Source organism: Chondrus crispus, genomic scaffold (genome assembly GCF_000350225.1).
Source record: "Chondrus crispus Stackhouse genomic scaffold, scaffold_91, whole genome shotgun sequence".
NCBI classification, from domain to species: domain Eukaryota; phylum Rhodophyta; class Florideophyceae; order Gigartinales; family Gigartinaceae; genus Chondrus; species Chondrus crispus.
In genome coordinates, this window is record NW_005178804.1 from 86,108 (window position 1) to 158,196 (window position 72,089).

Genomic DNA, 72,089 nt, shown 5'->3' on the forward strand with positions numbered 1-72,089 from the left:
CATTGATGCGATTCCTTGTACATTAACATGGGCCATGCGTTCATGTAGCGTCTGCAGGGTAACTACGTGAGCAGAAAAGGTTTCATTCATGACGTCAAGTATGTACAAATCCCCAACTTGACTCGCTGTGGCAACTACAGTTGGTCCTGCAGTAACGCGGCATTTCTCATTTCAAATGAAACTTGCAAACCCTTTGAAACCATTTGGCTAACAGACAGAGTAGCGAGTATCCGAAATCAGGGACGTGCAAAACGTTTGACAATTTGCAAGGATGTGGACTACCGTTGACGTTCAACATGAATTCTACCTCGCCGCGACCAGCGACATTAGCTCTAGCCTTCGTGCCCATCTCGACTGGTCCAGATTGCATCTGTTCATACGTAACGAACAAAGAGCGATCAAACGTAATGAGCGCCGCAACCGGAATCGACAAGCCATGACCTTGCGTTTGCAGCCCTCTTTTCTGGAGTGGAAGTCGAAAGCAGGCAAGTAAAGTCACTCACCCCAAAGGCAGCAGTAGACTTGTCATCTCGAGAAACGAATGCACTTGGCTTCAAGCCAGTGTTGCGTGACCGAAACCCATCTGGCGGTGCAGGTCGGCGCCCATTCACGTCCTTGCCCCAGCAACGCGTTGCAGTATGCCCATGTCTATTGCAATTCGTACATTTCATATCGCGTCGAATAGGCATACGATTGACAAGTGCAGGCGCATGTGGTGATGAAGCAGAAGCGGTCTTCATGCTTTGTCGTTGTTCTTCTTGCAGCAGACGACTCTTCACAAACTCGAGTCCAAACACTTTATCTTCATTGCCAAGTGCGTCAAGAGCAACAATCAGGTTATCGAATCGTGGAGGCAAGCCATTCAACACAGCCATTGAAATTTCTTTATCGTCAATCTCAACACTCATTGACTGCAATCTGGCAGCAAGTTGCTTCACACGATTGATGAACACAAGCACTTTCTCGGATGGGAGCATGGATACAGTGTAAAAGTCGCGACGGGCGGCAAGTTTGTTGAGCAATGTATGACGCTCAAACACATTCAGAATTGCTTCCCATGTCTCTTTTGCACTGCTACACCCCCGCACATGTTGCAAGTAGTCATCAGAAAGCGTGAGTCCGATGACTGCCTTTGCTTTTGCGTCACCACGGATCCATTTTCTCCGGTCATCTGAGGTCGCATTCTCCGGGATATCATCAAAAACGTATTGATCGACATCTCGGAGAGCAAGCAGTAGCTGGATTTTCTGCTTGATGTTAAAATCGAGGTCTGAAAAATTTGCCGCAAAAATTCGTTAACCACTAGGCCACAGGCGCTGGCTTATTGGTAGGTCGGCGGGGCGAAGGGGATTCGAAGGACGGTTGATGAGGTGAAGTTGAAGGATTAGGTACCGATTTACTTTGAGTCGCCAACTTCCGGCACTACTTATACACTTCTGCAATCTTCTACTGTTGAAATAGTGAGCGCGCTCAAGGGGACACCAAGAAGCCAGCGCCTGTGGCCTAGTGGTTAACGAATATTTGCGGCAAATTTTTCAGACCTCGATTTTAACATCATCTAGAACTCTACTACCAAACACTACGAGACACATACTACAGATGTAATGGCTCTAACACATGTGACCGTCTTGCTACTCAGCCAAACTGGCGATGGCCCAACAAATATAACAGAAAACCGCCTTACGAATTACCACTGTCATGACGGAGAAATTAGTAAGGCAGTGTAGTGCAATACGCACCGGAAAAGGGGGGTGAAAAGAAAGGAATATATTTGGATATGAAAAGTAGTCCGGGTTGGGGGACACACGTGTGAATAACTGCACAGTTTTATTTTTTAATTATTTTATTGTATTTAGTTAATTAGTTGGCAATAATTTTGCTGACACTAGATTAGATCTAGGATCTAGCGCCGCGAGCTACTGTAGTGGCTCCGGCGGGGCGATATATACCTTTGCCCTCTGACCACCAAGTCAGTAAAGGTAACCCGAGTTGCCAGAGTTGAATATCGCCTTGGTCGAAGTCCGTCTTTCCCAAGACGCTCCCTTTTACCACAGATTTCGTTATCCTTTGCGCTCGGGGGTTCCCTTTCGTTTTCCTTTATTTCACCTATCCTTTTCTATTTCTATCTCTATTTCTATTTCCTTAACTTGTGTTGGTTCCACAGTGCCTGATTGCGATCCGCATTGTGACGACTGGAGTCATCGGGCTCTTGTGTTGGTTCTTTTGTTTGTTGTTGGTGCCATCGGCTTTGGTTGCGACCGGACCGGTGTAGGTGTCTTGGCCACCGGGCGACACGTGGGTGTAGCGCTGCTACTTTTTTACGTCCACCGACGGAGGCTGTTGCAACGACGGTTCCCTCGAAGGTCCTGTTGTGTATACAGGACAGTGTTGGTTCCATCGGATACAGGTTGCGACCGTTCCGGGGTCGGTACTTTGCCATCGGGCAGTACGGAGGTGTAGCGCTGCTACGTGTTTGCTAATTCCCGTCGGGCTGCGTTGCGACGCACCCGTCGAAGACCTTATCAAGGGTATAAGGTGTAACAGGCGACCGCGAGCATTGGCTTTACGACCAATCGGGCCCGGCTTCTTAATCGCCGCCCCGAACTCGCCGAGCAACTGCCTGTACAAGACTCTACCACCATTCGTCCCGGGGCAGGCCTCTTCCTTTTGCCCCGCCTGTCAGGGACTTGAGCTACTGTGGGCCGCAAACCCACTTAAAGGGAAAGGGAGAATCGGACACTCCGTAGGGCTGTGCCGTCGGCAACTCTTGTTGGTTGTTGTTGGTTGGTTGTGTTGTCGCTGGACCGTTGGACCCTGTTTCCGGCCTGACAGGCGCATTGCACTACAGGCAGTACAACAAAGCACAGCAAAGCACAAATTCCCTTACTATTCCAAATCTAGCGTGTCACAAATTCGTAAGGCCCGTTTACAGCTCACACGTTGCCTTACGAATTCAAATCAGTCCTGCAAGGACTGTTTACAGCGCACACGTTGCCTTATGAATCTGAATCTCTCGTGAGGTCCTGTCCACTGTCAATTACAACAGTGCACATTTTGCCTTACGAATTCAAAACTCGCGCAACGGTATCTTTGTGTCCTGCCGTACCCGTGCTGCACTCCATGGACGCTGTAAACCTTTGGCACGTGCCAGGCACCCGCCACCAAGGTTCTATACTTTGTTTGTAAGACTGCAGGCGTACTGTACGCGTCCGACAGTGTAATGAAGACATGTGTCCAGGTCATACACGTGTTGTGCGAAGAAAATGAAACATGCTCAGATTGTATTGTACAGTGCAATCGTGTACAGATTTCACACGTGTAAACGTTGAAAACCAAACTTGCTCCTGAAGTACTGTAAAGTGGAACCGTGTACAGAATTCACACTTGTTCACGTTAAAAATCCAACTTGCTCAGCTCATCTGGCAGAGTGTTTTCGATTTTACACGTGTCATACCTGTCGTTGTGTGTCATGCATATCAGCATGTGGTCGTAGAATTACAACAGTAAACCGTACTCACCATATGCGCGACCAAGCGCGGTCCTCTTCTGGCCCGTCTGTAGTATAACGACGGACGCCCGCTCGGGGAGATTATTAACAGTGCAGCCGTGCACGGTGGACACGTGGGCGGGTGTGCCCACGTGTAGGGAGCGCGCGCGTGCCGAGCGGTCGTAATGTGGCGTACGTGTACAGTAGTGCACGTGTCGGCCAAGCGGTAGTCTACCAGTATGACGCGTGTACGCTAGCACACGTGGCATCCGTGCCGTAGTCTGTAAGCAGCGCGTGTGTACAGTAGTACACACGTGTAGCTGCAGCGTCCGCGCGGTAATTAGGAATTGAGGCGCAAGTTTTTTAATGGCGTACAGTACCTGGTACGCCCTAGGCGGCAGGTACTGTATACTGGGACAGGTGTCGGAGGCGTCCCTCTGAGGGGTTAAGACCTGACACCCGTCCCCACCAGTGAACTGGGGCAAGCTCGCCCCCGTCCCTTTTGCGCCTACGTACGTCCGTTTTCGGTTGTCCGCCGCGCGTGCTGGCTTCTAACCCGTTACCGGTCGCTCCCGTTCACGCACCACGGGGCGACTGCGCGTAACCGGCCAGTGAGCCACTCGCTTTTCGGGAGCTCGTCCGATCGGTTCAATTAGCGCGTCGCGTCCGCGCCGCGTGCTCCCTCGCTAAAGCCTCCGCCTCTCACCCAACCCAGGGCGGAGAGGAATTATCCCACATTTGATATTCTTGTGGAGGAGATAACTCTAGAGGTTGAGCCGCACGCGTAGTCGCTCGATCGCGTGCAGAACCGTACGGACGGAAAAGGTTTAGAAATCACCGCGTCGATCGCGAAGCGTATTCGACGATGAACCGACCGGAAGAAGGGGGAGACTCCGCTTCCGGGCGTCTGAGCACCCGCAGTGGCAGTGGCGCACTGCGCCCCCGGGTGGAAAACCCGGAAGCCCTGCTGCGACCGCCACCGCGACCGGGCCGCACGCGAACGTCCGCATCGGATGTTACGCCGGCCGTGTCGGCAGGCACTGAGAATCGCGTCCAATGGATGGTCGACGCGATTCAGCCGCGCATCCAGGCCTGGGTCGAGGAGTTCCTCGCTACGGAACTCCCCCAGGTAGCGCGCGTATGCCTCGATCGAACGGTGCCCGCGCTCGTGGACGCGCACGTACGCACGCGATACCACCGCTTTTGGACGAACTTCTACCCGCTCAAGTCCAATGCGAGGTGGTGACCGCTCTCACCACTGTGGATGAAGAATCCCCGTCTGGCACGGCTCTAAAGGGAGCGATCAGCTCCGCCGTGGCCAATCGTCTGGCCACGACCTTCGCCGGAGCAGGAGTCGACGCACGCGAGCAGCGCGACTCGACCGCTCCGGATCCTACGCTAACGCACGCTGAACCGATCGGCGCCGCACCCGGGATCAGAATAATGGCCCCTCACCCGGAGGGTAAGACCATTTACCTCCCACCAATTTATGGTGCTACAGGAGGGCCCACAGAAAATGGCCCTCCCGTACTCGCCGATACGGCTGGCCCCCGCGGGACAGAAAACCGCCTGGGGCGCTTCGCGACAGAAAAGCGACAGCCGTATCGGTCGAGCAGAAGAAGCGCACCCGGCGCTCAAGGCTACACCTCGGAGGGTACAGAACACCCCTCCAAGGAAGAAGACACAAGACGTCGCCACAGGGCGACGCGCAAGAACCGCGACGGACGCTACGCGCGATACCGCGATGCCGGAGGGGTCGGTTACCCCTCCGATGATAACCGCGAAGGACGCTATACGCGATACCGCGATGCCGGAGGAGGTGGATACCCCTCCGATGACGACGACACCGAGTCGGACGGATCGCGCAGAAGCGACCGTAGAGGCCGCAATACGCGCGACCGACGTCGGTTCCGGCGAGAAGACTCCGATCCGGAGGGCTACAGTAGCCCCGGCGGAGAAGGAGACCGCCATCGCAGGGGCAGAGACCGCCGGTCTGCCCCGAGGCGGGATCCGAAACGGTTGGCGGTGATCAGGCCGCTGAACGACCTGTTCACCAAGGCCGTCGACTACCGCACGTATAGGCTGGAAAATCGCAGTGCGCGCTACGACGCGAGTACCACGCGGCGAGTTAACCGATATCCGAAGAAGTTGGACGTCCAGCTGAAAACCCACACGTTCGGTGGTCAAGATCCAATCGCGGTGCTAGGGTTTCTCGCGCGCTTCAAGATGGCCTGCGACCACAATGGGGTCAGCGAAGGCGCGGCCGTATGGTGTTTCCAGTTCTATGTGACTGCGCAGGCTCACACCTTGCTCCAGTCCAGGCTACACGGGAACACCATGGCGGTCGATGCGGAGCAGCGCGATATGCTCGAAACCTACGCCGAAGTCGTTGACTTTTTATTGCGCACGTACGCCACTGACGAAGTTATTTCCGAAGCAGTCGGTGATGTCACCTCCTTCCGTCAGAGCTCTAATATGACGGAGGAGGTGTACAGTAACCAGTTGTGGGACAAGGCGTTGCGCTGCGGAACCGTATTCTCGGACAGGCGCCTGAAGTCCCCTTTTGTTGAGGGACTTCTGCCAGCGACGTGCGCGCAGGTGCGGAATTATCTCGCGACGCATCCGGGCTTGGACTACCAAGCGGTGGCACGCTACGCGCAAGCGATAGGCGAGACGCGCCGCTCGGCTCGAAGACAGGCGACCTCGCTCGCGTCGCCTCAAGCACCGTCCGATTCGGTGAGAAGATTCACGCGCAACGCGCGGACAAGGCCCGTGCTGTCGGTCGAGTCCCTGTCTGAACTCCTGACAGCGTGCGGAACCGAAACGGAGGAGATACTGGCGGTGACGGACCAGTCGGCGACGCCGAGCTCGCTTAGCTCGCCGCCGACTAGCTACCATCCGTCACCTGCCTCGTCCCCGGCGGGCGCGCCGATGGCGCCCGCCCAGCACGGTGACACGCGCGCACATCCGTACGGAAGGCCAGTACAGAACCAGCGGGTCGGGTTCTTCAACCAAGGATCACCTGGACCCCCGCCGTGCCGGTTCTGTCTGGACCTGACCCACCGACAGGAGCAATGTCCTGTGGTAGCGGATAGCGCGCTGCGTTCGAAGCTTTTGCAGGCCCGCGAGGCCAATTATCAAAAGCTTCGGATCCGTCAAGGTCTCCGCCCGGGTTTGCCGTTCGAGCGCCAACCGCCGACCGCGTGGCGAAATTCGCGTGCGCAGGCTCCCACGGGCATCAACGTGGTCGAGCCGCGCGAGGCCGTCCAATCGGAAGAACCCGCGCTACCGCTGACGGACGAGGGGCCCGAGGACCTTGGGTTGACGGGGGAAGCCGGGGAGGACGCGTAGAGGCGTCGACGATCCTCCCCGTGCCAAGCCTCAATAAACAAGGCACCCCGTCGACCGCTTCGGTACGCGCGCCATCGCAGAGCCGAACGGACGAAGCGGCAATTTGCTTCTTCAAGAAGCAAAATTATAAGGTCACAGCAACGGTCGGACAACGACGCGCGATGATGCGCGCCATCACGCCGGTTTTAGATTCGGGCGCCGGCCCGAATCTAATCCACCTACGCTGTGTGGCAGAACCGTGGCGCGCTGCCATCCAGTCCGCGCGGAGCCCGCCGCTCATCGACGCTTCGAATAGGTCGATGAAGGCCCTCGGCGAGCTCAAACTGTACGTCCGGATTGGTGAGTTCGTCGCGCGCGTGCCGTTCTTGGTCGTCACCAACCTCGCGGTGGACTGTATCCTCGGAACCACGTTCCTGGATCGCCACGTGAAGGCGATCCTGCCACCGCAGAGGAAGGTGCTGTTCCATCATGCGCCGTCCGTAGCGCTGACGGGAGTCACACCCTCGAGGAACGACCGCAAGATGGCCTCGAGGGGACCGTCGCAGCAGCTCCCGCAGGAGGAAAATTCGGCCGACCGGAAGTGCGCGCAGTTCCCGACGAACGTACCGTCACGGAAAATTCGCGTGGTCAAGGGGGTCACCATACCCCCGATGACCCAAGCGATGGTACGCGTCGCAACACCGGTTGGGGGGCTTTGCTTCCTGCAAAACCACCCCAAAACGGCGCATAAAAATGTATGCCTGATGGCCCAGGGGGTCATGGACCTCTTCCCGGGCGAGCCGTTTACGGTGCTTGTTAGCAACTTCGGAAGCCGCGCGGCCCACGTCCCCAAGCATACCGTTGTTGGTCTTGCGTTGCCATCCCCCACACACATCCTGACACTTGGCGTGATGGTCCCCGGAGAGGCCGACGCTAAGGAAGGGGGAGGGAACAAAAATAATTCCTCGACCGCTACGGAGGAACAGGCCCTACGCGAACAACCAGTTACGGACGATAGCAGAAGACAATCCTCCACCGCTACGGGAGGATACGCGCGTCGCAAAGAATCCGCTACGGACGAAGGCAGGATTAATTCCTCACCCGCGGGGGAATGTGCGCGACGAGAAGGATCCGTTACGGACGATGGCAGAATTAAATCCACCACCACTACGGGAGGAGACGCGCGACGCGAAGAACCGGAAACGGACGACGCCCACAGTGGCAATCCCGCTAACGCGGATGAGCGGACCGATACGGACGCGGAGAAGACCCGCTCGTGGGAAGAAGACGTCCATATTGGTGCAGAAGACAGTACCGACCGGTTGGAAATTATGGACATGCTGTCCGAGTTCAAGGACATGTGGTCCGGCCACTTGGGTAAGATCGATGCTACGAAGCATCGCATCGAGCTGAAGCCCGGTGCGAAGCCGATCTACGAAGCACCCTACCGAGCCGGACCCATCGCGCACGAGAAGGAGAAGAAGGAAATCGACCGCATGCTGCGCGCGGGAGTCATCAAACCGATATCGGCCGAGTGGGCGAGCCCCGTGGTCTTCGTCCCTAAAAAGGACGGGACCATGCAGTTCTGCGTGGACTATCGCAAGCTAAACGCCGTTACGGTTCGCGACTCCTACCCACTACCGCGCATGGACGAATGTATCGACTCGCTCGGCGATGCCACTGTCTTTACCACGCTAGACTGTAATAGCGGGTATGGGCAGGTGGAGATCGCCGAGGAGGACCGCGATAAAACAACGTTCGCGTCGCATTCGGGCCTCTACCGCTTTCTACGCATGCCGTTCGGTCTCAAAAACGCGCCCGCGACATTTCAACGAGCGGTCGACATCATCCTGTCCCGCGTGAAATGGGAGACCGCGTTGGTCTACCTCGATGACGTCATTGTCTACTCGCGAACCGTTACGGAACATATGGCACACGTGCGCGAGGTACTACGGCTTCTACATACCGCGGGCGTGTCGCTAAAATTGGCGAAGTGCGCGTTCTTCGACACCTCCGTAACCTATCTCGGGCACGTCATTCGTCCGGGACGGTTGGAGGTGGAGCGACGCAACGTCATCGCAATCGAGCGCGCGCGCGCGCCTACGAACCAAACGGAACTGCGATCCTTTCTCGGGATGTGCAACGTTTACCGACGGTTTGTGCAAGGATTCGCGAAGATCGCCGCACCGCTGAATAAGAAGACCGGCAAGAATCAGCTCTACGAGTTCGAGATCTTAACCGATGCGGAATACGCCGCGTTTGAGGAATTGAAGCGGCGCCTCGTGTTGCCGCCAATCCTCGCGCTGCCCCGCTACGGACGGAAATATACGCTGGACACGGACGCGTGCGGACACCAAGTGGCTTGCGCCCTTCTACAGGAGCAACCCGATGGAGGTACCCGACCGATCGGATATTGGAGCCGCGCGTTGACCGATGCGGAGCGTAATTATACGACTACCGAAAAGGAATGCTTGGCCGTAGTGTGGAGCATCCTCACCCTACGGCCGTATCTATACGGAAGCGCGTTCAACCTCCGCACGGATCACGAGGCCCTACGCTGGGTCCTCAATTTAGCGGACAGTTCCGGTCGGCTCGCTCGCTGGCGCCTGCGCTTGGCAGAGTACGACTACGAGGTACAGTACCGCCCAGGCGTCAAGCACCAACTCGCGGACGGCGTATCGCGCTTACGTACCGATGGAGGAGACACCGAACCGGTCGATGATAAGGTCCCGTGCTTCGCGGTCCAGTACGATGAGGGCAGCGAGGCCCTCCTGGACAATGTGCACTGGGACCCGCCGCAAGACCGTCCGGACGGTTGTCACGCGCTCTCGATAACTCCCGAGGAACGCGACGCTGCGTCCATCTCGGTTGAGGAATTTTTACGCGAACAAGCTGAGGACGCCTTCTGTCGCTTCGCCGCGGAAACCGTCGGGACGCCGAACTCGAAGTTCGACATCGACCGTTACGGATTTTTCGTGAGGACGTCCCCGCTGGACGGGACCCTGCAGCGCGTGGTAACGACTCGGTTGCGCCCCCGAGTACTGTACCTGGCACACCATCGGAGGTTGGCAGGTCACCCGGGAGCGACGCGTATGTACTACACCCCTCGCAGGGAGTACTACTGGCCACACATAACCAGCGACGCGTTTTCGACCGTACGGAATTGCACCTCGTGTGCTGCGACCCGCGGGACGCTTGTCAAGAACCAAAAGGATCTCAAGCTGTTCCCCGCGGCGGGCCCCTTGGAGTTTGTCGCGATGGACCTCCTGGGGCCCCTAGCCAAGACCCCGCACGGAAACCAACACGTGTTGGTAATTACCGACCGGTTCTCCAAGCTAACGCGCAGTATCCCGCTCCGGACCACAACCGCTTCGGTCGTCGCAAACGCGTTTTTAGACAACTGGGTCTACGTTTACGGAGCGCCGCGCTACGTACTAACCGACAATGGCCCCCAGTTCGCTGCGAAATTCTTCGACGCGGTATGCGCCCTCCTGGGGGTGCGGCATTATCTCACGACAGCCTACCACCCCCAGTCGAATGGGCAGACCGAATGGTTCAATCGCACGCTGGTGCAACGCCTCCGGCACTACGTGGAGGAGCACCAGCGCGATTGGGACGACTACGTGCAGCCGCTGACCTTCGCGTACAATACGCAGGTCCACCGGTCGACAGAGACGACTCCGTTCGACCTGGTGTTAACGCGGCCACCGTCCGGTTTAATCCTCCCCGGTACTGTGCCGCAGGACGCGGGGACCCATCGAGAGGACCCGCGGACCCCGGTGCAGTACAAGCGAGCTACGCTGCGAAAGCTTCCCGACGCTCTCGGCCGCGCTCGGACGAAATTAACCGCATCGCAAAAGCGGTACAAGGACGATTTTGACAAGAAGGTCGGCTTCCGTCCGGTCGTTGTGGCGGGCGATTTTGTCTACGTTGATCGCCCGCCCCGCCCGTTGACAAGCGTCGAGCGACGCACGCGTGCGCAAGGTACGGCCGGAACGGACGAGCTCTCTGTCAAACTACTACCGAAGACAGAGGGTCCGTTTCTCGTGCGCTCCGCTACGGACACCACGGTCCTCATCGGGCAGGACGGCGTGGAAAATCGCGTGAGCATCGACGGCGTTACGAAGATGCCGCACGGGCCGGGGGATACCGTCACCCCGGCCCCATCTACCGAATCGGACGCACAAGCCGCAACGCCAAGAGCGGAGCACGTCGTTGACCGCATTGTCGGACACCGTACTACGCGCGACGGGATCGACTACAAGGTCCGGTGGTATGGATATACCGCTTCAGACGACACCTACGAGCCCGCCGATGGGCTTCCACAGCCGTTTATCGACCGGTATTGGCGCTGGCGCCAACAAGGATCAAGCGCGCATGCGTAGCGCAAGTTTCGGTCGCTCTCGGTCGCACCGCTCGGACTCTCGCTCGCGCAAAAGCCTCTGGGGAAAACAAGCTGCGCACGTGCTATGCAGCCCCGGCAGCCAGCCGCGTGCGACTGCCCACCGCGAGGCAGCTCGTACCGGATGGATCTCGCGCAAACGGACGCAGATTCTTCTAAAATTGGCCAACCTTCCGGGAGGGTGGTCCACAATCGGAATTTCTCCCAAGCGTCCACGCGGATAGCTATCAGCCACGCCTGGCCGCACTGTTCGGATGATCGCGCTCGCACGCGCCTATGGAAATCGAGAACTGTACCGGGAACCGGTACTTTGTATTGAGTTGTATCGCGTTCGCCGACTTTTAAATTTAGTCGCGATTTGGGGTACGTTTTTCCCTCCCACGCTGCGGGAAAAAATTGTAGCCCGTTTCTGACAACGGCATCGCACTCCTGGGAGCATTCCGCGTCCGATAGTGTCGCTTCGGGAAAACCGCATTCGGACATATTTGGAAACCAAATCGGTTTCTTCCCGTTTGTTTTGGTTTCTTTGGTTTCCTTCAGTTTCCAACTGACGCTTTGGGAGACCGGTCGCAGAAAAGGAACATTCCGATCGGTTGATGCGCGTGAATCGCTGCGAGCGCACGAGGGAAGTTCTGGCGCACGTATCCGTGCCCTTCTGTGGCCGACTTCGGCCGCAAAGGATGGAAAACAAGGGCGGATTTATGAAAATTGGCCAGCCCTTCGGGGCAGGAGTGCGAAGACGGGGATTCTCATCCGAAACCGACCGTACGGAACTTGCGCACGCTGTTGTCGAAGCGCGCTGGTGCGCTGGGGCGGTGAAGAACCGCCCGGGCGACAGTGTCGGCCCCCGTCCAGCCCGGCGGGGGCGGCGGCGAGGACTTTGGGTCGTGCACTGTACGCTGTGGGCACGCGCACGGCATCGGACGAATTAATCCGCGCGAACGCGGGCTCGGCCAACTCGGTGGCCCGCGGAGCCTCGCTGCGTTGGCTTCGCCACGGGTGTACCGCATGGGCCGATCGGCTCGACGCCGGAGCCCGACCAGGGCTCCACGGCGGACCGTATGGGCGCGCGGCGCTGACTTCGTCGTGACCGTCCGTTCTCGGTCTCCGGAGGAGGTACTGCACGGAAAAGTCGTCGCGGGTGGAGGAGTTGGGAATTTCGGGGGAGTGTTAGGAGGGAGTCAGGGGTTTCGGAGCGTCTCGCAGGAGGGAAATTGGACGACGCGCTTACCGATTCAGACGGGACAGTTGGCGAATCGACCGCCAGCTCGGAGTCGAGGCGGGAGAAAAGCCCGCCCGCACGCACGCGCTTCGGTCTTCGCATCGCGCGCGGAGGAAAACAGAGAAACCGGAACGGAATCGCGTGGTCGGATGGGTGGTCGCTACGGAAACGTAGCGAAAGCTAAGGAAGGACGTCTGTAGTATAACGACGGACGCGCGCGCGGGGAGATTATTAACAGTGCGGCCGTGCACAGTGGACACGTGGGCAGGTGTGCCCACGTGTAGGGAGCGCGCGCGTGCCGAGCGGTCGTAATGTGGCGTACGTGTACAGTAGTGCACGTGTCGGCCAAGCGGTAGTCTACCAGTATGACGCGTGTACGCTAGCACACGTGGCATCCGTGTGGTAGTCTGTAAGCAGCGCGTGTGTACAGTAGTACACACGTGTAGCTGCAGCGTCCGCGCGGTAATTAGGAATTGAGGCGCAAGTTTTTTAATGGCGTACAGTACCTGGTACGCCCTAGGCAGCAGGTACTGTATACTGGGACAGGTGTCCGAGGCGTCCCTCTGAGGGGTTAAGACCTGACACCCGTCCCCACCAGTAAACTGGGGCAAGCTCGCCCCCGTCCCTTTTGCGCCTACGTACGTCCGTTTTCGGTTGTCCGCCCCGCGCGCTGGCTTCTAACCCGTTACCGGTCGCTCCCGTTCACGCACCACGGGACGACTGCGCGTAACCGGCCAGTGAGCCACTCGCTTTTCGGGAGCTCGTCCGATCGGTTCAATTAGCGCGTCGCGTCCGCGCCGCGTGCTCCCTCGCTAAAGCCTCCGCCTCTCACCCAACCCAGGGCGGAGAGGAATTATCCCACACCGTCCACATTGTTCTATTTCCACCTTACGAATTGACTATTGACTATCAGTGCACAACAGTTTCTACACAAGTCGAGTGACTGTAAACCATGGCCCTATGCATGCAATCGTTTCACATCTTACTAATCTGCATCCAGACATGACAGAATATATTCTTGCACAATGAACAACTTGGCATCTCTCTATTTCCAACAACCCAAAGTCCTGTCATATCTCAGTCCCCATACATGCCCTTGTTTCGTACCTTACTAATTTCGGTACACACTGCCAGACAACTATCATGGATAGCAACAATGTGCATCCAGACTTTCTACACATCTCACGTGATATCCGATGTGAATCACAGGAGTACTGTCATCAACTTGCATCCAACGGCGCACCATAACGAGAGCACAGTACAACGTGGCATGCTGACGAGAGTGTAGTACAACGGCGCATGCTGATGCAAGGGTCGCATACAGCGTGACGCGTACACTGAGTACTTACGTAAGTACATGTCTCTTGTGAGAAATACTTGTTGTACTTTTAATTCACATGTACAGTGCTCGGACATGCGCCGGACCGTATGCAGGCGACGTGTACAAGTGTACGTACACGCAGCAACCTGGCGACGTGTACATGTGTACACGGCACACAAGTGTCCAGCGCCAAAGCCACCCGTAATTACCCATTACAACCATGGTGAACAACTTGAAACCCCCGAAATGATGTAATTAAAACGTATACCGATCATTCAAGATATATCACCAGCATGACTGCATATAAGTGGACAATAACAGACCAATAGAATTGCAACATTCGAACCGACACCCAATAGATTTGCAATATTGCCTGTGTAGCCCTATAACGGTTCGGGCCAAATGCAAATTTTCGGCATTTATGCAAATTTGCATGACCCTCCAAAAGTCCACTTTCGTCCCCAGAACCCCAAAATAGTGGGTATCCAACATCTATCAGCTCGGTAGCTACGACGATCACTTGTCGAGCCTCTTATCGCCCGTTTTCCTCGGCGCCTACTTGCTTGCGATGTCCTTCATGCCCTTTCCTTCCTACGAGGAGGCGTGGCGTCATGGCTTACGCCTCGTCGAGAACATACGGTACTACGCACAAATGCCCTGGGTTCTCCCGGGTCCTGTCCGCGATCGGCGGTTCTTGAGCGGTTACGTGACCGGAGGGATGCTTCCCTGCGGGACGCCGTGGTCCGCGATTGGCTCGTACGACTGGTGTCGGCACATAGCGGTCGCTGACTTCAGCTTGCACCTCCCCCGCTACCGATCTACGGCTGAGGCGCGCGAGGGGCACGTTGGTAACATCATATCGAGGCACGGCCGACATGTCATGCCGCTGGTCCAGGTACCTCCCGGCATTCCGGTGGACGCGTACGCGTATCGCACCGAAGGTGAGATCGAATACGTGCGGCAGTTGTGCCGATTGAATGTCGAGCGGTGGACTGGGGAGCCGTCGGTTTCCAACGAAGCATTATGTTGGACTACGCCCATCCTGAGGCGTTAGTTTCGCTACGTGACGAAATAGGGACGTCCATTCTGGCAATGGGTAGCCTGGGAGCGCCGCATACGTGCGAGGACCGGGCTGTTAATCCCATATCAAAACATCGAGGCGGAAACCATCCATCCGAGTGTTCGCCCCCGGCTCTACCTGCGCAGACCCATGCGATTCGGGAAGTATGAGGTGTCCCGCGGCTGTCATGCCGAGCTCCCCCCTGTAGTTACCTACAAGGCGTCCGCGTTAACGGACCCGCAGAGCGGCTATTGGACAGTGTTCCACTCGGAGTGGGCTGCGAGGGTGGCTGTTTGGCTCCTTTGGGATGCATACGACAGATACAAACTGTGGTATGTACCGCAGTTCGTCAGGCGTGACATCCGGGCTCTCCGCTTGGCAGCGGTGCTTGGTGCCCTTTCAAACGAAAAGAAGTTGCACTCCCTTCTCGACCTTATTGACAACATCGATTGGACATCCGCGGAGTACGCGCACACCTCGCCCGATGGCCAGAACCTGGAGAATCCGGGCGAGCCTGTGCCCGGTGATTTCGTCTGGTTTGACGCATGGGCGAAGGAGCGTGTGCCCCGCCATGAGGCGCTAGAGCGACGTCATCGTCGTCCGGGAATGCCAGCGAATCAAATCTGTGGGTACGTTGCTGCTGGAGTGCCTGGCTTGACCGATGTTGGATCGGCCGCGCGCGATGCCCTCGCGATACCGTCATACCCCACACTGTCCGTTAACCACCCGTCCGGTGGTGTCTCTCCGAATCCTACGCAGATGACCGCGATAGACATTGCGCGGCGAGGCCGCGAGGTTCGAGCGTGGCTTGTGGAGTGTGGCCTTAATGTAGCCGATTTACCCGCAGACGGCGCGGCCCTGACCTCTTGGGGGCGTACCCACTTAGCCACGACACGACTGACGGTGTGCCATTGGTGTGAAGAGGGTTTATGCGAGGAGTGTAGGGCCGCGTACAGTGCGCGTCGGATCCAGCCACTTGGATCTCGTAGTGAGCCTGGGGCTCCGGTCGAGACGACCGGCACCGCGGAGGTGATCATGATGCCCAGTGGTGACGAGGGTAGCCCCTCGAGCCCGCACACGGCGACGTTTTAAGGTACGACGGGTGACTTCTTCTCCTCCTCATAGTTCGACGGGGAACGTGACGCTTAACGTCGTTCCGTCGTAAAGACCTTGTAGGCCCTTCCCAGTCCGAGCTACTGTAGCGTCCCTCTCGGTGTATCATCTGGTGTCGAGATGTGGGTTCGCGTCACGGAGGTGTTTCGTGACTGGACGTACTGTACAGAGTGCCAAATAGTGTGGCTGTTTCCTGCCCTCGTCATCGGTACCTGAACCTGCCTACCTTCACTGTCCCTAGCCCCTGTCTTCCTGGGTTACCGTCCCTCTTACAACCGCGTGCTGGCGTGTCCACTCCCTGCTTGCCTATGTGTGTGGCGGGACGAGTACGCGACATGCGTCTAGAGGGCGCTCTGGGAGAGCGGTGGGGTTGGTGGTGACGTTAGCGAACGCCGAGCTGAGAGGCGACGACATTCGCGTGAGATGACGTCAATGGTGTGGAATTCGGGGTGCTGTGTTCTCCTCGAGCGCGCCCCCCCAAAAATGCCGTGACTGTGATGCGGTCTACTGCTACTGCAGTAGAACACCTGGATGTGGTACTGTAGTACCCGGCGAATATTGTGACCTGCTTCAGCGAGTCGGTCTCCCTAGTCGGCACCGGGATGTGGTGTTCCATCTTCCTCCGTACTTCCACTGTCGTCCGTGATCATCGCCATCAGCGCGGCGTCACTCACCGAACGCGGGGAGGTCGGGAAGTGTCGTCACGAGAGGCGGAACGGGTCTTGGTGCTTAAGGGTACAGCCCAGATAGACGGGAGTTATCCAGGGAGAAGGGCGGCGACGTTCTCCAGCGTTTCGTGCGCGTCGCCACTTCTCTTCTTCGGCACGTGAGAGCCGTTATCGCATCCGGGCTCCTCCGTTGTTGCCACCAACCTCTTCCAACTCTATGGGGCCAACACTGTCCTTGCCCTGCGCATCTGGCTGTGCGAGATCGTGGGTGGCATCTCTCCTGGGAGCGATACAGTAGCGCATAACGGGAGATGCGGCGCGAGGGGTTTTGGGTGTGCTCGTGGTTGGAGGCGTCGGACTGGTGATGGTGAAGTCATGGGACGGGGGAAGTTGAGGGTGAAATGTCGTGGTGCGCCTTGTTGCCGTGTACAGTACAGTATCTCATTCGACTGTACTGTACTCCCGAAATCATCATCTGAAAAATCACCCCAAATTTTGCTCCTGATAATCCGAAAAGTCGACAAAATATTCTCTTGATTTTTCTCAAAAGATCACCAAACTTCGGGTCAGCATTACTGGACAAATCGCCAAAAATGTTCCCGCAAAATTACCAAAAATTACCGAAATCCGCTGTCTGACCCGGCAGCACAATTACACCAATTGTTGGCGGACTTCTGATTTTTCCCAAGTCGTTTCAAGCTGGACCTGGTACAGTAGGTGTACAGTACCGTATACGGTATGCTGTACCCTCTGATCACCCTTGTCAGTCTGGGTGCATTTGACGCCTTCTACCGAGGCGAGTTCCAGTTATTACAGTAGGTGTACAGTACCGTATACGGTATGCTGTACCCTCTGATCACCCTTGTCAGTCTGGGTGCATTTGACGCCTTCTACCGAGCCGAGTTCCAGTTATTTTAACTGTACCTCTTCTGCGACTACCGCGAGTCGGTCTTGGGGCTACTCTTGTGAGTTGTATTGGACGCGTGGGACTCACATTGCGGCCAAGATCAGCCGTCAATCGCCTCACCTATATTAGGTGGTAAGGGTTCCTTCCTTCGTCTGTAGTACCTGACGAGCATATTGCGCGGCAAATCGCGCGTCGGCTGCCAGGTCTCATCCCTCGGTAAGTACCCATACCACCGAACTCGGTGTATCAGCTCGCCGCTGCTGGTGAGTCCATGATCAACGATCTTCTCGACGACGTATTCCCGGGGGTAATACCCGTCTTGTCCCGCTCGGTGGCGAATCTTCGAGATCGTCGATGACGGTTGACTCTGGACTAGCGAACCTAACCTTGCGGTTGTTCCCCGACTTGTATCGACTGCGTTGCAGCGTAGAGGTTTCGGCTTGTGTAGCCGTAATAATCCCCGATTGGGGTGTCCCTTGCTCACGAAAACGAGGACTTCGCCTAAAATGGCGTAGAGTCTCCTCCCCCCGGTCAAGATCGAACGGAGTATAAGAGTGAGACTGCACCGATTTACTTGGTTCGGTGCTACCCTGCGGCGATTCATGCCGAGTTTGTGACCGTGTTACCGGCCTGCGAGCTCCCTGCTCGAGGTCCGTATCGCTGTGTTTAGCGTCGGAATCATCAAATATTTGATGACGGTCTTGCTCGGGCTGCCTTCGTCTTCTTGGTAGCTCGACGCGCTGCTATTGGGAGTTGACTCCTGTCCTTCCGGGACACAAGGGTGTTCCGCGGTTGGAGTAAGGGGTCTCCTTACCCAAATACGCGAATTGCTTCGCGGGTTTTCGTCGGTGGCCGACGTAGTTAGTTCAGCTAAACTGCGAGCGGATGCTGTGTTAGTAGCGCTTATCCGCGAGGATTGCGCCTTAATAAACTGGGGACTACCCGAGTTTATCACCACTTTCGGAGCAAGCGTGACTCTGTCCCTCGACAATCTTTCTCGAAATCCATCCTCCTTTTGTACGACTACGGTGTCCGGATTTACTTCTGCGACATCGTACGGACCTTCAGCGACCGGTGATAGTTTGTGTTTTGGTTCCACCTTGGGGTTGGTGTACTCCTTCCGCACGAAGACGCGGTCACCGATTCGGATGTTTGCCGTGTATGGACGTAACCTCTTGTCGAAATCTCGCTTATACTTGGCTGGTCGGTTCGCCATTTTCTCCTTGGCGGTTGACATCAGGGCTGCGAGCCATTTCTTCCACTTGATCATGTGGTGTTTGACGGACACAGTGTCCGAGATCTCCGGTTCTGCTTGGAGTGACAGTGCCGGAGGTCTGCGAGATAGAACTACCTCGAATGGCGCAAGTCCCGTTGACGAGTGGGACTGGGTGTTATACGCATACGTTAGTGCGTCGGTGAACAAATGCCAGTTGTTGGGGTGATCTGCGACGTAGTGTCGCAGAGCAGCGAGTATGGTGCGGTTGAATCTCTCGACTTGACCATTACATTGTGGATGGTAGGTCGTTGTAAAGAGGTTTTTAACCCCCAGTATCCGGCAAACGTCTTGAAAGAAGCGTGCCGTGAATTGACTCCCGTTGTCGGAGAGTAGGTACGCCGGGGGTCTGTAGACGAGAACCCAGAGGCGTACGAATTCGCGTGCTATTGACGCAGCGGTGATCGTTCGAAGGGGCACCGTACGAACTAGCTTCGAGAAGCGGTCCGTTATTACAAGTAGGAACTTGTGTCCACGAGCTGTCCTGATCAGCTCGCCCAGTATATCGATACTGACGCACTCCAACGGCGATTTAGCTGGGAATAAATGCATTCGCTTCACATTCTTGCTCAGGGTAACCCTGTTCTTCGCACACGTGGTGCAGTTCTTAACTATTCCGTATGCCTCAATCGCCATGGAGGGCCAATAGAAATCCCGCCGAAGCAAGTGATATAGCTTCCTGCCTCCAGGATGTCCCGACAACTTCGCATAATGGTGAATGTGCAAGATCCGTGGTCGTAGTTCTTCCGGCACCACGATTTGTGGAAACGATTCCACTGTGCGGGTCAGATACCCGTTGCTGTCATCAGCAAACGGGACCGCCTCCCCTCGGTCAAGCTTCGCGCATATGACTTTGTTGTAATTCTACGACCACATGCTGATATGCATGACACACAACGACAGGTATGACACGTGTAAAATTGAAAACACTCCGCGTGACGAGCTGAGCAAGTTTAATTTTCAACGTGTACACGTGTGCGTTCTGTCCACGGTTGCACTCTACAGTACTGCAGGAGCAAGTTTAGTTTTCAACGTGTACACGTGTGAAATATGTACACGGTTGCGGTGTACAGTACAATTTGAGCATATTTCATTTTCTCCGCCCGACACGTGTATGACCTGGACACATGTCTTCATTACACTGTCGGACGCGTACAGTACACCTGCAGTCTTACAGACAAAGTATAGAACCTTGGTGGCGGGTGCCTGGCACGTGCCAAAGGTTTACAGCGTCCATGGAGTGCAGCACGGGTACAGCAGGACACAAAGATACCGTTGCGCGAGTTTTGAATTCGTAATGCAAAATGTGCACTGTTGTAATTGACAGTGGACAGGACCTCACGAGAGATTCAGATTCATAAGGCAACGTGTGCGCTGTAAACAGTCCTTGCAGGATTGATTTGAATTCGTAAGGCAACGTGTGAGCTGTAAACGTGCCTTACGAATTTGTGCCACGCTGGATTTGGAATAGTAAGGGAATTTGTGCTTAGCTGTGCTTTGTTGTACTGCCTTACTAATTTGTCCGTCATGACAGTGCTAATTCGTAAGGCGGTTTTCTGTTCTGTTTGTTGGGCCATCGCCAGTTTGGCTGAGTAGCAAGACGGGCACATGTGTTAGAGCCAATACATTTGTAGTATGTGTGTCGTAGTGTTTGGTAGTAGAGTTCTAGAAGATTGCAGAAGTGTATAAGTAGCGCCAGAAGTTGGCGACTCGAAGTAAATCGGTACCCAATCCTTCAACTTCACCTCATCAACCGTCCTTCGATTTCCCTTTGCCCCGCTGACCTTCCAGTAGACTTGACAGAACTTGTCACGATCTTGCGCGCGAACCAGTTCGTCTGTTGTGATCGGGACGAGGAGTTCGCTGTCATCCCGCTCGCTTTGCAAGAGGGCGGCGTCGTACTCTGCGAAATCATGCGATATGAAATCCGGTTCTTCTGGTTCTTCTGCGAGGAAACACGGAATCTCGTCGTCGATATCTGACGTGGTCTCGCCGCTTGTCTGAAGTCGTGACAGGGCGTCAGCCTGGGTGTTGCAGATACCCTTTTTGTATCGCACCTCAAAGTCGAACTCACTGAGGCGTAACCTCCAGCGTGTGAGTCGGCCTGATGGCTCCGTAAGCGTTAGCAGCCACCGGAGTGAGGCTTGATCGCTGAACACAGTAAAGCGTTCTGACATCAGGTATGGCCTGAGTGTAGTTAGCGCCCAGACGACAGCGAGGCATTCTTTCTCAGGCGTTGAGTAGTTTTTTTCGGAGTCCTTCAAAGACCTTGGCCAAAAGCCGATCGGACGTCGTTCGCCTTCCTTCGCGGTTTGGAAAAGGCCACATCCGACCTGATAGTAGCTTGCATCTGTGTCGATGGTGTACGGTAGTTCGGCCTTACGTAACGCCAGGACGGGTGGCGACGTGATCGCTTGGATAAGCGTACGGAAGGCTTGGTCTTCTTTCTCTCCGAGTGGCTCGAGTTTGACTGGCTGGTCTTTTCGTAGTAATGCGTTCAACGGCGCCGCTATATGCGAATAGCGCGGAACGAAGCGGCGGTAAACATTGCACAAACCGAGAAACGCGCGTAACTCCGATTGAGGACGCGGGTGTTTCGCCATCGTTAGGGCGCGCGTCGATGTCTCGTCGACTTCCAAGGTACCCGGACGTATCACATGTCCGAGGTACTTCACTGTATCGGTGAACCAATCACATTTCGCTAGTTTGAGCGTAATTCCCGCTCTCATCAGCGTGTCCAGAATAGCTTCCACCGCCGTGAAGTGCGACTCGAAATCGTTCGAGAAGACGATTACATCGTCCAGGTAGACAAGACAACTCCTCCACTTGAACGGAGAGAGGAGAATGTCCAACGTCCTCTGGAATGTTGCAGGCGCATTACTTAGCCCGAAGGGCACACGTCGGAACCGATAGAGTCCCGAATGCGTCACGAACGCGGTCTTGTCCCGGTCCTGCTTCCGTACGGGTATTTGCCAATAACCCGAGTTACAATCCAGTGTTGTGAACACTGTGGCATCTCCGAGTGAGTCTATGCACTCGTCTATCCGTGGCAAGGGATAGGAGTCCCGTATTGATGCTGCGTTCACCCTGCGGTAATCAACGCAGAATCTCAGACTTCCGTCCAGTTTGGGCACCAACAAGACTGGTGAAGCCCAGGCTGATTGAGCCGGCTCGATAACGCCTTGCTTGAGCATGCGCTCAACCTCTTCGCTGTCGGCCTGCCGTTGCCTGGGTCCAGCCCGGCATGGCCGCTGTGCGATCGGCTTCGTGCTGGGTTGCAACTCGATGGAATGCTCGGTTGTCGAGATCTCACCGAGTGAACCATCCCACATCGCAGAATGCCTGCGTAACATTTCACGCAGTTTGGCGCGGTGTTTCGCCTCTACGTGCGTCAGGTCAAGGTCGTCGACGGTATTTTTCTTCTCCGAGTCGGCGGCCTTGCTTGGAATCTCCTAGCGAGCAGAGTCTTCTGTCTCCACCGAAGTGGAGTTTTTCGACGAATTTTCTTCGCATGCCATGAAGCATTCGCCAATGTTGGCGTGATCTTCTCGTACTGTAGGCGTTTTCTTCACCCCCAGAAGGTCAGCGAGCATGATCCTCGTAGGATCCACTGCTGTTGGGTGAGGTAACAAAGTTCCAATGACTTGATTCTTGACGAGAGTCTTCGGACGTTTGTTGAAGTTCGCCACAAGTATGCGAAATGGCAGGCCTGGAGAGACCTGAACGACACCGTTGGTGGGAGCAACTAAGTGGGTTGCGTACAGCGCGTCACTCGGCTGTACGACCATCATTCCGTGTCGGCGAGAAGTAGCCGTGACCCACGTTTGTGACTCGGGCGGCAGTTCGATTCTCTGCGCCACGCGTATTTTGGGCGACGTTCGACCCTTGTTGAACCCGTACTCCTGCCCCGGCAGCAGCGGTGCGAGCTTAGGATTCCGCCTAAGCGGTCGGCGTGTGATCGGTATGTAGTACCGTCATCCATGAGGATGGCCTTCTGACGAGGGAATATCGCCTCGACGAAGCGGTCACAGAAATCACATTCCAAGATCATGGGTGCGGCAAGCGTGTCACAAATGATGAACAGGAGCTTAACAATCCTGCGACCCAGGCGTACGACTAACTTGGTCGTCCCTGCCATTTTGATCGGATTGCCGTTTGCATCCGCCACGTTCAGTAGTTGCGTACTGGTTTCGATCTCAGTGTCTGGCGTCAGCACGCTCTTCTGGATGAAGTTTGGGCCGGTGCCAGTGTCGACAACTCTGAGAATCTTTTGCAGCAGGTCTTGCTGGGGGCCAATATCACAATAAACCTTGTAATTGCGCTTCTTCATGACGAAGACCTTGTCAGGTACTGTAGTCCTGATTCGGCGCCATGGCCGTCGCAAAGCCGTCCGATTTTCGATATCGGGGCTGCGTTTGCCCTCCTTCGTTGCAAGGCGTTTCTGGAGGGGGTGGGAGCGGGACTGTAGCCGAGCCGATCCCTCAAGCGGTGAGGGTCTCGACTCCCTCTGCGGGGCTCCCCCCGTTAGTTTCCCGAGCGATTCGGAGATTTCGCTCGCTGCAGAACGGCCAGGTGTCGCTCATCGGACTTCCTGGTTTCCGCTTGTCTCGCGCCACCTCGGTGGGGCGCGGTTTCGGGCATTTGTTTCCCGTCGTCAGAGAATTGTGCTCGCGCGCGGTGAAAGCTCGCTGCGGGCACTCTTCCTTGTTCCTCAGCCGTAAGGGCTGTAAAATTCCTTACTACTTGCCACTGATCCTTCAACGCGAGCTTGCACTCGGGAGAAATGTGGTCATTCCTCACATAGCAAATGTGGCGGATAATACGGGCCTCCGGGCCCGTTGATGTCGGACGTGAGGGATCATGCGGAATTACCCATCCGCGACGGCTTCGATTGGGAGTTCTGTCAAAGTTCATTTGTTGGGGCTTGACGATGTTACCGTCCATGGACGTGGCGTGCGACAGCGGCGTGAAGTACATCGCCGGGTCGCTCTCTGTGTCTATCATCGAGGTTGGCCTGGTAGACGGGAGTTCGCTCGTGTCGTCCGAGATCAGTTCGGCTATACGAGCCGCATTTGTATCACCCAATAGGTGTACATTTTCCAAACCTTCATGACGGTGATTAAATCCCAGGACCTCGTCGGAAGTGTCGGAACGGTCGGCATATAATGCCGGTCTTGTACGCTGCTTAGCCAGCGGATGGCTCATTTTTCTCGGTATTCCGGTCTTCGCCGTCTCCGATCGCTTCGGGGTTTGGACGCCCGCACGCGCGCGGTGCGTCTTACCTTCGGCACTGGCGAATTGTACCAGTTCGAGGTAGGTAACCCAAGAGTTCCCCTCGCGATATCGGGACACCAAAGACTTGGTGGCGGGGATGAGTCCATCGACGAATATGGTCTTCTTCTCGTCCATTGAATGGACGTTGCCGCAGCGGATGGCTGCCTTATTCATTCGAGCACTGTACTCCTCTTTCGTTTCGGAAGTTCCTTGACGGATGCTGGTGAGACGTACAGTAGCCTCGCGGATTGTGTCATGTGTTGCGTATGAACGCAACAGGTAGTGGACGGCTTCGGGCCAGCAAGTCACACCACCTTCATCCGCGGTAGATGAATTGTTGACAGCGGCGTAATGATCCGCCGCTGTCCCATCGAGAAAATACTCGAGAGCGCAGTAAGCTTGCGCTTCGCTCATTCCTTGAGCGTCGCACTCGTTTGCATAACGACGTAAGAAGTTGAAAACGAGAATGGGGTCTTGTCCGTCGAAAATATGACGTCTTAAAATTACCATCATGCTTTTGACTTGATGACACAACTGTCCAAGGTCGCGTGATCTGGACCGACGGTTCAGGCGGTAGTACCTGTAGCCCAATACCTCCTTATATTTGGCGTCGGTTGCCGTCAGCGACTTGAGACGATCAAAGCGGTCGCCCTTCGGTCGGAACGTTCCTCCACGATTTGGAGCGTATCGGGATAGATGCCCTGTGTCGTCGTCCTCACTGGACGTCTCGCCTGAAGAATGGCGGTGTCTTCGATCCAGCGAAGAATCGCTGTCACTGTGATCTCGGCGATCGCGGTGTTTCCTCGAAGTCTTGGAGTGTGAGGCGCGACGATGGTGGTCACGATCTTCTCGCTCTCCGCGCTGAGCGCGTTCCAAGCGTTGCAAACGAGCGACGAGTTTGGAAATTTTCGAAAATGATCCTTCTTCGAGATCTTCATCGAGGTTCCTCTCAACTGGAGGAAGGGGCTCCGAGGCCTCTCTCTGCATCATGGCAGGTCTTGGTTCAGCCAGCGGGGGCCGTTCTCGGATCACCGCGCATTCCATGAGCGCGTTCAAATCCCTTCGGAGGGTCTGCAAATCTGTGATAACAGTATCTGGCTGACTTGTGCGGACCGCGAAGGTCCGGATCTCCTCGCGTAGCGAGTCGACTGACGCACGCAAAGTTCGATTAAGCTCTCGGTCACGAGCTTGATCTTCCGCAACATAAATGTTGCGTACTGCCTGAGCACAAATGGGCTCGTCATCCACTGTATTGGTGGGAATAAATACGGCGGGACCCGGTTGACCGGTCGGGTCCGATGTCGCCGGGGATTCAGGCATTGCCTGTGGTTGTTCCAGTTGAACAGGTGCCGGAATGTCCTGAGCTGCGTTGGTCGCAGCTGACCCCAAGTCTCTGGATCTTGCGGGGAACGAGGATGCTCGTTTACGGGCGATTTGGCTGGCGGTTTCGCGTGTGGTCACGCGTCGCTGAGTCCGAGGTGTGTAGTTCGTACCTCGTCGCGTCGCCATCCCGTAGGCGTATCTTCTCGTCCAGTCGGCGGTCTTGGAACTTGAAAGCGTCGCTCGGCGGCGCTCGTACAGTTGTGGGGGTAGTGTCGAAACACTGTAGAGTAGCTTAGAAAGAAAAGGATAGGGAAAATGAAAAGAGAATCTGGCCTTCTAGGTCGGGAGACCAGATGTAGTGCCACGCCACGCGCACGCCCAAAAAGGGAAAACAAAGAACGCACGCGCAGCACACTAGTGGTAGCGGTAGAGTAGTTCGCCGGGGAACGCTCGTGAGAGGCGGGCCTGGACGGCCTAAAAGGGGTTTGACTGTATAGGATAATGACAACTGAGGGAGTAACTCTAGTCTTGGCAACTAGAGTAAACCCGAAGGTAGTACTACTAGGAGGGAGTTAGACGTCAAAGCCCAAAGTTCCCCTATACTGTCGGGAGGTTGGTCCGGGAATGGTAGACTAAGTACTACTGTGACGGCCGGCGGCGGCCGTTACACGTGTGCAACCTGGACTACAGTAACTGGATCACTAGATCCAAAGGGACAAAACTAGATCCCGTAGGCCCACGCCTAGTGCTTACTGTCTAGTACTGTAAGAGTACCTGGTACAGTACCGCACGGCGGGTTAGCGTAACTAGGTTACGTAGTACACGGGTATATACCCGAAAGAGTAGGGTGCCATTGCACTACAATGGTGACTGCCTTCCTCAACGGTGACCCTTCACGAAGAAATCTGCATGGAGCAACCTGAAGGATGCATCGACAAAGTCAAACCTAATTCGGTGTGTAAACTTCTGAAAGCAATCTATGGTCTTAAGCAAGCCCATCGCCAATGGCATAGTAAGATCGATGAGTCTCTGCTCACTGAACTTGGTTTCAACACTACACGCAGCGACCCATGTCTTTACATTCGACGCTAAGGCAATGTCATCATGATTATCGCGTTGTACGTGGACGATCTGCTGCTAGCTGGAAGTGACTTGGAGGCCAAATTATGGATGAAAAATGAACTCAACAAACGATTCGATATGAAAGACCTTCGCGAAGCGAAGACATGCATTGGTCTAGAAATCGACCGTATACGTTCTAAACACGTCCTGAGCGTCACGCAGTCGAAGTATGCCCAAGCAGTACTGAAACGGTTCAAAATGTCGGCATGCAATCATTGCGTTACTCCGATGTAACAGTCTCGACATGTTGTTGTAATTCTACGACCCCATGCCGATATGCATGACACACAACAACAGGTATGACACATGCCAATTTGAAAACACTCCGCGTGACGAGCTGAGCAAGTTTAATTTTCAACGTGTACACGTGTGATTTCTGTACACGGTTGCACTCTACAGTACTGCAGGAGCATGTTTAGTTTTCAACGTGTACACGTGTGAAATATGTACACGGTTGCGGTGTACAGTACAATCTGAGCATGTTTCATTTTCTCCGCCCGACACGTGTATGACCTGGACACATGTCTTCATTACACTGTCGGACGCGTACAGTACACCTGCAGTCTTACAGACAAAGTATAGAACCTTGGTGGCGGGTGCCTGGCACGTGCCAAAGGTTTACAGCGTCCATGGAGTGCAGCACGGGTACAGCAGGACACAAAGATACCGTTGCGCGAGTTTTGAATTCGTAATGCAAAATGTGCACTGTTGTAATTGACAGTGGACAGGACCTCACGAGAGATTCAGATTCATAAGGCAACGTGTGCGCTGTAAACAGTCCTTGCAGGATTGATTTGAATTCGTAAGGCAACGTGTGAGCTGTAAACGTGCCTTACGAATTTGTGCCACGCTGGATTTGGAATAGTAAGGGAATTTGTGCTTAGCTGTGCTTTGTTGTACTGCCTTACTAATTTGTCCGTCATGACAGTGCTAATTCGTAAGGCGGTTTTCTGTTCTGTTTGTTGGGCCATCGCCAGTTTGGCTGAGTAGCAAGACGGGCACATGTGTTAGAGCCAATACATTTGTAGTATGTGTGTCGTAGTGTTTGGAAGTAGAGTTCTAGAAGATTGCAGAAGTGTATAAGTAGCGCCAGAAGTTGGCGACTCGAAGTAAATCGGTACCCAATCCTTCAACTTCACCTCATCAACCGTCCTTCGATTTCCCTTTGTCCCGCTGACCTTCCAGTACATGTCACAATGCAAGTTGCCGAAACTGGCACTGACCACAACCCATGCTTTGAACCATATCGTCAGGCCATTGGATGTCTAATGTTCCTAATGGTCGGGACCCGCCCCGATATTGCGTTTGCCATTGGAAAGTTATCTCAACACTTTGCCGACCCTCACGAGTCGCATTGGACAGGTGTGAAACGTGTTTTGAGATACTTGCGCGGGTCCCAGCATCTTGGAATAGTGTTTGGTAAAGATGATCTTGGTACGGAACTTCATGGGTATAGCGACGCAGATTGGGGTGGATGCCTTGAATCACGAAAATCAACGAGTGGGTACGTGTTCAAGCTTTGTGATGGGCCTATCACTTGGGCTTCCCGGAAACAAACAGTAGTTGCAAAGTCTACTTGTGACGCAGAATACATCGCACTCAGTGGACCATGCAAAGAGGCTGCGTGGCTTCGACGCTTCCATGCCGATGTACTTGGTGCGAATTCGGATCCAACAATTCGCGTTGGATGTGACAACGCTGGTACGATTGCGTTTGCTCAGAACGAATCTACAAATCGTCGGAACAAGCACTTTGGTATTACGTATCATTTTGTTCGAGATGCGGTGCAGCGAAAACTGGTCACGTTGTACCATTGTCCGACAACAGAAATGCCAGCCGATATGCTGACCAAACCACTTGGTCGCGTGCTGTTTGAAAAGTTCGTGGGCATGGTTGGACATTCCGAGTGCAAAGCTGCCCAAAGCATGTGATCGAGGGGAGGTATTGAAAATGTGCGACCACATGCTGTTATCTGGAAAGTGCAAAATCGAGCGACACGTGTACCTGACTCGACGGTCCGGACCCTCACCCCATATCACCACATGACGTGTAAAGCCTCAGATTTTGGGGTTCTGGGGACGAAAGTGGACTTTTGGAGGGTTATGCAAATTTGCATAAATGCCGAAAATTTGCATTTGGCCCGAACCGTTATAGGGCTACACAGGCAATACTGCAAATCTATTGCGTGTCGGTTCGAATGCTGCAATTCTATTGGTCTGTTATTGTCCACTTATATGCAGTCATGCTGGTGATATGTCTTGAATGATCGGTATACGTTTTAATTACATCATTTCGGGGGTTTCAAGTTGTTAACTATGGTTGTAATGGGTAATTACGGGTGGCCTTGGCGCTGGACACTTGTGTGCGGTGTACACATGTACACATGGCCAGGTTGCTGGGTGTACGTACACTTGTACACGTCGCCTACATACGGTCCGGCGCGTGTCCGAGCACTGTACATGTGAATTAGAAGTACAACAAGTATTTCTCACAAGAGACATGTACTTACGTGAGTATTGAGTGTACGCGTCACGCTGTGTGCGACCCTTGCATCAGCATGCGCCGTTGTACTACACTCTCGTCAGCATGTGACGTTGGACTGTGCTCTCGTTATGGTGCGCCGTTGGATGCAAGTTGATGACAGTACTCGTGTGATTCACATCGGATATCACGTGAGATGTGTAGAAAGTCTGGATGCACATTGTTGCTATCCGTGATAGTTGTCTGGCAGTGTGTACCGAAATTAGTAAGGTACGAAACAAGGGCATGTATGGGGACTGAGATATGATAGGACTTTGCCTTGTTGGAAATAGAGAGATGCCAAGTTGTTCATTGTTCAAGAATATATTATGTCATGTCTGGATGCAGATTAGTAAGGTGTGAAACGATTGCATGCATAGAGCCATGGTTTACAGTCACTCGAAATGTGTAGAAACTGTTGTGCACTTATAGTCAATAGTCAATTCGTAAGGTGGAAATAGAACAGTGTGGACGGGCCAGAAGAGGACCGCGCTTGGTCGCGCATATGGTGAGTACGGTTTACCAGGTGCCAAAGTAATGGGATAGTGTAACACTCAAAGTGTATAAGTATCGCCGAAAGAAGGCTCCAAGTAAACCTTGATACCAACTCCTTCACTCACACATCATCAACCGGCCCTCCTTCTTTCCCTTGCCCCTCCGAACCTACCATTAACCTCGTCTCATGACGCATTTTCCATTTCCGAACCCCACGTTCAGTCCAAGTTCAGTCATTCGACTGACAGAGAGCAGAGAGAACCCAAAATCTGGATTGTGCAACACATCAGTCCTTTTGCATGGTTCAATGCGTCCATTCACATTCAATTTTAAGTGGACGTCACCACGGCCCGCAACCTTTTCACTGGCTTTGGTTGGTTCCCATCTCAACAGACCCGGACTCAAGTGGCACATACGTCGAAAACAACGATCGGTCAATTGTGATGTGGGCTGTACAAGCGGAGTCAACAAGCCATGAAGACGACATTCTGGGTGCTTGGGCCTGCGGAACTTTTGACATCAGACACGTGAAATCGACGTTGTTTACAATCATTTCGTTATCACTTTTCTGTGTAACCATTGCAGACTGCTTCCGCTGAGCCATTCGTGGCTTGTATCCGACAGGAGGAGCCGGGCGACGCCCATTCAAATCCTTGCCCCAACAGCGAGCTGCTGTATGGCGCGAATGACCACAGTTCGTACAATTGTAATCGTAAGTGTCACGATTGTTCGGGGCGCGATTGATCAGCGCCGATGTGTGTGAAGAACTAGACTTCATGTTGGCTCTTTGCTCTTCCTGCAACAGACGACTTTTCACAAAGTCCAAACTGAATATCTTTTCTTCATTACCCAGAGCATCCAGCGCTACAATAAGAGCCTCAAATCGTGAGGGCAAACCCTTGAGCACAGCCATCGCCATCTCTTTATCATCGATGTTTACACTCATTGACTTAAGAATAGCTGCCAGCTGCTTTACACAATTGATGTATGCGAGAACCTTTTCTCCCGTAAGCATCTTAACAGTGGAGAACTCACGACGAGCAGCCAGTTTGTTGAGCAGAGTATGCCTTTCAAACACATTAAGGATTGATTCCCACATCGCACGAACAGTTTCAGCATCACGTACATGCTCAGGATGCTCATCTGACAACGAGAGGCCAATCAGTGCTTTAGCTTTACTGTCACCTCTGACCCACTTCCTACGCTCGTCAGGGTGTTCATCACTCGGAACCCTTCCTTCGATGATGTACTGATCAACATCACGTAGTGCAAGCAGAAGTTGTATTTTCTGCTTCCACACGTAGAAGTTGGTGTCCGTCAGTGATACCAAAATCGAGGTCTGAAAATTTGCTGCAAAAATTCGTTAACCACTAAGCCACAGACGCTGGCTTCTTGGTGTCCCCTTGGGCGCGCTCACTATTTCAACACGACGAAACTCACTCTGTAAGTGAGAATGAAGATGATGTATCACCTCCCGTTGAAACTCCGAATGTCACCCCTCCAATTCCCACTCCAACTGTACGAAGATCGTCTCGAGTCAGCAGACCTCCCGCATCATGGTGGAGGAGCAACTTTGCAGCTGCTCTTCTTTCACAAGCGCATGTCGCTATTGAAGGTCCCAAGACTTTCAACCAGGCAACCAACGGTCCTAGAGCTGCATTTTGGCAGACTGGCATTGATAAAGAACTTGCCTCGCAGACCAAGAATCAGACTTGAAAACTTGTTCCTCGATCTGAGGCGTCAAACATCTTAACATCTCGATGGGTTTTCAATGTCAAGCAACTGCCTGATGCAAATGGCAATATAGTTGAAAGTGCAAAGCCAGACTTGTTGCTCGTGGATTTCAGCAAGTGCAAGGTCTTGACTATACTGAGACATATGCCCCTGTCATAAAGTTTACCACTATTCGTCTACTTCTTGCCTTAGTTGCTCATTATGTCCTCGAACTTCATCAGATGGATGTCGTAACTGCGTTTTTGAACGGTGACTTGGATGAAGACATCTACATGGAGCAACCCGAAGGGTGCATTGACAAAGGCAAAAGTGATCACGTGTGTAAACTTTTGAAAACACTTTACGGTCTTAAACAAGCACCTCGTCAATGGCATGCCAAAGTGGATGATTTCTTACTCGGTGAACTGGGATTTGAGACTTCACGTAGTGATCCGTGCCTCTACATTAAACGCATCGGTAACACTATCATGCTGATTGCACTTTATGTAGACGACTTGTTACTCGCTGGTAGTGATATCGATGCCATCAAATGGATGAAGGGGGAGCTTAATAAACGGTTTGAGATAAAAGACCATGGTGAAGCAAAAGTCTGCATTGGTCTTGAGATTCAAAGGTATCGCACGGCCACCGCCAAGACATTGGGTCTCACTCAAACTAAGTATGCATCAGATGTGCTTGACCATTTTAAAATGTCGACTTGTAACCCTTCTCTGACTCCAATGGAACAAGGTCACACAATCACGATTTCTACCGAAAACGACTCCGAAACAAACGAACCGTATCGTGAGACAGTCGGGTGCCTTACGTACTTGATGGTTGGCACTTGTCCAGACTTGGCATATGCGATTGGAAAGCTTTCTCAACATTCTGCCAACCCATGTGAGTCACACTGGGCAAGTGTGAAACTAGTAATGCGATACGTGCAAGGGACTCGAAACTTAGCAATCGTGTTTGACAATAAATCCAAATCGCCGGAGTTGTTCGGCTTCAGTGATGCTGACTGGGCCGGTTGTTCAGACTCTCGCAAGTCAACCAGCGGATATGTTTTCAAGTTCTGCGGTGGAGCGATCAGTTGGAGTTCCCGGAAACAGACTGTGGTTGCAACTTCGACGTGTGAGGCTGAGTACATTGCACTATGTGAAGCGTGTAAGGAGGCGAGTTGGTTGCGTCAAATGATTGCTGATGTCCTTGGACTTGATTCTGATCCATGATTATGATGAGGTGTGATAATGCAGGGACGATTTCGTTTGCAAAGAATGAATAGATCAACCGTTGTAACAAATATGTCGATGTGAAATTATAGGAAGGTCAGCGGGGCAGAGGAAAGAAGAATGGTTGAAGTGGTGGTGGTTGGTTGGAAAAGAAGTTGATGCCATTTTACTCTTGGTCGCCAAGTATTGGCGCTACTTATAGTCTACGAAATACAGTACGGGCTATTAGGGCTGGTCAAGTGACTCTCCATCGTGCACTCTCGGTTGTTGATAATGTTTGCACTCTCTGTCGCTGATAATCAGGTGACTCTCCTTCTTGCACTCTCGGTCGCTGACAATGTTTGCACTCTTTGTTAATGATAATTTGGGACCGTCTGAGAGTCAATAATATCTAAATGCACTGTGCTGTAGGGTAGAGACTTTAGTCTACGATTAATGCATTGCAAGTTTTAGAGCAAAAACACCGTGATATATATTTCATATGTGTCACACACGTGTAGGACAAATGTCATACGTCTCATACACGTGTCAAACCAAGAATAATGAAACATGTTCAGAATGTACTGTAGAGAGCCACTGTGTATAGATATTACACGTGTCAACACAAAAATGAAGCATGCTCAGAATTGCGAGAGAAGTGCGACTGAACACATAAACGACACGTGTACACGTTGAAACCAAAGTTGCTCCGTTCGACGTGCTGAGTGTTTTTGCTTCTACACGTGTCATATCTGTCATTGTGTGTCATGCGTGTCAGCATGTGGTCGAACAATTACAACACTCCCCCGTCAATCACATGGTTGTTCCCGGAAGTAGCTACTGCAAGCCCTAGAAGTTCTACGGACTTTTGGAATAGAATTCGCCCAAGTGCTTTCGCCAAGATATCTGGAGGCATGCAAGTGGTCGGACAATGCGACAAAGACACAATGTTTCTCTTAATAGCATCTCGTACATAGTGGTATTTCACATCGACATGTTTGTTACGACGGTTGATCGATTCATTCTTTGCAAACGAAATCGTCCCTGCATTATCACACCTCATCATAATCATGGATCAGAATCAAGTCCAAGGACATCAGCAACCACTTGACGCAACCAACTCGCCTCCTTACACGCTTCACATAGTGCAATGTACTCAGCCTCACACGTCGAAGTTGCAACCACAGTCTGTTTCCGGGAACTCCAACTGATCGCTCCACCGCAGAACTTGAAAACATATCCGCTGGTTGACTTGCGAGAGTCTGAACAACCGGCCCAGTCAGCATCACTGAAGCCGAACAACTCCGGCGATTTGGATTTATTGTCAAACACGATTGCTAAGTTTCGAGTCCCTTGCACGTATGGCATTACTCGTCTTACACTTGCCCATTGTGACTCACATGGGTTGGCAGAATGTTGAGAAAGCTTTCCAATCGCATATGCCAAGTCTGGACAAGTGCCAACCATCAAGTACATAAGGCACCCGACTGTCTCACGATACGGTTCGTTTGTTTCGAAGTCGTTTTCGGTAGAAATCGTGGTTGTGTGACCTTGTTCCATTGGAGTCAGAGAAGGGTTACAAGTCGACATTTTAAAATGGTCAAGCACATCTGATGCATACTTAGTTTGAGTGAGACCCAATGTCTTGGCGGTGGCCGTGCGATACCTTTGAATCTCAAGACCAATGCAGACTTTTGCTTCACCATGGTCTTTTATCTCAAACCGTTTATTAAGCTCCCCCTTCATCCATTTGATGGCATCGATATCACTACCAGCGAGTAACAAGTCGTCTACATAAAGTGCAATCAGCATGATAGTGTTACCGATGCGTTTAATGTAGAGGCACGGATCACTACGTGAAGTCTCAAATCCCAGTTCACCGAGTAAGAAATCATCCACTTTGGCATGCCATTGACGAGGTGCTTGTTTAAGACCGTAAAGTGTTTTCAAAAGTTTACACACGTGATCACTTTTGCCTTTGTCAATGCACCCTTCGGGTTGCTCCATGTAGATGTCTTCATCCAAGTCACCGTTCAAAAACGCAGTTACGACATCCATCTGATGAAGTTCGAGGACATAATGAGCAACTAAGGCAAGAAGTAGACGAATAGTGGTAAACTTTATGACAGGGGCATATGTCTCAGTATAGTCAAGACCTTGCACTTGCTGAAATCCACGAGCAACAAGTCTGGCTTTGCACTTTCAACTATATTGCCATTTGCATCAGGCAGTTGCTTGACATTGAAAACCCATCGAGATGTTAAGATGTTTGACGCCTCAGATCGAGGAACAAGTTTTCAAGTCTGATTCTTGGTCTGCGAGACAAGTTCTTTGTCAATGCCGGTCTGCCAAAATGCAGCTCTACGACCGTTGGTTGCCTGGTTGAAAGTCTTGGGACCTTCAATAGCGACATGCGCTTGTGAAAGAAGAGCAGCTGCAAAGTTGCTCCTCCACCATGATGCGGGAGGTCTGCTGACTCGAGAAGATCTTCGTACAGTTGGAGTGGGAATTGGAGGGGTGACATTCGGAGTTTCAACGGGAGGTGATTCATCACCTTCATCATTCTCACTTACAGAGTGAGTTTCGTCGTTTTCAAGAACCTCCTCTGGAACCTCATCTTCTTCAGACCCGACCCTGTCAGTATTTGGGGTATCAGCTGTATTCCCATTGTCGCCACTGAGCAATACAACTTCAACATCAGAGTTGATTGAATCACTTTCGTTTGCAGGAATGTCATGCATCCGACATGTCGATTCATCAAACTTGACATCCCGTGACACAACAATTTTATTCAACTCTCCGTCCCAAAGTTTGTATGCCTTACTGCATTGCGAATACCCAAGAAACATCGCTTCACGCGCTCGCAAGTCCAGCTTACGGAGCTCTTATTTTGGTAATGTATACCAGCACTTTGACCCAAATACTCGCAAATGGCCAACATTTGGAGTTGACTTCATCCAAATGTGATGGGGAGTGGTGTTAACTGGCAAAGCCCGTGAAGTAACTCGATTGCGAATATATACTGAAGTGGCAAGAGCCTCGGCCCAGAATCGCTTACTGACCTGTTTATTAGAAAGCATAGAGCGGACAAGATCAATCAAAGTTCGATTTAAACGTTCAGCAACACCGTTTTGTTCAGGAGTGTACGCCGTTGTGAGTTGGTGCTGCGTACCGTTTAAATCTAAATAGGACTTGAATTCCGTCGACAAGTACTCTCCCCTCGATCAGTGCGAAGCACCTTTACTTTGCGACCAGTGTGGGTTTGGGCCAACTTTTCATACACCTTGTATTTTTCAAACGCCTCGGATTTATTTCTCATCGTGTACACAACTACCCAGTTCGAGTGATCATCTACAAATGTAATGAAGTATCTCGAGCCACCAACTGACTGTACTTCAAGTGGACCGCAGACATCAGAATGTACCACCAAGTCAAGACAGTTCTGTGCTCGAGACGATGATCGCTGTTTTGGGATTACTGATCGCGTTGCTTTCCCGAAAACACACGCAGGACAAATGGGAGGGTGATTGTCAGACTTTGGATTCTTTGCACTGATGACATCGCTTTGACGAACGTTGATGCCACTAACCACATTATTGTGAATCATTGATGCGATTCCTTGTACATTAATATGGGCCATGCGTTCATGTAGCGTCTGCAGGGTAACTACGTGAGCAGAAAAGGTTTCATTCATGACGTCAAGTATGTACAAATCCCCAACTTGACTCGCTGTGGCAACTACAGTTGGTCTTGCAGTAACGCGGCATTTTTCATTTTCAAATGACACTTGCAAACCCTTTGAAACCATTTGGCTAACAGACAGTAGCGAGTATCCGAAATCAGGGACATGCAAAACCTTTGACAATTTGCAAGGATGTGGACTACCGTTGACGTTCAACATGAATTCTACCTCGCCGCGACCAGCGACATTAGCTCTAGCCTTCGTGCCCATCTCGACTGATCCAGATTGCATCTGTTCATACGTAACAAACAAAGAGCGATCAAACGTAATGAGCACTGGAACCGGAATCGACAAGCCATGACCTTGCGTTTGCAGCCCTCTTTTCTGGAGTGGAAGTCGAAAGCAGGCAAGTAAAGTCACTCACCCCAAAGGCAGCAGTAGACTTGTCATCTCGAGAAACGAATGCACTTGGCTTCAAGCCAGTGTTGCGTGACCGAAACCCATCTGGCGGCGCAGGTCGGCGCCCATTCACGTCCTTGTCCCAGAAACGCGTTGCAGTATGCCCATGTCTATTGCAATTCGTACATATCATATCCCGTCGAATAGGCATACGATTGACCAGTGCAGGTGCATGTGGTGATGAAGCAGAAGCGGTCTTCATGCTTTGTCGTTGTTCTTCTTGCAGCAGACGACTCTTCACAAACTCGAGTCCAAACACTTTATCTTCATTGCCAAGTGCGTCAAGAGCAACAATCAGGTTATCGAATCGTGGAGGCAAGCCATTCAACACAGCCATTGAAATTTCTTTATCGTCAATCTCAACACTCATTGACTGCAATCTGGCAGCAAGTTGCTTCACACGATTGATGAACACAAGCACTTTCTCGGATGGGAGCATGGATACAGTGTAAAAGTCGCGACGGGCGGCAAGTTTGTTGAGCAAAGTATGACGCTCAAACACATTCAGAATTGCTTCCCATGTCTCTTTCGCACTGCTACACCCCCGCACATGTTGCAAGTAGTCATCAGAAAGCGTGAGTCCGATGACTGCCTTTGCTTTTGCGTCACCACGGATCCATTTTCTCCGGTCATCTGAGGTCGCATTCTCCGGGATATCATCAAAAACGTATTGATCGACATCTCGGAGAGCAAGCAGTAGCTGGATTTTCTGCTTGATGTTAAAATCGAGGTCTGAAAATTTGCCGCAAAAATTCGTTAACCACTAGGCCACAGGCGCTGGCTTATTGGTAGGTCGGCGGGGCGAAGGGGATTCGAAGGACGGTTGATGAGGTGAAGTTGAAGGATTGGGTACCGATTTACTTTGAGTCGCCAACTTCTGGCACTACTTATACACTTCTGCACTCTTCTAGTGTTGAAATAGTGAGCGCGCTCAAGGGGACACCAAGAAGCCAGCGCCTGTGGCCTAGTGGTTAACGAATATTTGCGGCAAATTTTTCAGACCTCGATTTTAACATCATCTAGAACTCTACTACCAAACACTACGAGACACATACTACAGATGTAATGGCTCTAACACATGTGACCGTCTTGCTACTCAGCCAAACTGGCGATGGCCCAACAAACATAACAGAAAACCGCCTTACGAATTACCACTGTCATGACGGAGAAATTAGTAAGGCAGTGTAGTGCAATACGCACCGGAAAAGGGGGGTGAAAAGAAAGGAAAACATTTGGATATGAAAAGTAGTCCGGGTTGGGGGACACACGTGTGAATAACTGCACAGTTTTATTTTTTAATTATTTTATTGTATTTAGTTAATTAGTTGGCAATAATTTTGCTGACACTAGATTAGATCTAGGATCTAGCGCCGCGAGCTACTGTAGTGGCTCCGGCGGGGCGATATATACCTTTGCCCTCTGACCACCAAGTCAGTAAAGGTAACCCGAGTTGCCAGAGTTGAATATCGCCTTGGTCGAAGTCCGTCTTTCCCAAGACGCTCCCTTTTACCACAGATTTCGTTATCCTTTGCGCTCGGGGGTTCCCTTTCGTTTTCCTTTATTTCACCTATCCTTTTCTATTTCTATCTCTATTTCTATTTCCTTAACTTGTGTTGGTTCCACAGTGCCTGATTGCGATCCGCATTGTGACGACTGGAGTCATCGGGCTCTTGTGTTGGTTCTTTTGTTTGTTGTTGGTGCCATCGGCTTTGGTTGCGACCGGACCGGTGTAGGTGTCTTGGCCACCGGGCGACACGTGGGTGTAGCGCTGCTACTTTTTTACGTCCACCGACGGAGGCTGTGGCAACGACGGTTCCCTCGAAGGTCCTGTTGTGTATACAGGACAGTGTTGGTTCCATCGGATACAGGTTGCGACCGTTCCGGGGTCGGTACTTTGCCATCGGGCAGTACGGAGGTGTAGCGCTGCTACGTGTTTGCTAATTCCCGTCGGGCTGCGTTGCCACGCCCCCGTCGAAGACCTTATCAAGGGTATAAGGTGTAGCAGGCGCCCGCGAGCATTGGCTTTACGACCAATCGGGCCCGGCTTCTTAATCGCCGCCCCGAACTCGCCGAGCAACTGCCTGTACAAGACTCTACCACCATTCGTCCCGGGGCGGGCCTGTTCCTTTTGCCCCCCCTGTCAGGGACTTGAGCTACTGTGGGCCGCAAACCCACTTAAAGGGAAAGGGAGAATCGGACACTCCGTAGGGCTGTGCCGTCGGCAACTCTTGTTGGTTGTTGTTTGTTGGTTGTGTTGTCGCTGGACCGTTGGACCCTGTTTCCGGCCTGACAGGCGCATTGCACTACAGGCAGTACAACAAAGCACAGCAAAACACAAATTCCCTTACTATTCCAAATCTAGCGTGTCACAAATTCGTAAGGCCCGTTTACAGCTCACACGTTGCCTTACGAATTCAAATCAATCCTGCAAGGACTGTTTACAGCGCACACGTTGCCTTATGAATCTGAATCTCTCGTGAGGTCCTGTCCACTGTCAATTACAACAGTGCACATTTTGCCTTACGAATTCAAAACTCGCGCAACGGTATCTTTGTGTCCTGCTGTACCCGTGCTGCACTCCATGGACGCTGTAAACCTTCGGCACGTGCCAGGCACCCGCCACCAAGGTTCTAAACTTTGTCTGTAAGACTGCAGGCGTACTGTACGTGTCCGACAGTGTAATGAAGACATGTATCCAGGTCATACACGTGTCAGGCGGAGAAAATGAAACATGCTCAGATTGTATTGTACAGTGCAATCGTGTACAGCTTTCACACGTGTACACGATGAAAACCAAACTTGCTCCTGAAGTACTGCAGAGTGCAACCATGTACGGAAATTACACGTGTACACGTTGAAAATGAAAATTGCTCAGCTCGTCACGCCGAGTGTTTTCAATTTTACAAGTGTCATACCTGTCGTTGTGTGTCATGCATATCGGCATGAGGTCGTAGAATTACCACACTCCCCCTCGATCACATGCTTTTACCAGAAGTAGCTACTGCAAGCCGTAGAAGTTCTACAAACTTCTGGAACAGAACTGGCCCAACTGCTTTCGTCAAGATATCTGCGGGCATGCAAGTGGTCGGGCAATGCCACAAAGATATGACGTTTCTCTTAATTGCATCTCGTACATAGTGGTATTTCACATCAACATGTTTGTTACGACGGTTGATCGATTCATTCTTTGCAAACGAAATCGTCCCTGCATTGTCACACCTCATCATAATCATGGGATCAGAATCAAGTCCAAAGACATCAGCAACCACTTGACGCAACCAACTCGCCTCCTTACACGCTTCACATAGTGCAATGTACTCAGCCTCACACGTCGAAGTTGCAACCACAGTCTGTTTCCGGGAACTCCAACTGATCGCTCCACCGCAGAACTTGAAAACATATCCGCTGGTTGACTTGCGAGAGTCTGAACAACCGGCCCAGTCAGCATCACTGAAGCCGAACAACTCCGGCGATTTGGATTTATTGTCAAACACGATTCCTAGGTTTCGAGTCCCTTGCACGTATCGCATTACTCGTTTTACACTTGCCCATTGTGACTCACATGGGTTGGCAGAATGTTGAGAAAGCTTTCCAATCGCATATGCCAAGTCTGGACGAGTGCCAGCCATCAAGCACATCAGGGATCCCACTGCCTCACGATACGGTGCATTTGTTTCGGAATCCTTTTCTGTTGAAATCGTGGTTGTGTGACCTTGTTCCATTGGAGTCAGAGAGGGGTTACACGTTGACATTCCAAAACGCTCAAGCACTTTTGATGCATACTTAGTTTGAGTGAGACTCAACGTCTTGGCGGTGCGATACCTTTGAATTTCAAGACCAATGCAGACTTTTGCTTCACCATGGTCTTTCACATCAAACCGTTTATTAAGCTCCCCCTTCATCCATTTGATGGCATCGATATCGCTACCAACGAGTAACAAGTCATCGACAAAAAGTGCAATCAGCATGATAGTGTTACCGATGCGTTTAATGTAGAGACAAGGATCACCACGCGAAGTCTCGAATCCCAATTCACCAATTAAGAAATCATCCACTTTGGCATGCCATTGACGATGTGCTTGTTTAAGACCGTAAAGTGCTTTCTAAAGTTTGCACACGTGGTCACTTTTGCTTTTGTCAATGCACCCATCGGGGTGCTCCATGTAGATGTCTTCATCCAAGTCGCCGTTCAAAAACGCAGTTACGACATCCATCTGATGAAGTTCGAGGTCATAATGAGCAACTAAGGCAAGAAGTAGACGAATAGTGGTAAACTTTATGACAGGGGCATATGTCTCAGTATAATCAAGACCTTGCACTTGCTGGAATCCACGAGCAACAAGTCTGGCTTTTGCACTTTCAACTATATTGCCATTTGCATCAGGCAGTTGCTTGACATTGAAAACCCATCTAGATGTCAATGTTGTAATTCTACGACCACATGCTGATATGCATGACACACGACGACAGGTATGACACTTGTAAAATGAAAACACTCTGCGTGACGAGCTAAGCAAGGTTCATTTTCAACATGTACACGTGTGATTTCTGTACACGGTTGCACTCTACAGTACTTCAGGAGCACGTTTGGTTTTCAACTTGTACACGTGTGAAATCTGTACACGGTTGCGGTCTACAGTACAATCTGAGCATGTTTCATTTTCTCCGCCCGACACGTGTATGACCTGTACACATGTCCTCATTACACTGTCGGACGCGTACAGTACGCCTGCAGTCTTACAGACAAAGTTTAGAACCTTGGTGGCGGGTGCCTGGCACGTGCCAAAGGTTTACAGCGTCCATGGAGTGCAGCACGGGTACAGCAGGACACAGAGATACCGTTGCGCGAGTTTTGAATTCGTAAGGCAAAATGTGCACTGTTGTAATTGACAGTGGACAGGATCTCACGAGAGATTCAGATTCATAAGGCAACGTGTGCGCTGTAAACAGTCCTTGCAGGATTGATTTGAATTCGTAAGTGTAGTATAATCACCCCCAACGACGAGGGGGGTGAGTACTGACAGTTCGGAAAGACCCCAATCGGCGGGAAGACAGAAGCACGGCCCACCCACGGTACCGAGCACGGGCTCGAGGTAGCGGTGGTAGAGCGGGATCTGGGAGGACGCGCGCACGCGCGAGCGGTTCTACGCCTCGACGCCCCGGAGCGGTACTGGGTGACGATCCAGTACCGACGGGCGGAGGCGGAGCCGGCTCGTGGGCGTGCTACGGGCGTCCTCAACCCGCGCGCGGTGCTACTCCTAGGTAAAACGGACGGAAGTACCTAAAAGTAAGCGGGCGGACCAAGGTGGAGGATCCTTGACAAGTCCGTGCTTGTCGTCCTCCACCGCCGGCGGTCCGCTCATATTTAATGTACAATGTAGTCTATCATAACTCTACAGTAGTGCCGGTCTACCGACACTGTAACGCTGTCAGCCGGCGGGGATGACATTCCACGTGTAGTACGCGTCCCGTACACGCGGAGGACTCGTGTGTGCGCGCATGGCTGTAAGGCTCGTTGCCTTACTGTCCCTGATCCGATCCTAATCTAATTTCCGTTTAGGGTTATACCACATCACCCCCCCCTTAAGAGTGAACGTCCGCGTTCACTCCGGAGGCTTGTAGAACCTGTCCGTCACCTCCTCGCAGCCGAGCGACAGCCATCCTTACCGCCCCCGTGATCCCCTGTCCATCCGTGCTGGGTGCCTTCTGCTTTCCATTTTCAGTGAGCCGCGCGACGAGGCGCGACGAGGATCCTTATGTTAATCAGCCCTCGCCGGCGATGGCGAGGGCGCGCAGCGCGACGAGGCGCGACGAGGATCCTTATGTTAGTCAGCCCTCGCCAGCGATGGCGAGGGCGCGCAGCGCGACGAGGCGCGACGAGGATCCTTATGTTAGTCAGCCCTCGCCAGCGATGGCGAGGGCGCGCAGCGCGACGAGGCGCCACGAGGATCCTTATGTTAGTCAGCCCTCGCCAGCGATGGGGAGGGCGCGGCGCGCGCCTCCGCGCTGCGGTGCGGCGTGGTAGCGCCTGGGCCTCGCTGCGCTCGGCCCGCGGCGCTCCCTGCGGACTTTTTCCGGCGCTCCTCGCGCTCCGGCTTCTTGCCCGCGCGCTGCCCATCCGCGAGAGGGCAGCAATTGTTGGTCCGCCTCATACGTTACCCGTGCGCGTGCGGCGACTCCGTGTGTCCGACGTGTGGGCCGGTCTGACGGCGTAGTGAGTATGATACGGCGCAGGGGCGGGCGGAGTGCATACGTGGTGCTCGTTGGTGCCCGCTGTACACGCGAGCGCTGATGGACTGTATGCCCTTACTGTATGCCACGATACGTGGCAGCGGTCGGTGCGCCGTATGCGTGCTGGAAGACATGCGGTAGCTCCTGTGCACTTGGTACGTGTTGTCCAGGGTGGCGTCTGAGATGACTCAAATAGTTCGTGACCAGTCCGCCACCCCCCTCTTAGTGTCCAAGCCAGCCCCGCCCGTAGCGTGTGCAGCCATTCCCCACTGCTCAGTGTCTCATTCCACTCTTGAGAGCTTCCGCTGACCATCTCCGGCATGGCAGACTCGACCTCTACCCCGCGGCCGACGGCCGTGGTCCCATCTTCGAGTGAGGGTGGCCTCCCGGACGCGTCGTCCTGTCCGCGTGAGGCGACCGTCGGCTTGACGAGGGCGGCCCCGCCGCTACCGCCGGCGTTCCAAAAGTGTCGCTCTCGTTCGACTACCGTGTCTGTAGAGCTGGTGGCCTCCACGGGGGGCCCGCCGCAGCCGGTATTGTCGTTCCGTCCAGCGACTACCTCCCCTCCGCCGGTCGAGGTCCGGCCTGTCGACCGTCCGGAGGCCACAAACAATACCTCTCCCGGCGCGCTTTCAAGCCATCAGCCTCCTGCTTCCAATCCCTCTCCTGTCGAAGGAGATGGGGAATTACCCTCCACTACTCAGTGGTTGGGGGAGCCCTCGCCGGATGCTGCGCAGCTCCCTATCCGTGAGCTGCGCTATCCCTGGCGAATCCGCGGTCGCTCGAATGTGACCGTAGAGGAGTTGACCTCCTGCAGATGGCTCCGCCCCGATCTCGCCCGCATTTTTAAGATTTACGAGGCGGGTGGAGCGGAAGAGGCGTCTTCGTCGCTTCACCGTTTGATGGCCGAGGGTTGGGGTTCCGGATACCAGGTACCCGACGAGTTACCTGGGGACCGCACGTTTGCGTACAGTATTGCAGAGGTAGCCTACCTTGACCGCATGGGCTCACTCCTCTCCGGCTCAGGACAAGTTTACCCCCGACGGTTTGTGTTGTCCGAGGTAGCCGGACTATACGTGTCCCCTCGTGCTTAGGCATTCACGAGGGCCCGAGTAGCTCTGCAGAAGTCGTCGTGCTCTCTAATGCGCTTACATTCCGTCTCCTTTGCGCATTACGATTGGTCCGCGTGCAGAGGGGAGGGCGAGCTGGATGGTAGAGTTACCGCGTCGGTCGCCTTCGCGTCCGGTTTGTCGACTGCGGATTTCCCGTCTCTTCTTGTAGTCGTGCGGGAGAGCTTCCCCTCGCCGGGGATTCATCCCCTTCTACCCCCAATTCTGAAGCATTTCGGTCTGGCTTGTGCCAACTCGCAGCACCCCGCCCACTCTCTTCTGACGTATAATTACGAGCGGGAGTGGGCGTGGTCTTTGTGCTGCGCTTTCATGGCCGAAGTGCACATGAATAAGCAGGTTTTCCTACAACCGAGTCCCACTATCTCATTTGTGGAGCGCATCGCAACGGGCATGCCCCGCGTTGCGCTTCGTCTATCGGAACACGAATCCGCTCACGTACCGTGGGCGTTCAATCACGTTATTGGTCTCATGAAACGGGCGGGGGAGGTGAGTTCGCAAAACCACCGCTCGTGGATCGACTACACCACGGGGGTCAGGTGTCCTTTCCTCGCGTATGATGCCCTGTCGGACGCCTTCGTGGCGCGTCCTGTCCCTGTCACCCCAGTGAGAGGCAGTACGGGAAAGAGGGGAGGCGTCGGTTCGGAGAGCCGGCGCGGTCGGCGGAAACGCTATCGCGACCTGGACGCTGTTGGTCCGGACTCCGTTGGCTCTGCACCACGTCCTCCCTTCACGGCACCGACAGCAGACAGCCCCCGCCTCGAGGGAGGTATCAGCTATGTACAGGACGTCCTTCCCGTCCCTCCCCTCGGCGAGGCGGAGCAGGGCCCCGACCATACCCGCTCCGTGCGGGCCCTCGTGCTTCCTCCAGGGGAACTGGCATCCATTCCCGAGTTGCAGCGCGCTCTAGGTGCAGCTCTGCGGCGTTCTTGGACTGTAGGCGGTCTTATTCGTACTCTCGGGTCGTGGTTTCTTGCCCGGAGTGACGAGGCGCGAGGGCTTCGTGACGACCTTGGGGCACGGACGATGGAACAACAGCGGTTGCAACACGAGCTGTCGTCTATGCGCACGGCGTACAAGTGCGTGTCGCGCGATCGAGAGCGCTACCGGCGCGAGCGCGATATTTTGCGGGCACCCCTGCCGGTTTCTCTGCCCGTAATTCACGCCGCTCCCCGCGCTTCAGCGACTCCCGCTCTCCGTGATCCGTACGCTGACTACGAGGCAGCTAATTCCCAGCCGCGAGCTTACAACCCTCCTGACACAGCTGAACCTGTCGACGGCCACGACGTCCTGGCGATGCCCAGCGTCGCAGAGGTGGCGGCGGAGGCCCCCTCTTACCCCGGCTACTGTCCTTCGAGGTATTACGAACCGGGGTCCCGAGTGCCTTCGAACGACGCGAGCCACTGAGCTCGCTTTTGCCCTGGTTCGCCGCGAGTGTTAGCTGTAGCGCGTGCTCCTTCGAATAAAGGGATCCCGGGACCTTACTGCCCTTGGTCTTTTCTCATGCCGCTTTCCACGGGTGTCCTTCCGCGAGCGACCTCCTGGCATACGCCCGAGCCGTGGGGTCGCGCTATCTTCGACTGCGCCCCCCTTTTCTTTACCATTCGACACTCCACACCTCGCCATGGGTACAATCCTCTTCCTCTTCGCCATGTCCTTCCCAGTGCGGCCTCCAGTGCCTCTCCATTGGCGGCGCGGCGCGAGCACTTCCCGACACGTGCGGTGACTGGCGGCGCGCACGTACCGACGCACACGCTGCAGAAGACGGTCCAAGACGAGCTTGCAGGTTGCAGGTCATGCTGCGCCGCCCTCGGCACGGTCGTTCTTGACGAGCAACGGCATCCGTGTTGTCGTGGGGGCCCTCTGTCTCAAGGCTGTGAAGGTCGCCCCGACGTCGGCCTTGTCGACGCCGGGGGTTTTTGCGCGGCTTCCGAGCACGAAGGGCTCGTGACGTCCCCTTGTCGAAGCCGTCATCGGTTCAATCACCACGAACGTCGGTGGTGGTGATTTGAATCGCGCTCATCGCTGCATGTCGGTCGTCTAACACGCGCGCGGCGCCGTGCACGTGTGGTCCGGGCCACCTGTTTGCCCGCGGCAATTTCCACCACCCAATATTTTTCGTTTCCGGGTAAGGTGGCGGTTTCGGCGCGGCTGCCCTCCAGCTGCCGACCACGGACGGTGTCGTCGGCAGGCTGCGTGTCCGGAGCGCCGCTTCCGATGTCGCCGCCAGAGAGTGTGTCTCCGTCGGGGTGCGGTACGGGCCGTCGAACCGGTCAGGCCGAGGCTACGTTCGGCCATCCCGCGTGCCATTGCGTGTCTCGCATGCCAACGTGCATGCGTTTGCTCACGTGAGTTGTGCATTTTCGCGACTACTTTTTCGTTAATTTTCTCCCGCCCGTGGTGGCAGGTTGACACCGAGTGCTGCACAGTAGGACTTATTTCTCCTTATTTTTTCCATGTTGTTCGCGTCGGCGGCCCAAGCACTGTACAGCATTATATCACCCCTGGGGTGACCGTCATCATCCCAATCATTCTCTGAGGCCATGCGGTGCCTCTCTTGTCATATCATCGTGACAGTGGAGTGGCGGTTGTTCGTCCGCCCCCTCCTCCGTCCTCACTCGGCCCGTACCAAAGTATGCGTATGCTATTCTTCACACCTCGCGCCTTGCTTTGTGCAATCCGTTCGCTCCCACGCTCACCTGGCGCGACTTGAGCATAATGCCGCATTCTAGGCGGCCATCCCTGGGACGTTTCGTGTCCCCTAAGACGCGAATTCTCGCATCGGACTCCGTAAGCGCTCGCCAACGATCGGCTGACGGAAGCCTAACTGCTTCCGGTACCGGCTGCCTTGTGCAGGTGATCGTCTCGTTCGTCGGACGTCCTCTCGCCGCGGTTGCCGGACTTAACGGAATGTCCGGCGACCCAGTTCGGGGGGAAGCGTCCGACCTTTCTGCTCCCACAAAAGAGCATTCGCCTTATCCGTTCGAGTACACGTCGACCCTCGTATAGTCGGTCAATACGAGGGCCACAATTCCTTGAGGTAGTCCGTACTGCGTCATCCTTACGCCTTACGTCGTGCGTCCTTGGGTTTCGGAAGTCAAATACGGCTTGACTTCTGTGCGGTCCTCACGTCAACCGTAACGAAGCGGTTGAGGGCCCCCTTCTCAAGCGTGAACGTCCGCGTTCGCGTCAGATGTGAGGTTCCTGCCGGTGCGTCTCCGGAGGTGTTGGGCGTAACGAGACACCAACTCCTCTGGAACGTGAGTCCGGGCAGTCCATGTGGGCGTGTCGTAATCCGCCCACTTGATGAGAAACTCGATTGTTCCGTCCTCCATGGCTCGATGCCGGAGTAATCGTTCCACGGCATACTGCGTGCCCTCGGTGACCTTGTCGGCAAGGTCACTTGGGGTTGTTGTACTCGCCCGTGGCGCACCCGTCGGTGGTGGCGCGTACACGCAGCGGTCTGCGGAGACGCGCTCGGTGACACCATCACGATCGATCGTGATGGTTCGCCGGTCGTTGGCGAGTACCCGGTATGGCCCAACGGCGGGCCACGCGAGTTTGTTAGACGTCTTTGCCCCATCGGTGGGGTTCAGGTAGACGTAGTTACCTGGCTTGATACGTGCGTTGAGGCCTCTGACGCGCTTATCGAAGTCGCGCTTGTACCGAGCCTGCGTCCGGCGCAGGCTCCCGTACGCCTTCTGGATCGTGTCGTCCAACGTCTTGAGGAATTCAGCGCGCGCGTTGCCCCTATCGGACGGGGGCGCGTCACCGTCGGCTCTACGTAGAGAGAACTCCGGCGGGCGTCGGCTGAGGACGAGCTCGAAGGGCGTCGCACTCGTCGTACGATGTACGTGGGAGTTGTACGCGTACGTGAGCGGCCCCACGTACACGTCCCAGTCGTCCTGATGTTCGCCGACGTAATTCCGTAACATCGAAGCGATCGTCCGGTTGTATCGCTCGACCTGCCCGTTCGTCTGGGGGTGGTACGCCGAAGTGTACAAGTTCGTCACCCCCAGGACACGGCACGTGCTGTGGAAGAACTTCGCGTTAAACTGCGGTCCGTTATCCGACAGTAGCGAGCGTGGGACGCCGTATTTAAATACCCACGCGTTGCAGAACGCGACGGCTACCGTGTACGCCGTTACGGTTCGCAGTGCCACAACTTGAGTCAGCTTGGTGAAACGGTCCGTAATTACGAGAAGGAACCGTTTCCCTGCCTTCGTCTTGGGTAGCGGTCCCAAGATGTCGATGGCGAGGCTCTCAAGCGGCCGTGTTGCCGGAAACAACTTCAAACGGTTGAGGTGTTTCCGCAACTTAACACGGTTCATCGCGCATGTTCGGCACCCTCGCACCGTAGCTGCGACATCTGCAGCGAGATGGGGCCAGTAGTACTCGCGACGGAGCGCAAAGTACATACGGTTCTGGCCCGGGTGCCCCGCGATGGTTGGTGTGTGGCAGAGCTGGAGAAGCCGAGCCCGTAGCGTCCGTGGCACCACGACCTGCACGATGTCAGGGTCGAAGGGGTGTCTCCGTTTGAGCACCCCGTGGTGGTCCTCGAAGAACGCGGAGTCCCGGGACTCTGACTGTCGTGCCAGTACGGTCTGGCAGAAGTCATCCACGCGTTGCTCTTCGGCTATCTCCTCTAACGTAAGAGGGGCCGGAAGGTCGTCCTGCGGAGGGGCGACCGTGGAGGCGGGCGCGCCAACTTCGGGTTGTTTGGCGCGCTCGATGTCGACAGCGTCGAACTCGTCGTTCTCCTCCCAGAACGAGGTGGGTCCTTCAAGAGCGGGGGCCTCGTCGTCGCCCCTCGGCTCGTCGCGCGTACGGACGCGCGACCCTCTTCGCGATCCGGCTTGGTTCCTTGTTGTCACGAAGACATGGACGGCCTTGTGATCGCAGCTCGCGGTACAGACGTGGTCTGCGAGCTCGTCCGACATGTCACGGACGGTCGTACCCGCATCGAAGGTGGGAATGTCGTCATCCACCTCGACGGCTGGGCGAGGGTCGTCGGTGACCCTTGGCGACACGAGGCGTGACAGGGCATCGGGCACCTGGTGCACGCGCCCGGGGCGGTACTGGATGATGAAGTCGTATTCCGCCAACCGCAGTCGCCACCGGGTAAGCCTTCCGGAACTCTCCGTGAGGGACATAAGCCATCGGAGGGTATCATGGTCCGTCCGGACGATGAACTTGGTACCTTCGATGTACGGCCGTAGTGTGCGGACGGCCCACACTACGGCAAAGCATTCGCGCTCCGTAGCGCTGTAGTTGCGCTCACTATCGGACAGTGAGTACGACCAATACCCCACGGGGCGCCAGTCGTTGGCGCCTTCGTGTTCCTGGAGCAACGTACAGCCCAGTTGATAGGCACTAGCATCCGTGTCGATCATGTACGGCCGACCGTACCGCGGCAATGCTAGGATCGGCGGGGAAATCATCCGCTCCTTCAACGCTTCGAACGCTTGAAGTTGCAGCTCGGTCGGGTCGTCGAAGTTGGGGTCCGCGTCCTTGCGCGTCATGTCCGTTAATGGGCGCGCAATCTTCGCGAACCCCTTCACGAAGCGGCGGTAGACGTTGCACGCTCCGAGGTACGAGCGCACCTGCGTCAACGTCCTGGGAAACGTGAAAGTCTTGAAGGCGTCCGCCGCCGCTTCGGCGACGCTCAGCTTACCTGGGGAAATGACGTGCCCCAGGTAGTGCACCTTCGGTTGGAAGAAGCTACACTTCTTGAGCTTGAGGGAGATTCCGGCGCTCCTCAGCAAGCTCAAGACAGTGTCGAGATGCTTTGCGTGTTCTCCGTGCGTACGGGAGAACACGATGACATCATCCAGGTAGACGAGGCATATCTGCCATCGGACGCCAGATAGGATGATGTCGAGGGCACGTTGGAAGGTGGCCGGTGCCCCTTTTAGCCCGAACGGCATACGCAAATGGCGAAACGTCCCCATATGCGTAGTGAACGTGGTCTTGTCCCGGTCTTCCGGAGCGACGGGGATCTGCCAATACCTGGAATTGCAGTCCAACGTCGTAAAGACGGCTGCATCTCCGAGCGAATCGATGCAGTCGTCCATCCGGGGCAGCGGATACGAATCCGCTGCCGTCTTTGCGTTGAGACGCCGGTAGTCCGCGCAGAACCGAAGAGAGCCGTCTTTCTTCGGTACGAGCACCACGGGGGACGCCCACTCGGTGCTCGCAGGTTCAATTACCCCTGCGTTCAACATTTTGTGGACTTCCTTGGCGACCATCTCACGCATAGCCGGCCCCTTTCGGTAGGGCATTGAACGTATCGGCTTCGTACCCGGTTCGAGGGGAATGCGGTGTTCGGTCGCTCGGATCGTTCCGAGCGCCCCGCTCCACAGACTCGAGTGCTTGCGGAGCATCTCGAGCACGTGGCCCCGGAACTTGTCATCATCGATGTATGACAAGTCGATTTCTTTTTCCCAATCCTCCGGCGGATTTTCGGGATCCTTTTCCGAGGCGGGTGCAGTGCCCCCTTCCAGCGGCGGGCACTTCGCCGGTCGGCCGTCCGTACCGGCTCCTCTCTTCACAACGGTTGCCCCCTGGGCGGAGCCTGGTCGACCAGCTCCTGCCGTTCCGACTTGATCGGTCAAGTCGGTGAGGTGTAGCGCGTGCGCGATCCCCTCGGCGATGCGACGTTCGGGCGTCAAGATCGCGAGGGGGTTGCGCTTTGCGTATCCCACGACGGTGTGCTTCGGAAGCCGCCTTTCCTGTCGCGAAAAGTTCGCGACGATGACGTCGAAGGTCTGGTTCGGCAGGACCTCGACGACGCCGTTCGTCAGCCTCACTCCATGTCAGTGTTGGAGTGACGGCTTCGGCTCTATAAACACGAGTCCCCTCCCCGTCGTAGTAACGCGCACACGGGCCTGCGACCTCGCGGGAATGGTAACCCAGCGGGCGATTCGGATCGCCTGCGGGGATTCGTCGCGTGCGTCAGCCCGGTTTGTCTGACGTCCGTGCCGCCTGGTTGGGGGAGTCGGCTCCCCCTTCCCGTCGACGATGGCAACGGAGCCACCTGGGCGGAGCTCCAACCGTTGAGTTTCGATGTCGATACTTCGTACGTGTGTATCGATGAAGGCCGTACCAAGGAGGACCGGCACGGCGAGCTGGTCCGCCACGACGAACGGAATTCGGAACGTCGTGTTCCTCAACCGCACGGCCAGGCGTACGACGGCCGAGAGCTTAAGCGGGTTGCTATTCGCGCCTGCCAATCGGGGCAGTGGTGCGTCGCGGATGACGTACCGCGACCAATCGGGAGGAAGGTCCGCCTTCCTCACCAGATTGTACCCCGAGCACGTATCAACGGCGATTGTGCGGGGCTTGAAGGCATTTCCCTCCGTGGCTATCGAGCCGAGGACGTTGTAAATCTTCGACGTCATAAGGCAAATGACGCCGTCGACCACCTTCGGCGTGCCCGGCTCGGCGAGATCGTTCCGCCTGGGCCGCCGGCGCCGGTTCCGACTTCTCTTCCGCGTCCTTCGGCCTTGGTCGCGGGGCGCCCTTCGGTCGGCCGCGTCCCCGGGACAAGTCGCGTTCGTACGCGGCTTGAATTCTTCTGGCGGCCCTGCGTCCCCCTGGGTCGGGCCGCTGGCGCGTTAGATGCGCTTCTTGTTAGGCACTTGGCTCACGTTTTTCACAGTGCCTTCCTCCATGTGCGCCGGGCTCACGGTTGCCTCAGCGTCTTCGTCCTTTCGCACCGAGCTTACGGGTGTCTCGGTGCGCTTGTGCGGGTTTGAGGGGAATTATATCGGTAAACATTCCCCTCCCCCGCCGGGGACAAATAGGGGCGGGTCAAGGTTGGTTTGACAAGACGGTTCACGCGACCGCGCGAACGTAACCGTCTTTACGGGGTTTTCGAACTACCCGAGCTGTCAGTGCTATTCGCTTGGCGATCGTTAGCTAGCGCGTCGACGGGCCGCTGGCCGCGCGGGTGGGGACGGTTTCCCCACCCCGACTGGGCATCTTCTACGAAGTAATCGGATACTTCGTGGCCTTGGATTGCAACGTCCGGCCGTTGCAATATTCGAGGGGCGGAGAGAACGGGCTCCCCTCCGCCTCCTTCCGTGGGCTGGGGGTGCGTCTCACCAGCCCAATCTTGGAGGTACATGATGGCGTTCTGTACCCCTTGGGGCAACGGGGGTCGGCCCCGGTCGCCTCGCCCGTCTCGACGGGGATATCGCTTATCCATCCGACGAGGGTCCCGTCGATCCCTTTGATCGGTCCCCGGGTATCGGTACCCGCCTTCACGAGGGGCAAAACGGACGCCCCCACCCGATCGGCTCGGGTCACCTCGACGCGGGCCTCGGTCTGCCCGCGTAGACTGCTGGATGAGATTGCGCATTCCGGGGCGCGTCTCCATCTGATAGCGGTAATTCCTGTACGCCGTGAACTGACGTTGTTCAGGCGACAGAAACGGGCACGCGTACATGGCGTGGCCGTACGTCCGGCACAGCCAACAAATGTACGCGCTGCCATCGGTCGACGCGAAAGTCGCCGCGTGGCGTGCCTCCTCATCGGTGATTCGAGGCACGTTAGGCAGCCCGCGGTCTCCTTCTCGACAGGAGATATCCAGCTCGGCCCTGTTGTGGTTCGGACCACCAGTGGCCCTCGGCGTGTGTGCGAACGCCGTTGCGAAGCTTCCGGTCGAACCGGTGGAAGCTGGCGTAGGGGGTCGGCCTCCTGCCCGGTCGAAGCCTTGCGTGATGAGGACAGGGTCGGCCTGCCACTCATCTTCTCCAATGTGGAGGGCAGTCGCCGGCGAACTCGTTCCGTGCAACTTTGGAGTTCGGACTCCCTTCGCTGCCGGCTTCGGGTCCGGCAGCGGCAACCCGCGACGAGCTCGGTAGGTTGTACCCTCGGCCGTTGCGATACGGCGAATCGTTGAGAGTTCGGTCTTCTGTTTTCCAGGCAACCTTTGCATCGTCTCTGCCACTGCGGCCCGGGTCGCAGTGGACAGCCCGCGTACGAAGTAGTGCGCGAGGGCTTGTTCTGAGAATACGGCAGTGCATCGGAACGCGGCGGATTCCAGCCGGTCTGCGAACGTGTTCTCAGTTTCGTGAGGAAGCTGTCGCGCCGACGCGACAGCATCAAACGCTTCCCCCAACACGTCGTCGGTTAGGTAGCGTTTGATAAATTGGTTGACGAGACCAGGCCAGCTCGTGTCGTCGTGGAGCTGGCCGGCGCGGAGGCCGCGCATGGTGTAACTCGTATACAACCGCTCGGCGTCCCGCTCGAGGAAGTGAGCGAAGACACGGATTGCCACACCTTCGGTCAGGTGCTGGGCATTGAAGGTTATCCGGATATCCTTCAGAAACGGGAGCAACTGAATCGCGTCAGTACCGTCGAAGCTCTTCATCGTGGGACAGAGCCCACGGCAGCGTTGGACGTACTTCGCAATCCGTCCCGCGTCACCCGAGGTAACGAGCCTCGAGGTGTTATCCAACCGATACATGCGGTAGTTCGCGACGGCGCTGAAATCCTGTATCATGGTGTGGACGGGCTCGAGCCCGGGTTTGGCGGGGCCCAACGTTCCGAACGGCGTGACGGGCAACATTCGGACGTCGACGGGGCCGGGATGCGCGGTAAGATCCTCTGGCTGGTAGCCGCCCCAGCGAGGATCGAAGGGGAGAATCGGTTCCCCTGATCCGCGGGCGACTCCTCCACGGCCACGGTCGGGTTCGTCCGGTACCCGTCGGGACTGCCGCATGCTTCCGGATGCATACGGCAGGGCTTGAGTCTCGGACGCGAAGTTCGCGTCCGCCATCGGCTTGATGTCCTCCGCCCTCCGACTGGTGACGGCTCCAGTCGGGGGCCACTCCTGCGCTCCGGATGCGCCCGGAGGAACAGTGGCACCGGGCCCACTCGAGGGGGCTCCGGGCGGCCTCTCGGCCGAGGTCTGTTCCATCTCACGGGCACGGCGGCGCGTTGAGTTGAGCTCCGCCGCCATGTGCGCGAACGCTCCCATCTGTTCGGCTGATGGGAAGGGTTGCGGGTCGCGGTGGACCCCGGAGTTTGCACTCGCGGGTCGACCCGCAACGTCCACGGCGGGGGAATCGATGCGCGCCTCTTCGACCCGTACCAAACGGGACTGTAGCTGGTCGACGAGGGCGCGCAGGTTCTCCAAGGACTGAGTTACGCGCTCAAACCTTCCTTCGCGGAGGGAGCGCAACTCATCCATACAGCGGGCGTAGACGCTGTCGGAGACGTCGATACGGAGGGATGTTCGGACATCTTCAATATACTCCGCGATGCCATCGTACATCGCGCGAGCGCGTCCTTCGGAGAAGTCGGGCGACGGTTCGCGGTCTCGAGGACCAGCGTCGCCGTCGCCGACTCGGACGCGGAGCGCGGCCTCTCGCACATCGGCGGGCTTCGAGCGAATCGAGGTGGGATATTCGCGACTCATCTCGACGCGTAAGGACGCGGAGGTAAACGACAGTCTTCTCGGTTCGATCTTGAGAGTCTTCTAGGTCGGGAGACCACTGTAGTATAATCACCCCCAACGACGAGGGGGGTGAGTACTGACAGTTCGGAAAGACCCCGATCGGCGGGAAGACAGAAGCACGGCCCACCCACGGTACCGAGCACGGGCTCGAGGTAGCGGTGGTAGAGCGGGATCTGGGAGGACGCGCGCACGCGCGAGCGGTTCTACGCCTCGACGCCCCGGAGCGGTACTGGGTGACGATCCAGTACCGACGGGCGGAGGCGGAGCCGGCTTGTGGGCGTGCTACGGGCGTCCTCAACCCGCGCGCGGTGCTACTCCTAGGTAAAACGGACGGAAGTACCTAAAAGTAAGCGGGCGGACCAAGGTGGAGGATCCTTGACAAGTCCGTGCTTGTCGTCCTCCACCGCCGGCGGTCCGCTCATATTTAATGTACAATGTAGTCTATCATAACTCTACAGTAGTGCCGGTCTACCGACACTGTAACGCTGTCAGCCGGCGGGGATGACATTCCACGTGTAGTACGCGTCCCGTACACGTCGAGGACTCGTGTGTGCGCGCATGGCTGTAAGGCTCGTTGCCTTACTGTCCCTGATCCGATCCTAATCTAATTTCCGTTTGGGGTTATACCACAACCGGTTCGGTCGCAACCGACACCGATGGTACCAACACTGGCTCGTAATACGACGGAGCCCTTCGAGGGAGACGTCGTTGCAACGACCTCCGTCGGAAAATGGGTCACAGTAGCAGCGCTACGTCAACTGTGTCGCCCGATGGCTCGAAACACCTACACCAGTTCGGTCGCAACCGAGGCCGATGGCACAAACACAAGATAAGGGAAAAATAGGTAGAATTAGAGATAGAAAAGGATAGGGAAATAACGGAAAGAGAAAAGGGAACCCCGAGCGATAGAGGATGCCGTAGGCTTAGGTAAAAGGGAGCGTCTTGATAGAGACGGACTTCGACCAAGGCGACATTCAACTCCGGCAACTCGGGTTAGTTTATTGACTTGTTCGGTCAAAGAGCTAAGTTATATAGAGCCCCGCCGGAGCGAGTACAGTAGCTCCCGGGTCTAGATTCTAGATCTAATTAGTAAATAAAATTAAATAATTAAAATAATCGTGCGCTTCGTCGCACACGTGTGTCCCCCAACCCCGGACTACAGTATCCAATTTTTTCCTTTTTCACTTCCTTCCTCCCCCCTACCCGAGACCGGTATTGCACTACATATCCCCCTTCTGAGCGCTCTCGCGCAGCGGCTTCACTCCCTTGCTTCCCAACTTCTTCCTCTTTCTTCCGACCATCGGTCGCCGCTCGCGTGAGAGTAAGATGATCTCCATGTTTCCTTCATTGGATCCCACTGTCGGACATACCGCCCGCGGTCGCCGCGGTGTGGGCTTCTCACACAGGCCTTCCATTCCTAGCGACCTTCCTTCCATACCCCGATTTCCCCCGAACACCAACGTTCCTGAACCGGTCTTTCATCCCGATCTCCATCCTTCATCAGCCCCTTGTCGATACCCCTCACTAGCTGAGCTCCAAGGTAAATCCATGCGCGACTATCCCTTACTGTACGCGGCCACTCCTTGGTTTTCCGCCATCGACGTGCGTGACGTCACTAGCATCGGGCGCGACTTTGCCGACGGTGCGGGGATGTTACCGGGTCACCTTCCCCTTCAAGCCATTTCCTCCTACGATTGGCGTGCCCGTGTCGCCATTCCCCCTTCTATCCTGCGTCGTTCCTCCCCTCGTGGCCGACAGGGCCTATCCCTGCGGTTCATGGAAGCCGTCCTCGACCGCCTCGACCTATCCCTAGCCGATGCCCTCATCCCTCCGTCCTTCGGATGTGACACGTGGAAGTTTCGCACGGAGGGGGAGCGTGATTACCTTGACAGCCTCCTCAGCTGGACACGGGGTAACCCCGTGCTCGAGGCGGACGGCCTGTGGCATAACCAACTGACGGTGACTAACGATGCCCTGTCATACACGCGCGCAATCCTCCCCCTCAATTTCCGATATACGAAACGCGGGAACATCCCCTTCTTCCAGCATACGGTCCGATTCGAGCGTAAGATGAGATCGGACACGGGATATTTCCTAGCTTACCAAATGGTTGAGGCGGGGGAAATTGCTCGGTCACACTATCCCAACCGGTACCAGCAACTCCCCTCGTGGTGGGGACAATTTGAGGTCTGCCAAGGGTTTTGGGCAGAGCTTGGTCCCATCCTTACCTACTTTGGAAGCCATCTCACTGACCCTCGTCACGGGTTGTGGGTTGTCTTTTTGACGGAGTGGTGCGTGAAGGTAGCCGCCACCTTGCTCTGGGAGGCGTACGATTGTTGGCGGCTTTGGTATCTTCCTCCGAAGCTCGTCGAGCTCATGTGCCTTTTGGACTATACTGTGCCCTTGGGCGGAGCAGACACCGACTTCGAACTGCACTCCTTACTCGAAAAGATCAATCAGGTCGACTGGGATGTTGTTCCCCCTATCAACGCATCCCGATCCTTCGCGAGGCGACGCCCGTCCTTTTCTCCCGGACGAAGTCACAGTGCGGCGGGTGACTTTGTCTGGTTCAACCCTTGGACATCCGCCTTGTGCTCTCCGTCCGAAGCGCGCCTCAGTCGCCAATTCGGCAACCAAGTTCCAACCACTGACGTAGCTCCCATACGAGCCGTAGATCCCCGCGCAGACGACGTTTGCCCCCGACCGTCTGCTCCAGATTCCCCTCTCCCTGCAGCCCCTGCCGCTGCTCCTCCTGCTGTCGATATCCTTTCGGCAGGGCATACCGAAACTCTGTCGGTTAGGGAAGCATTGTCTTCCCCACCGTCCCCATCAATTCCCAAAAAGAGCGACGGAGCCATTGACATCTACTGCACATTGCTCTGCGCTCATGGCATCGAAGGTGAAGCTCTCCAAGGGGCTTCCCTCGATGATCTGCGAGTCCTTGCTCGACTCGTTACCTCACTCCCGAAGGAAAAATCCTTAGGTGTGCCGCCCCACTGACCTGCCGCTTAGAGCGACTTCCCCGTGATCCGTTCTCGGATTATTACCCCTTTGGGAGCGACGTCCGATTATCGACGTCATCCGGTAGCTTTTAGCCAATAAAATGAATCACCTGCGTACCCCCCTGGTCTCAGATTACCTCCTCTTTTCTGACCTCCTCTTGCATTCGGCCGGGGCGTGGCGTCCCCAGACAATTTTTTTTTCTAGTCGTTTTCTCCCCTTTTGTATTAGTCGTCCCCAGCACAACACCAATGTTCGCAACCTCAGTTGCTCCTTGGTCCGTTTGGATCCCTCATCGTAGAACTACTGGCTCTCCTTGAGTCTCGGAAGCGATCCGCTTATTCAGACAATTTCGCCTCACGTGGTCTGTCCGCATGCGCTTGAGTCATGAAGACAGTGGTCTTTTCCTTGGGGGTGTTTCCTCGAAACTCCCTTGACCTGCTCTAACAGAGCAGATCGGTCATGGATAAAGCAAACAAAAAATAGCTTGTCCCCTTACCCGTGCGTGGCATATTACTGTGTCCAACTTTGACGTCCCTAAAAAATCATGAAAGATTGTCGCCACTACTGACCTTCGCATACCTTGTACAGTTCCTCGATAATCACCCTACCCTTCGTCGAGTGTTGGGCTATAAAGTTCATCATCATTTTTTTTCTTACCCCGTATGAACCTCCTCTTCCTTCGGAAAGCCCACTTTTTGTTTGCTGGTGACGTTGTGCATTTCCTTGCGTCAGCTTCCCGTGCCATTTTTCTTTCTCCTTGGGGATGGTAGGTGCAAGAATTGATCGTCATCTTCGATCTGCGTCGAACCCCCGATGGGGCCCCGGCAACATTCGTTGCGCTGTCACCTCCCAGACTGCCAAATCAACCTCCTTTTAGGTTTGGTTACAGTTCCCTCGCATCACTAGGAACGCTTGGTGCTGGTCCCCTTCGCACGTTTCCAGAACACGTAGGGTCCCTACAAAGTGAGGCAATTCCATTGTTTCGCACGTGTGCTTCTGTACCAAGAAGCGCATGATCCTGTCAGTGTGAATACTTGTCCTTTAGGACGGGGGATGTGCGGTCTTGTCGATGTCCACGATCAGTTTCCCGATACCGGTCGTAAGGTGTCCCTGGTCTTGCCAAGGTGACTTCGGGTCTGCCTCCATCGCTTGTAATTTAGAAGTGGAAAATCCGCCGTTTGTCACAGCCGTAAAAACGGAGCTCTGCACGTGGTCGACGAAAAAAACTATCGTTGACTCGTAACTTGGCGAATCTCGCGGCGTCTCTCCTGACGGGAGCGTCATAGAAGGGAAACCTCTTTGGTAGTTGCGCCTGACCCCCGTCGAGAGGCGGGGCCGTTTCTCCGATGACGAGGAAGTAAACCTGGTGTTTGACTTCCTGCATAACTCTGCTTACATCCTCCAAAGATTGACGTTTCTGTCGAGCGTCACAAGACGCCTTCGTCGCCCGTGTCGGGTTCGCGTTCCCGTATAGTATTAAAAAGTGACGTCCCCTACAGATCCTCTTTTCAGAGCGACGACCAGCTCGAAATGTGCTTCAATGGCCTGAGATGGGTGTATGAGGTAACTCACATTGCGATTGAAATATTTTTTCTTTGAACACGGTACAGCACTGTCCCGTGGACGACGTCCATAGATGAGGGGCGCAACTACCGGGTGCGTCGTTCTAGCGCAGTTCGGTCGTCCGAGATCGTGGCTCCGTGTCGTTGCTCCGCGTTACCTCTCCTTTGCAGTGAACAAGTGATGCCAAAAATTAACTGTGGGTCATCGCCTTCGACGTACTCGACCCCTCTGGTCAAGCACACTCATCCGAACCGTCGACACGGTTGAGTCTTACTGTAGAGTCTCTACGATATAGGCCGACAGCCTCACTTCGACCTCTTCCTGGAATGACACACAGACCTCGTGGATTTTTTTTTCTTGAGCTTCCTTCTCCACCTTGCGTGTTGATACGGAGTATCGAAAACGCCGTGGGCGTGTCACTGAGTCCTTCGGGTGTTGCGATCTAAATTCGTTCCGTTCATCACAGCTGATCGTGCTTTGGACGACAGTCCGGCGACCCTTTTGTCGCGTTGTTCAGGGAATCAACCACACGCTACATAGTATTGTACGAAGTACACGCGATCTGGCTTCGCCGTAGTTGTCCCATTCGTCGGTTCCGTGACCCATCGTTCTATCTTGTGCCAGCTCCCTTGCTTGTTAGATCCGAGGAACAGTCGGCAGCAGGTCTCACGAGTACTAATCGTCGCAGTATATATAGAGATATATATATATATAATTTTTCTTTCCGTTCTTGTTACGGAGGTCGGGTGGAGGCAGAGGGGGATCATTATAAGTTGTAACAAGGTCCTTCTCGCTATGGTGTCTTAGTGACACGGTTCGTCCATGGCCACTGTGGGTCCCCGTCAGTGCGTTTGCCTTTCCCTTTTTATCGTCCGCGCCAGGGCTCCGGGTCGACACAGCACAGGTGATACCCTCAATCCTTCGGGGGCTACTGCCTTGACGAGAACATCCGCGGTGACCTTCTTCTAGATCGCACAAATCTTCCCTTTCCACATCATTCCGTAGTGATGTCTTCGATCCCCTTGACGAGGGTCACTTATTTTTCTTTTGATTTCGTCGAGATCGGGTCTTCTTTTGGGATACAATCCCGTTGTCGGGTCCTTCTCCTTTTGAAGAAATAAAGCAAACGGGGGGTCCTCTTCCTTGTAGCGCGACTGTAGCCCACTTCTAGTCCTTACAGACTCGCTGACCGACGTCTCCTGTGCGGGGTCGTGCCCTTGACATCAAAAAAAATACAAAACGAAACAAAACAAAAACGAACAACATAAAAACAAAGAACTAATGGTGAGATCTTATGATAGCCAACCTGTGAATAGATCGTCAGGTATCCTCGTGGTAGTGGGGCGGGGGGTCGCCGGCGGTAGCCGTTCCGCGGGGTCCTCGTTTCGCTTAGGCCGCGGGAGGATAACTTCCTTGGATGCGCGTGGCTGCGCTGTCGTCGTCCGTTTGACAATGGTCTGTGTGGACGGGCTTGTTTGCTCATCGAGCGTGTTCAAATGAGTTGGGAGCGAGTATGACGATGAACGTCATGACCAAGCAAGTGAGGCTTGGCCTCCGGACGACTTAGAGTATTGATGTCGTCGACCATGGCAAGCGGTAACAACTCTGCATGTACACTGCAGCGTGCAGTAAATTTTCCATAATTTCGATTATAATTTCGAAGGGCGACTACCGTGCGCCCCTCGATTCCCCTTTTCGATCCGGCCTCTCGTTCCTGACACATCCAATTTTTCTGATTAAATTACGTCCCACGAAGTCAACGTCACTTCACGTGCGCTCGGCGGCGTTGCAGGCGCGTACCCCGTAGACGTGATGCCTCATCCGGACGTACAGTAGGACGTCTCGTGGCATAGAGTGGCGAACATCGCCGAGTTGGTCACCTGCGGGATTCTCTCGTTCTATTCAGTTCCCTTCTATTTTTCCCATGCCCACTTATTTGGGCTTCCTGCATCCTTCTCCAACTTGCAAGTCTTCGCGTCGCTTGCTGCGGCAGGGATGTTCGCTTTCTCCGGAAGCACGTCACAACGGCATTTCTCGGGGCGCGTCCATCCTCGGGGAAGGCTTTTGTCGTTTGTACGAATTACCACCGAGTGTACTCAATGCCTCATCTGGGCCTGCAGTATCACTTCGATTTCTTGAAAACGCGTCGCGCGTCAGTCCCTTCCTATATGGGTGGCCCGGAGGGCTGACTGCCTTACTTCCCTAGATTCCACTTCCCCCATTTGCGGACCTCGCGGGTCCGTTCCCTCTTCGAATTTCTGACCCTTCCGTTGTCTCCAACCTGCGGACTTTATTGACGATGGCTATCCCGATCGTGCGCGTGACACTTGTGCGGGCAAGGATAGTCTTTTCCTTCGGAAATACGTGACGGCCGCACTGCGGGGTAATTGCTCAATGGGTTCCCACGTCGCGTCCTCGGGCGTATAACCGTACTATTCTACCTTGAGAATCAAATTACCATTTTCATAATCGTGGTCGACGACCCGGTCGATTACGTATTCCGTGTTCTCTGTTTCCTCTCCTTTCTCTGATCTGTTTCCTTCCCCCTTCTGAAGATCTTCTAAGTCGTCCTCTTGTCTGGACTTTCCGAGCTCGCGTAGGTCTGGAGGTGTCTCCGCTGTCGGCGTTTGACCAACTAAATTATCCTGGTCCCCCGTCGTAGGCGCACGGGTGTGAGGACGTTCCTCGTCCTCCGTTGCCTCTCCTTCTTCGTTTAACTCCGGCTCTCCCAGGAACTGTAGCGCTTGACGTAGGCCGGTTATCGGCGCATGGTCCATTGGGCTTGGGGCTAATTCCACCCTGTCTCGCGATACGCGTTCCTCCTGATCGCCAATGGCAATGACTACCGTATGTTGATCCGATCTTCTGACCTGATAAGGCCCTGTAGCGACTTGTGCGAGCTTATGTTTCGGTTCGCTAGCCGTGCCCTGCTCCTTCCGGAGGAACACGTAGGACCCTGGTGGGATCTCAGATTGCGGCTTGCGAAGGCGTGCGTCGAAATTTCGCTTGTATCGGGCTTGTTCCTTTCGCAAACTCCTATCGGCGCTTCGCATTAGGCTCTCCAACCACGACTGCCATTTCAGGTAGTATGCTCGTGACGAGCTGAAGTTCTCCAAAGTTGGTTGCGCTTGTAACGCAATGTTTCTCGGCGCCCGAGCCAACACCAGCTCGAAGGGCGCAATGTTCGTAGTTCGATGAACTTGTGTGTTGTAGGCGAACGTCACAGCGTCGCTAAATAAGTCCCAGTCCTTGGGATGCTCTCCAACGTATTTTCGCAACGCGGAAGTCAGCGTGCGGTTAAATCTCTCAACTTGGCCGTTGGCTTGCGGGTAGTACGTAGTCGTGAACACATTGCGGATGCCGAGAATTCGACAGACGTTCTGAAAGAACCGGGCCGTGAACTGTGTTCCATTGTCGGACAGCAGCTTGACCGGCGGTCCGTACACGAATACCCAATGGTGAACGAAGGCTTGTGCGATGTGCGCAGCTGATATCTTCTTCAACGGTACGGTCCGTACCAGTTTCGAGTATCGATCGCTGATCACGAGAATATACCGATTTCCTCGCTTGGTTGTAATTAGCTCGCCGAGGATGTCGATGGCGACAAATTCCAGCGGCGCTTTGGGCGTGAACAGCTTCATTTCCTTCGTGTTTTTCTTAACTTCACCCTTTCCCGCGCACATGCGGCGCAATTCTTCGCGACTGCATAGCAGTCTAGGGCCATCGTAGGCCAATAAAAATATCTTCTCAAAGTCTTGTAAAGTTTCCTGCCTCCCGGGTGGCCTGCCAATTTTGCGTAGTGGCTCAACCCTAGGACACGGTCCCTTAACGATTGTGGTATTACCACTTGTACAAACTCTGCCGCGGTACAGCATAGAGTTCCTTCGAGTTCCTCGGTCTCCGTGCTGAACGTTCTCACCTTTCCGGCGTCCATTTATTCCTTGATGCGGTTGCAGAAGGGGTCGACGGCTTGCTCGCGAATGAGCTCCTCCGGAGTGACAGCTTGGAATTGATCGAGGCGATCAGGGGCGGTCCCCCCCTCAAGAGCGAGGATGTCGTCTGCCGCGTCAATACTTTCCTCGTCCTCCACTGTACCCTCGGCCGGTTCGGCCATAAAGCAAGGGATTTCGTCGTCGATTTCGTCGACGGTTTCTCCTGCGGTTCCCAACCTTGACAAAGCGTCCGCCTGGCTGTTAGCCTTTCCCTTTTTGTACTTGATTTCAAAATCGAATTCCGAGAGGCGTAGCCTCCATCGGATTAATCTCCCGCTGGGGTCGGTTACGATCATCAACCACCTCAATGAGGCATGGTCGGTATGCACGACGAAGTGCTCGCCATATAGATATGGTCTTAAAGTCTGTACGGCCCAAATTACCGCTAGACATTCTTTTTCTGATACAGAATAGTTTCTCTCGGCTGCGGCTAACGTTCTTGAAAAGAACCCGATGGGTTTGCGTTGCGCATCCGGGTGTGTTTGAAATAGTGCAGCGCCTATTTGGTAGCCGCTTGCATCGGTATCTACCGAGTAGGGTAGGTCCTTCTTCGGCAGCGCCAACACCGGCGGTGCCAAGATGGCGTCCTTGAGCTTATGAAAAGCTTTCTTGCACGGTTCGTCGAATCCTTCCAACTGGACCGGTTGTCCTTTCTTCAGTAGTTGGTTTAGAGGCTGCGCAATTTTCGCATACTGCGGAACGAACCTGCGGTAGACATTGCAGAGTCCCAGGAAGCTCCTGAGCTGTGTCTGTGTTCGCGGGTACCGCACTTGTTCCAACGCGGCGGTTCGCGCGACATCGACTTCTAGCGTACCTGGGCGGACGACGTGGCCCAGGTACTTGATCTTTTCCACGAAAAATTCGCACTTGCAAAGCTTGAGCTTGACACTTGCCTTTTCCAATACGGAAAGTATTTCATCCACGTGCACGATGTGCTCCTCCCACGACTTGCTAAAAATGATTATGTCGTCTAGATACACCAAACAGCATTTCCAACGGAACGGAGAGAGCAGGATATCCATTGCTCTCTGAAACGTCGCTGGCGCGTTAGTTAGCCCGAAGGGCATTCTTGAGAAGCGATACAGACCTGAGTGACACGAAAATGCTGTCTTGTCGCGGTCGCACTCAGGGATAGGCATCTGCCAATATCCCGAAATCGCGTCCAACGCGGAGAAAAACTTGGTGTCACCAAGCGAGTCCAGGCACTCATCCATGCGCGGTAAGGGGTACGTGTCCTTCACCGTTACTGCGTTCAGCCTGCGGTAGTCTACGCAAAAACGCATTGACCCATCCGGCTTTGGCACCAGCAACACGGGCGACGCCCATTCTGACTGCGTTGGTTCTATCACTCCTGCCTCCAACATCTTCTGCACCTCTGCATCTTCTACTTCGCGGGCTTTAGGCCCGGCTCGATACGGGGCTTGTGCGATGGGGCGAGTCTCGGGTATCAACTCGATCCGATGGACGGTGGTATTAATTTCGCCAAGCGTCCCATCCCACATCCTTGAATACTTCTTCAACATCCGACGGAACCGCTCGCGCAGCCGTTCCGGCACGTGGCTCAGGTCGAGGTCCTGCACGTCCGGCGGTGGCGGCTCAATCCTGCGTTGCGGCTTCGTAGATGCCGACGCGGAGAGCTCTGCCGACCGTTCTTCTGGCTGGTCCCCGCGCGCTTGATCCGACAGTTCGCCTCTTGTCTCGCCCGTAGGCGTCTTGGTGGAATTAGGAAAATTCTCCTTCTTTCTTTCTTGAATTCCGAGAACTTCACCAATGGTGGTTTTGCTCTCGAGCGCGGCTCTCGGGTGCGGTAATAATTCTGCCACCACTTGGCCTTTTTGCACCCTGACAGGGTACGTCCTAAAATTCGCAACTGTAGTATAACTACAAAAGAATTAGATTAGAAATTGGATCCGGCTCTGTAAGGCACGAACCTTACAGACAGCCGGTACCACACGTGTACGGGGGCACGCGCCCCCACGTGTACTAAACGTGTACGGGGGCACGCGCCCCCACGTGTACTATACGTGTACGACACGTATACAGTCAGCCCCGTCGGCTGACAGTGCCGACTACAATAGTGCCCCATAGTACAGTACGTACTGTACTAAGTTACGATAGACTAATTGTACATTAAATGACGGAGCGGACCGGCGGCGGCGAGGGGGACAAGCACGGACTTGTCCACGACCGACCGCCTAGGTCTGACTTCCAGCTTATCCTAAGGAAGCTTCCGTTAGCTACCTTAAGGCGAGACCGAGCGCGGGTAGAGGACGCGCGAGCACGCGAGCGAGCCTAGATCCACCTCCGCCCGTCAGCGCTGGAACGTAACCCAGCGCTGCTCCGGGGCGTCGAGGCGTAGATCGGCCCGCGCGTGTGCGCGTCCTCCCCCTGATCCCGCTCTACCACGCTACCCGGGCCCGTGCTCCGGTTTCGTTAGCTGGTCCGACTTCCCCCGTCTTCTCGTACGTACGGGTCTTCCAGGACTAAGCATACACCCCTATCCGTTTAGGGGTGTTTATGGTACAGTGGTCTCCCGACCTAGAAGACCCCGAGATCTTTCCGAGAAGACTTTCTTTTTCCTCCGCGTCCGTACGCGTCGAGATGAGTCAAGAATACGCCCCCTCGATCCGCTCCGAACCGGCGGATCCGAGGGCGGCCGCTATGCACGCCCCATCACCGCCGTTCGGCGACGGCGACGCTGGTCTCCGAGACCGCGAACCGTCGCCCGAGTCCCCCGAAGGACAAGCAGCGGCGATGTTCGACCGCATCGCAGACTACATCGAGGAAGTCCGTACTTCCCTCCGCATCGACGTTACGGACGCCGTCTATTCGCGCTGCATGGACGAGCTCCGATCCATCCGCGAGGGGAGGTTCGACCGTGTCACCCAGTCGCTGGAGAATCTCCGAGCACTGGTCGACCAGTTGCAATCGCGACTGGTGCTCGTCGAAGACTTGCGTCCCGAGAACCCCGTTACGTATGGGGAAGGTCGTCCCGCGAGGCCGACCTCATCGAGACGTCCTGACGCTCGTCAACCCCCCTCGGCGGAGCAACTTGGTGCCTTCGCGCACCTCACCGCTGAGCTGGAGTCCACGCGGCAGCGTGCCCGTGACCTGGAACGTACCATGGCCGCAAGGCTGCCCGGTGCCCCCACGAGAGGGCCCGGTGGTACCGTACCTCCGGACGCTGCCGCCCCGCAAGGATGGCGCCCAACTGTGGCCGATCCCAGTCGAGACGCAGGAGAAAGACGACCTCCGATGGACGCCAACGTCGCGTCCGAGTCCCAAGCTCTGCCACATGTCCCCGGAAACATGTGGCAGACGGGACGGGTGCCGTATCGTAACGACCCGGACCGTGGAGTAGCCGCTCGCGGATCCGGAGAACACATGTTCTCCGTCGATCCCCGCTGGGGCGGCTACCCGCCGGTGGACCACACCGCGCGACCCGGACCGGTAGACGTCCGTACGCTACCCGTTACCCCGTTCGGCACGCTGGGTCCCGCTGAACCCGGACTCGAGCCGGTACATACGATGATCCAAGAGTTCAGCGCCGTCGCTGACTATCGTATGTACCGCTTGGATAACACCTCGAGGCTCGTCACCTCGGGTGACGCGGGACGGATCGCGAAGTACGTCCAACGCTGTCGTGGGATCCGTCCCACGATGCGTAGCTTCGACGGTACGGACCCGATCCGGCTGCTGCCGTTCTTGAAGGATATCCGGATAACCTTCAACTCGCAACACCTGACGGAAGGTGTTGCGGTACGAGTTCTCGCGCACTTCTTAGAGCGCGATGCGGAGCGCCTGTATACGAGTTATACGATGCGTGGCCTCCGCGCCGGCCAGCTCCACGACGACGTGAGCTGGCCGGGGCTCGTAAATCAACTCTTGAAACGCTACCTCACGGACGACGTGTTAGGTGAAGCGTACGACGCTGTCGCTACGGCGCGACAGAAACCCCACGAAACGGAGAGCACCTTTGCGGACCGGTTAGAAACTGCCGCGTTCCGATGCACGGCAGTGTTCTCCGAACAGTCCCTCGCGCACTACTTCGTGCGGGGACTCGCACCTGCGACCCGTGCCGCAGTTTCCGAGACCGTTCAGCGGCTGCCAAGCAGCCAGAAGACCGATCTACCGACTATCCGCCGCATCGCCACGGCGGAAGGGACTACGTACCGCGCCCGGCGCGGGTTACCTCTGCCGGACCCGAAACCGGCAGGGAAGGCTGGCAGGACTACGAAGTCCGCCGCAACAAGTTCGCCCGCTTCTACCCTCCATGTCGGGGAGGATGAGTGGCAGGCTGACCCTGTCCTCATTACGCAAGGAACGGGGCCCGTGGGAGGACGACCTCCCACGCCGATGTCGACCGGAACGACATCCAGTTACGCGACCGTCTTCGCGCACACTCCAAGAGTGGCAAGGGGTACGGACCCCCGGGTCGCAGAGCTCGACATCTCGAATCGAGATGCAGGAGCCGAAGCCCCTCGCGTACCCCTCCTCACCGATGAGGAGGCGCGCCACGCGGCGACCTTCGCCTCAACGGATGGCAGCGCGTACGTGTGCTGGCTGTGCCGTACGTACGGGCACGCCATGTACGCCTGCCCGTTCCTGTCGCCGGAACAACGTATGTTCACAGCGTACAGGAACTACCGATACCAGATGGAGACGCGCCCCGGTGCGCGTAACCTCCTCCGGCAGTCGGTCGGCGAGGGCCGTCCCCCGCGTCAAGGTTTCCCGAATTGTTCGGGTGGGGGCGCACGCTTCGCCCCACGTGGAGGTGGGTATCGCCGTAACGAACTCGATCGTCGTGATCGACCCGATTACCGCCAGGCGGACACGAGGTATCCCCGTCAAGGAAGGGGAGGTGACCGGGACCGTTCTCGGTTACCTCAACAGGTACAGAAGGCGATCATGTACTTGCAAGATTGGGTAGAGGGTCCGCATCCCCTACCCGAGGAGAATCACGAAGGAGAACCGGTTCTCCCTGTCCCCCATATCCTGCGACGTCCGGACGTCGCAGGTCAAGGTCTAGAAGTACCCGAATACTTCGCCGATAACGTGGTGCCGCCGTGGGTGAGACGTCCCGACCCACGGGACCGAGGAGCGGGAGAAGACCTGGCCGCCGATAGCCAGGAAGGTAGCTCCGATAGCACCGGTAGTTCGAAAAAAGGGTAAAGACGGTTACGTCCACGCGGTCGCGTGAGCCGTCTTGTCCCCACGAACTCGACCGGTCCCCACGTGCTCGCCTAGGTCACGGGGGGTATTGTCCGATAATACACCCCTCGCCACCGGAAGCGAGCACGGTAGCCCCTGCAATGCCGATACAGGGGGGAGCGAACGTCGAGGCCTCCGTAAGCCCGACGTTCGGAGAGGACAGCACCGGGACGCCCGTAGTACCGGTGATGGGTAACGAAAAGGACGGGAGTACCGACGACCGAAAAGAACAGGTCGACCTCCAGACTCCTGTGAGGCCAAGGGAGCCGACGAAATGTCCGCCACGTACGGACTCAAGCACCAGAGGGGGCATCACGGAGACGCGGAAGCCCCACGACTCAGGTAGAAGGAAACGCAGGAGGGGCCAGAACCGAAGGCGACGACCTCGGCGGAACGATCTCGCCGAGCGGGTTGCGCCCAAGATGGTCGACGGCATTGTATGCCTCATGACGTCCAAGATATATAACGTCCTTGGCTCCGTGGCCACCGAAGGTAACGCGTTCAAGCCCCACACGATCGCCGTCGATACGTGCTCGGGCTACAACTTAGTGAGGAAGGCCGACCTCCCTCCCGACTGGACCCGCTTCGTAATACGGGACGCGCCATTACCCCGACTGGCTGGCGCGAACAGTAACCCGCTTCGACTTACGGCGGTCGTCCGCCTTGCAGTCCGTTTGCGGAACACGACGTTCCGTATACCGTTCGTGGTGGCGGAACAGCTTGCCGTTCCCGTTCTTCTCGGCACGGCGTTCATCGATGCCCACGTACGTAGCATCGACATCGACGGACAGAAGCTCGAACTTCGACACGGTGGCTCCGTAGCCATCGTCGACGGAAAGGGGAAGCCGACTCCCCCTACAAGGCGACACGGACGCCAAACGAGCCGGCCGGATGTACGGGATGAGGCCCCGCAGGCGATCCGACTCGCCCGCTGGGTTACCATCCCCGCGATGTCGCAAGCCCGAGTGCGCGTCACCACCGCGGGGAGGGGCCTCGTGTTCCTGGAACCAAAGCCCTCACTCCAACACCGACATGGAGTGAGGTTGACGAATGGCGTCGCCGAGGTTCTGCCGAATCAGACCTTCGACGTCATCGTCGCGAACTTTTCGCTACGGGAAAGGCGGCTTCCGAAGCACACCGTCGTGGGATACGCGAAGCGCAACCCCCTCGCGATCCTCACGCCCGAACGGAGGGTTGCCGAGGGGATCGCGCACGCGCTACACCTGACCGACTTGACCGATCAAGTCGGGAAGGCCGGAGCTGGACGACCGAGCTCCGACGAACGGACGACCGTCGTGAAGAAAGGGGTGGTCACGGACGAACGGCCACCTCAAGACCAACCGACGGCGGAGGGTACTGTACCCCCGCAGAAAAAGGATCCCGAAAATCCACCGATGGATTGGGAAAAAGAAATCGACTTGTCATACATCGACGATGACAAGCTCCGTGGCCACGTACTCGAGATGCTCCGTAAGCACTCGAGCCTGTGGAGCGGTGCGCTCGGAACTATACGAGCGACGGAACACCGCATTCCTCTCGAACCGGGTACGAAGCCGATACGTTCGATGCCCTACCGTAAGGGGCCCGCGATGCGCGAAATGGTCGCGAAGGAGGTCAACAAGATGTTGAACGCAGGGGTTATCGAACCCGCGAGCACCGAGTGGGCGTCCCCGGTGGTGCTCGTACCGAAGAAAGACGGATCTCTTCGGTTCTGCGTGGACTACCGGCGTCTCAACGCGAAGACTGCAGCGGATTCGTATCCGCTGCCTCGGATGGACGACTGCATTGACTCGCTGGGAGACGCAGCCGTCTTCACCACGTTGGACTGCAATTCCGGTTATTGGCAGATCCCGGTCGCTCCGGAAGACCGGGATAAGACCACCTTTACGACGCACATAGGCACGTTTCGCCACTTGCGCATGCCGTTCGGACTAAAAGGGGCACCGGCCACCTTCCAACGCGCACTCGACATCATCCTATCTGGCGTACGTTGGCAAATATGCCTCGTGTACCTGGATGATGTCATCGTGTTCTCACGTACGCACGGAGAACACGCGAAGCATCTCGACATTGTCTTGAGCTTGCTGCGGAGTGCCGGAATCTCCCTCAAGCTCAAGAAGTGTAGCTTCTTTCAACCGAAGGTACACTACCTGGGGCACGTCATTTCCCCAGGTAAGTTAAGTGTGGCCGATACGGCGGCCGACGCCTTCAAGACCTTCACATTCCCGAGGACGCTGACGCAAGTGCGCTCGTTCCTCGGGGCGTGCAACGTATACCGCCGATTCGTTAAGGGGTTCGCGAAGATAGCCCGTCCTCTGACCGACATGACGCGTAAGGATTCGGATCCTGACTTCTACAACCCTACGGAGGCGCAACGGGAGGCGTTCGAGAACCTCAAGAAGTCCATGATCGCTCCGCCGATCCTCGCCCTTCCGCGGTACGGCCGTCCGTACATGATCGACACGGATGCCAGCGCCTACCAGTTGGGCTGCACGTTGCTCCAAGAGCACGACCAGCCAAACGATTGGCGCCCCGTAGGCTATTGGTCCTACTCGCTGAACGACAGCGAGCGCAACTACAGCGCCACGGAACGCGAGTGCTTCGCCATAGTGTGGGCCGTCCGCACACTACGGCCGTACGTTGAAGGCACGAAGTTCACCGTCCGGACGGATCACGACGCGCTGAGGTGGCTCATGTCCCTCACGGAGAGTTCCGGAAGGCTCACCCGGTGGCGGCTACGTCTGGCTGAATACGATTTCACCATCCAGTACCGCCCCGGGCGCGTGCACCAAGTACCGGACGCCTTGTCACGCCTCGTGTCGCCAAGAGTCGCCGGCGACCCCCGCCCGGCCATCGAAGTGGATGACGACATCCCCACCTTCGACGCGGGTACGACCGTTCGAGACGTATCGAACGAGCTTGCGGACCACGTCTGTACCGGAAATTGCGACCACGAGGTCGAACACGTCTTCGCGACGACGCGAAGCCAAGCTGGGCCACGAAGAAGGCCGCGCGTCCGAACGCGCGACGAACCAAGGGGCGACGACGAAGCCCCCGTTCTTCAAGGACCCAGTCCGTTCTGGGAGGAGAACGACGAGTTCGACGCCGTTGATCTCGAACGCGCCGAAGAACCCGAAGTCGGGGCGCCCGCCTCCACGGTCGCTCCTCCGCAGGACGACCTACCGGCCCCTCTTACGTTTGAGGAGATCGCCGAGGAGCAACGCGTGGATGACTTCTGCCAAACCGTTTTGGCACGACAGTCAGAGTCCCGGGACTCCGCGTTCTTCGAGGACCACCAGGGGGTGCTCAAGCGGAGACACCCCTTCGACCCTGATATCGTACAGGTGGTGGTACCTCAAACGCTCCGCGCCAGGCTCCTTCGCCTGTGCCACAACCCGGCCATCGCGGGACACCCGGGCCAGAACCGTATGTACTACGCGCTACGTCGCGAGTACTACTGGCCCCATCTCGCCGCAGATGTCGCCGCTACGGTGCGGGGGTGTCGGACGTGCGCGATGAACCGGGTTAAGTTGCGGAAACACCTCAACCGTTTGAGGTTGTTCCCGGCAACTCGGCCGCTCGAGAGCCTGGCTATCGACATTCTGGGTCCGCTCCCCAAGACGAAGTCAGGAAAAAGGTTCCTGCTCGTAATTACCGACCGCTTCACTAAGCTTACGCAGGTCGTCGCGCTACGTACGATTACCGCATACGCCGTCGCAGTCGCGTTCTGCGACGCCTGGGTATTTAAGTACGGCGTCCCGCGCACGTTACTGTCGGATAACGGACCGCAGTTCAACGCCAAGTTCTTCCACAGCACGTGCCGGGTTCTCGGAATTACGAACCTATATACGTCGGCATACCATCCGCAGACGAACGGACAAGTCGAGCGATACAACCGGACGATCGCCTCAATGC